The sequence below is a fragment of the Vulpes vulpes genome, chromosome 2, assembly GCF_048418805.1.
Source record: "Vulpes vulpes isolate BD-2025 chromosome 2, VulVul3, whole genome shotgun sequence".
NCBI lineage: Eukaryota > Metazoa > Chordata > Mammalia > Carnivora > Canidae > Vulpes > Vulpes vulpes.
Window position 1 is genome coordinate 79,412,662 of NC_132781.1, and position 71,657 is coordinate 79,484,318.

The 71,657-nt window shown below is 44.3% G+C and overlaps 2 protein-coding genes across 2 annotated transcripts; both read left to right on the forward strand.

Moving 5' to 3' along the window:
* Window positions 1–1,845: 1,845 nt before the first annotated feature.
* Window positions 1,846–19,924, forward strand: SGCB (sarcoglycan beta). Its single transcript, XM_072749011.1, has 6 exons — window positions 1,846–2,255; window positions 7,711–7,920; window positions 12,139–12,324; window positions 12,921–13,112; window positions 13,641–13,772; window positions 16,740–19,924. Exons 1-6 carry the CDS (start codon window positions 2,220–2,222, stop codon window positions 16,941–16,943), a joined length of 960 nt encoding a protein of 319 aa, XP_072605112.1. The 5' UTR covers window positions 1,846–2,219; the 3' UTR covers window positions 16,944–19,924.
* A 90-nt stretch (window positions 19,925–20,014) lies between these two features.
* LRRC66 (leucine rich repeat containing 66) lies at window positions 20,015–48,673 on the forward strand. Its single transcript, XM_026016564.2, has 4 exons — window positions 20,015–22,895; window positions 35,917–36,086; window positions 41,325–41,514; window positions 42,830–48,673. The coding sequence occupies exons 1-4, from the start codon at window positions 22,400–22,402 to the stop codon at window positions 44,905–44,907; spliced, it is 2,934 nt and encodes a 977-aa protein (XP_025872349.1). The 5' UTR covers window positions 20,015–22,399; the 3' UTR covers window positions 44,908–48,673.
* Window positions 48,674–71,657: the final 22,984 nt, after the last annotated feature.

The following is a 71,657-nucleotide window of genomic DNA, read 5'->3' on the forward strand; positions in this document are numbered from 1 at the left end:
GTTATTGGAGGATTTTAAAGTTCAAAGAGTATCATGATCCGGTTTGTATTTTTTTTAAAGATTTTTATTTAATTACTCATGAGAGACACAGAGAGAGAGAGAGAGAGAGAGGCAGAGACACATGCAGAGGGAGAAGCAGGCTCCATGCAGGGAGCCTGAAGTGGGACTCAATCCCGGGTCTCCAGGATCAGGCCCTGGGCCAAAGGCAGGCGCTAAACCGCTAGGCCACCCAAGCATCCCTGGGTTTGTATTTTAAAAAAAAAAAAATCACACTACAAATAGTATAGAATGACTTTGCAAGTTTCTGACTGGATGGTGGTATCATTCACTAAGGGAACATGCAAAGAGCAGATGGAGGGGAAAGATTTTAAGCCCAATTTTTTGACTTGTTGGGCTCGAAGTGTGTGTAAGTTTCCCAAGGGCTCCTGATAGCCTCCAAGAACAGAAATTTATTTTCTCACAATTCTGGAGGTTAGAACTCAGAAAATCAGCAGGGTTGGTTCCTTCTGGAAGCTCTCTGGGAGAATCTGATCCATGCCTCGCTCCAAGCGCCTGGTGACAAGTTTTGGCATTTCTTGCCTCGTAGAAACATTACTCTGATCTCTGCCTCTGTCTTCACATGGTCTTCTTCTCTGCCTGTGCCCTTGTCCTCTCCTCTTTGAAGGACACCAGTCATGAGATTTAGACCCCAACCCAAATCCAGGGTGATCTTTCTTGAGATCCTCAACTTATTTATATCTGCAAAGACCAAGACCCTATTTCAAAATTCAAAATAACATCACATGTATAGGTCCTGGTGATTAGGATTTGGATATATTTTTGCGTGTGGGGGGGGGGGGGAACAGTATTTAAAGTGTTATAAAGCGAATGAAGGAATAGGTGTCTTCATAATCTGATTAATACTCTAGCCTTAGTGTGCATGTCCAAAGGTAAACAGAAATGCAGAATTAAAGACAAGAGTTAAGGGGCAGACCAGCTAAAAAACTGCCTGTGGGAGTCTGAGAAGGGTTTAGAGAGAATGTGACATTGGAACAGATTCTTGGAGGTTGAATAACCGTGTGCTTGCCAGAGAGAGCAAAAGAGAAACTTCCCCAGCCGAGGGAAAAAAAAGAGGCAAAGCATCGATAGGGAGGACTGTGGTACCAGAACTGGAAACAGGAACTGAGGATCAATCAAAAGCCCTGTTATCTGAGCTGATAAATGGGAGCAGAGCCAGAGTACAGACAGACTTACTGCTGACTCCCAAAGCCGTGGGCTACAGTTTCCAGTCACTTGTCCCAGCTAAGATGCAGGATGTGCCGCAGCGCCCGGCAGGGCTGAGCACGGGGATGGGAGTCGGTGGTTCCAGCATTTGGGAAAGAAGATGCAGAGATGGATGACCAGTGAGCTGCTGACATCAGCCAAACTCCAGAGAGAAGGGAAACGTTTAGGAGGGATTTCTTATGCATCAGATGGTCTAGTTTAAACTTCACAGCCAAGTTCTGATGCAGAGCAGACAGGGCAGCGGCATCACACTCCAGCCACCGAGAAAGCGAACACCGCGGACGTCGCAGCTCGGCACGCACCAGCCCTGCGGGGAGGGACGGAGGGCCACGGGGGAGGCGTCGTCCCCTCTCGGAGCGCCCTTTCCGGAGGAGAAGAGGCGCCCGAGCTCGCGGGAACCAGGCGCACCCGCGGCCACTGCGCCGGGCGCAGGAAGCGGGGCGCAGCGTGGGGGAGGCGGCGGCGGCAGCGGCTGCGGCGGCGGCTGCGGCGAGCTGGGAACCCGCCCCCCATCCCCTCCAGTGCGCAGGCGCTCGGGGTGCAGCGGCGGCGCTCTGGGAACCGCTCCCCCATCCCTCCAGTGCGCAGGCGCGCGGGGTGCCGCGGCGGCGAGCTGGGAACCGCTCCCCATCCCTCCAGTGCGCAGGCGCGCGGGATGCAGCGGCGGCGAGCTGGGAACCGTCCCCCCCCATCCCTCCAGGGCTCAGGCGCGCGGGGTGCAGCGGCGGCGCTCTGGGAACCGCCCCCCCATCCCTCCAGGGCGCAGGCGCGCGGGGTGCAGCGGCGGCGAGCTGGGAACCGCCCCCCCCATCCATCCAGTGCGCAGGCGCGCGGGGTGCAGCGGCGGCGGCGCGCTGGGAACCGCCCCCCATCCCTCCAGTGGGCAGGCGCGTGGGGTGTAGCGGCGCCGAGCTGGGAACCGCCCCCCCATCCATCCAGTGCGCAGGCGCGGGAAGATGGCGGCGGCGGCAGCGGCGGCGGCGGCCGAGCAGGTCTGGGAGCCCCGCCGCGGCCGGGGGCCAGAGGGGCAGGGGAGGCCGGGACCCCGCCGTGGGGCCCGCCGTGGGGCCGGCCGCAGGGCGCCGGGGCGCGAGGGCGTGCTCCGGGGGGCGGGAGGGGCTGTCCGCAGCCCGGGCTGCCGGCGAGGGCGGGGCGGGGCGGGGCGGGCCTGCGGGCGGGGCTCCGGGGCGGGGGCGGGGCGGGTCGCCAGCTGCGGGGGGGCAGGCGGCCGGGGGCAGCGGCGGCTCGCGCCGGGTTCGGTGGCCCGCGGAGCTGCGGGTAAAAATAGCGTCAGCCGGCGCGGGCGGCGGGGGGGGGCTCCCGGACCGCAGCCAGGACCGCGGGCGGTGGCCTGGGTGTCGGCCTGGGGCCGCTGGTGTCCGCCCCCCGCGGGCAGCGGGCAGCGGGCAGCAGGCAGCCCCGCGCGCTTTGGTTTTGCAGCTTGAGTCCCCAGTCTAAGACCGCCTCCCGTCCGCTTGGTCTACGATCGTTTCTTAATGCTTTAGCAGGAATTTCCTGATTCCCCCTCCCCAAAAAAGCAAGCCATGCATACGCATACCTGCTTGCATGTGTTACATACACGAACCTAGAGGTGCGACGGCATTTGGTTGTAATAAAAATAATTTCCGTAGTCATTTTTCCCCCTTAACTGTTACCTTCCTCTACAAAACTATATGACCGTTTTTTTTCTTTTTTTTTATATATGACCGTTTCTTTTGAAAAAAGTGTCATTCTCCAACATTGTTGAAGAAGTGAATGCAAGTCAAGATGCCAGTGTTCTCAGAAAATACTTCCTTGACTAATTAACTGCTTTTAGAGATGTATCTATGTCTATATGTATTTCACTGGAACAGTCATTCCAAAGGACACAAGAAATAGAAGATATGAAACCCACCTTCAAGGAGCTTTAAACCCAGACTGTCAAATAAACGCAGAAAAATCAGCTAAGGGCAGGGGGGAGGTGGGGGCACGCTACAGATGGTGGCAGGAAAATAAAAACTAAAGGAATGAGTGAAAGTAAAAGGAGACAAAGCTCCTTGGAGTTACTGAGATTAAAATTAATTGTTCCTTGGCTTTCCTGATCTCCTTCCTGGCTTATCAGCTCATGTTTTAGGTGGTTCTCTTTTCATCCATATCACCTGTTGATGATGCTCCAGAGGTGCCGCCAAGGTTCCGTTCTCATTTTACACCTAAGCTGGGTAATCTGGTCCATTCCTTAGTTTCCACTTGAGAGTTAAAAACATTGACGTCTTCAGCCTGTACTGAATTTTTCCCACAGGCTCCTCAAACTCAAAAAGGTACAAACTGGAAGGCATCGTGTTTACCATTAAAAGGGCTCCAACCATCCATTTGCTAGGTTAACCCCACTAGAAAATTGAGAGCCGGACCAGCTCCAGGGAGCTCAGAAGGGACCCACACTTGCTCTCATGCTCTGCTCTCCCAGGTGTGACATTTGAACAAAGGGTCCCACGTTTTCTTTTTCTTCCATACTCCACAGGTAATTAGCAGGTCTCTACCTGGGAGTCATCTTAGATCCCCTCTGGGTCACACAGCCCATCAGTCAGCAGGTTCTGTAGTTCTTCCTTTTGATGCCTCTCCCCATCTTTTCATGTAAAGCTCAGTCAAGTCCTCCTTTGGACCATTAGATAAACCTGCTCTTGATGTATCTTCATCTTTAAACTCTTCTGTCTTTTTGGTACGTGTCTTTGATTTTACTGTAATGCAAATCTGATGGTATCACTAACCTATTTTAGATTTTCAGTAGTTCCCTATCACCTTCAGGATAAAGTCCATTGTTCTTAACACAGTACTTATGTCCGCTCCTTAACTGGCCCCTAACCATATCTCTGACCTTATTTTTTGCCCCATATCTGTACTCCTCCTTTCACCATCCACAGAAACTACCAAAATTGGTTCACAGAGAGATAACTTGTACTCAGGGTTTCCATGCTGTTCCCTTTGCCTGGAATGCCTTTCTCTGTGCTTTTGCCTGGCTAACTCCTATTTATCCTCCCAAGTTTCAAATGAAATCTCAGCCTTTCTTAAAAACCTTCACCTGATGCCCTTGCTTGGTACGTAGAGTTACATTCCTCTTCTGTACCCTCCCAGTATTGTGTGCATTTGCCATGTTGAACTGCCATTGTTAGTGACCCTGTCTATCTACTCTCCTGGCCCGTAAGGAAGTTCATGTGGGTTATGTGCTGTGTCTTCTTGTCTTGGTGGTCTGGAGCATTTGGCATATAGTAACTCCTCAATAAATCATAAATGCGTCAAGTTGAATATAATAATGGACGTGAATTGGCAAAGAAGAGTGAAGAATGCATCCTAGGAGAGAACAGTTTTGTCCTTTCTTTTATGTAAACCTTTATTCAAGCTCTGACTTTAAAATTGCCCATGATGTGTCTGTGAAAATTAGAAGAAAGCATACCTCCCTTAAGGTATCATATACCTTCAGCCAAAAAGTATCAAAATGCATATTGCACTCCGAGTCATCTGCGGTTTCAATGTACACCTCATAGATGTTGCACCTCATGCAGACACAACCTATACAACTGTACTCAACTACCTGTTTTATGAAAAAATCTGATGGATGGATTGAATTGTATTCTATAGACCTTCCATACTGCTCTGTGGAATTACAAAAATTGTATCTGTTACATTACAATAATTATTTGCATCTTTTTTCATTTTTCCTTAAGCCTTTAACCAGCCCACTACCTCTGCCACCATAAGATTGTAGTAGCTCTCTCCGCTCTTTATTGGCAGATGACCTTTCCTTTTACATCCTGAAGAAAAAAGAGTGTTTTCTCTTCTGAGTGTGAACTGTTTCACCAAAGTGGGAAAGCCTTTAAAGCCTATTCTTTTCTCATATCCTCTGTATCACTTTCTTTCCTGCTTCTTAAAGGGTCTCATTCCCCATATTATCCTGCCCTCATCTGAGGTCTTTGGTCTTTGCCCCTCTTGGCATCTTTCCTTCTGCCGTCAAACATACAAGTCTTTCCCCCAAATTGTGGGGCGGGGAGGCGGGCGTTGGTTTACTAACAGCAACATGAAAAGCACAGTTTCCTCTGACAGTACATAATTCTTTAGCTACAGTCTTCTCTCTTTCCTCTTTTCTCTTTCTGGACTGGAAAATAGATGTTTACATGTGGCATTTTTTTTTTTCAGACTGCAGCTTCGCATTTTTTTAAAAAGAGATTTTATTTATTCATAAGAGACAGAGAGAGGCAGAGACACAGGCAGAGGTAGAAGCAGGCTCCATAGAAGGAGCCCGATGTGGGACTCGATTCCAGATCTCCAGGATCATGCCCTGGGTTCAAGGTGGTGCTAAACCGCTGAGCTACCCAGGCTGCCCTCCAGCTTCACATTTTGCTGGAAGAGTTCCTCTTTGAAGGTTATGGAAGCACTTTGGAACAAAGCAAGTTCAGCAACACTGCCCGTCCTTGGTTTTCTTACCATTCATTGTATTTCTCGTTTTCCACTGTAGCTGCACATTTAAATTTCTCCAAGACTATGTGCTTGGCTCTTTGTTCTCTTTCCTGTATGCAGTTTTTCACAGTAAACTGATGTACTCTCATGAATTTAATTTACCTTGAGGCTAAGGACTCTCAAATCTTTATCTCTAGTCCTGACTGATCTAATATCCATTCCATCCTTCCCCTTGCCTTTGAGTCATATGGTTATTTCTCATTTAGTTTAAGTGCAACATATGTAGAATCTTCTTCCTCCTTCATTCCCCATATTTAGCTAGTCACCATTCAGTAAACACGAGATTCTTTGAAGTTGGCTGCAAATTCAGTCCACTCTTCTCACAGAGTATATTTTTAATCTATCCTTTTTCATCCCACCTTGTTATCTCATTACCTCGAACCTCCATTATGACAACATCCCCAACAGCCTACTTACTGTTATTCCTGTCTCCTCCCCTACAAACATCCACACATTTAGCATCCTGAAATATATGTCATTCATGTTTACAAACCTCCAGTGATTCCCAGTTAAACAGACAAAAAGACTGGGATTTGTACCCAGCAGTCCAAACATTTTCTCAGCCTACCCTACTCTGCAACTTTATTCTCCCCCCTATTACGAGCTCTGATCCATCTACTTCTTGTTTCGTTGAAAACAAATCCAAAGCCATCCTGTCTCTCTTCCCATTGAGCTCCATGGCATGTATTGGCCAAAGTATTGAGATTCTGGCACCTAAACATACAGAATACTCTATTGCATTGCTAACTATTTTATACCCAAATCATATTTGGGTATAAATCTAGAGAATATGGGCAGCCCAAGTGGCTCAGCGGTTTAGCGCTGCCTTCGGCCCAGGGTGTGATCCTGGAGTCCCGGGATTGAGTTCCACATTGGGCTCCCTGCATGGAGCCTGCTTCTCCCTCTGCCTGTGTCTCTGCCTCTCTCTCTGTCTCTCATGAATAAATCTTAAAAAATAAATAAAAATCTAGAGAATGAGGATCCTGTCCTATATTTCCTATTTGTGGTATTAGTGTTTAGCATAAAGTGTTTAATAATTTTTTTTCCTAGAGCTCCAAAATCTATGTAAGTTGGACAGTATCCATTTCTACCATTCAGTGTTCATGATATATTACCAAAAATGTTATTTATTCAACCATAGTCTTAAGTTAGACGTTCTCAAACTTTTTGGTCTCGGGTTATCTTTATGCCCTTAAAGGTGACTGAGGATCCCAAAGAACTTTTGTTTACGTGGGTTGGTATTTATTGATATTTACCACATTAGAAATTAAACCTGAGAAAATTGGAAACACAGGAATACACAAGCACATACTCCATTCGCTGTTAGAGCATTGATGTCATCCCATACAGTCACTTAGCCTCTGGAAAACTCCACTGAACATTCATGAGAGGGGGAGAGTGAATAATGTCTTGGTGTTATTTTGAACATAGTTTGTCCTCTCCAGATTCCTCTAAGCGTTGAAGCAGTTCCTCCAGTTCTCCCCGGCCCTGACTTTGAAAACTGCAGATGTAGGATAATGTCAGCTTTAGCCAGTTGGGGTGACAAATAGCAAAATGTGTCAACCTTTACAAATTCCTATAAATGAAAAAAATTTATATAATCTCTATCTATATATATAATGAAATAAATCACTGTAAATCATTAATTTAAAAAAAGATAACCCACCATGGAATGTGTATGTCAACTTTTCCCCCAAGTGAGCTAGCTATACACACTAGGACTATTCCAAGCAAAGGGTGGAAATGTGTCACCAGATAGTCACACTAAAGGTTCTTCTCCGCTCTAAGTATACTAATGTCATGACTTGGAGCCTGCAACTCAATGTGACTTAAAGTTTATTCATGGAAAATATATCACTAACCCATTCAGCTTTCTTTGATTAGGAGTTTGCACTTCATCAATAAATGCCTTAAAAAGAGTGAGTATGGCGGTTCCACTGTGCTGTCCTTTGTTTTTAGCAAAGTTCCAATGGTCCTGTAAAGAAGTCCATGCGTGAGAAAGCCGTCGAGAGAAGGAATGTCAATAAGGAGCACAATAGTAATTTCAAAGCTGGATATATTCCAATTGATGAAGATCGCCTCCATAAAACAGGATTGAGAGGAAGAAAGGGCAACCTGGCCATCTGTGTCATTATCCTCTTGTTTATCTTGGCTGTCATCAATTTAATTGTAAGTATATATGGTACAGAATTTTCTTCTTTTAATTACCTTAGGGATTTTTCAGTGAAATCGCAGACTTTGTTTCTATAACTTCTTTTGAAATCCTCTTACTTTCTGCTTTTCTGTACATGTTTTATCTCTTAAGTTCTTTTAAATGCACAATTACCTTTGACACTGTGTGCAGAGAGCCCCTGACTTGCCTACTGTCCAATATATTGTCTAACAGAAACCTGTCTTCCTAATTTCATGTCTAAGAGGGCATCTTATCAGATGTTTTTTCCTGATGTATACTTTGAAAAACAACAGGAGATTCTGTCTTTTACACACTTACAGAAAAGACCCACTGGCCTTTTTAAAATTTTATTTATTTATTTATTTATTTATTTATTTATTTATTTATTTATTTATTTATTTATATCCATGAGAGAGAGGCAGAGACACAGACGGAGGGAGAAGCAGGCTCCATGCAGGGAGCCCGAGGTGGGACTTTATCCCGGGACTCTGGGATCACACCCTGGGCGGAAGTGAGATGCTAAATCGCTGAGCCACCCAGGCATCCCTAAAAATTTATTTTTAAAGTGCAGTTAGCATACAGTATTATATTAGCTTCAGATGTACAACAGGGGGATTTGACAGTTCTGTAGATTACTCAGTGCTCACTGTAAGTGTAGTCACCATCTGTCACTATACAACGTTATTACGATGTTATTGACTATATTCCCTGTGCTATACTTTTCATCTCTGTGACTTACTCATTTCATAACTAAGTCTGTACCTCTACTCATTGAGTTGTCTTAAATATGTCATATATTTTAAAAACCTAGTATGCTAATATTGACACGTATTAATTTTATTTAGAAGAAAATGTGCATGGAAAGTTCCCTTTAAAGAACTTAACTTTTGGAAGGGTAGAGTCAACTTGGTCAGGAGAGACCTTTGCCATCATGACTTTATTGCCTTTACCTCTCCTAAAAAATACAATCCTCTCTGTTTTCATGCAGTCCTAAACCTAAATTTAGTCCTAAACCTTCTCAACCATATTTTTTTTCTTTCTTCTTTTTTTTTTTATTTTTTTTCTAAGATTTATTTATTTATTAATGAGAGATACAGAGAGAGAGAGAGGGGAGAGACAGAGGCAGAGGGAGAAGCCTGATGAAGGACTCGATCCCGGATCCCAGGATCATGACCTGAGCCGAAGGCAGGCGCCCAACCGCTGAGCCACGCAGGTGTCCCTCCTCAACCAGATTTTACAATTGCAAACCCTTATTTGACAGCAAACAGTTATATCTGTAGTCTTAAATCTCTGTTGTCAAAGAATGGGAGGATTTGGTAGGCCAGTTTACACTAAGGTGCTAAAGACTTAGTATGTTGCCTTTTCCAAAGATACTTGATTTTCTAAAGAAGAAGACTTAATCCAAGGTTGTAACAATCTGAGGGCTACACCTGAACCCCTCTGGCATGTGTGTAGATGACATATTGAGAGGGTGGTTATTGGTATACCCAAGACTGATGATCATGGGCTACAGTGGTTCTAACCTTGATTCCATTTAGTTTATTTTTGACATCTAATATTTTTAATCCCATCTTTTATATTTTATGTACATTCAAAACATTTGTGTCTAATTCTTCCCTTACATTGAAAAGAGTTCATACTATAAATAGCTTTACTAAGAGCTCATGTTCTGTCTTTATTTTATAATTTTTTTGTTGTTGGAAACTTTTGGTTAAGATGGCAGAATGGGGACATTTTTGTCCCCTTCCTCTTTAAAAAGCTCATCCCAAGGTGACAATGTCAAGAAATAGAAATATCTTGAAAGAACGTGGGAGGCACCTAAAATCCTAAATTTGGCCCTATAAAGAAGCAGGAAGAGAAATGGCAGATTTCTCTGCTTGTGTGCTGGGGAGGGGGCTGCAGGGCGTGTTGGTGAAAGTGCCTTGCAGAATCGTCAGGAATTGGATATACAAGTGCCATGAAAAGCAGGACTGAGGCAGGAACTGAAAACAGCTTCTTTGGAAAACCTGTAGGAGCCTTGAGATCCCTAGCCTCACTCTCCCTTCCAGCCAGCAGTTAGGCAGCTATGCCTCCTAACCCCACACAGTATGTTATGGAAGGGAGACAATTCTTCCTGCCTGAGGATACTGCACAGAGCAGGTGGGGATGGGTTTCCATGCTGGAAGCAGAGAAGTCTGAATCCTGAGCACTGAGACTCTGTTTCCCAGCTCTCTTCTCATCCTCTGACTCCAGCTCCCTGGCACCAGGCTTATGTCCTTGAGGCAAGAAATGAAGTAGTCTGCTCCAGAAAAACTGAAGCATCTGGGGAAAAAAATCTGTAGATACTGACACTTGGCAGGTCCCAGTGAGACAGCCACCCTCTCTCCTACTGTGAAGCCTGTCTGTCACAACCACCCCACACAGAGAACTTTCTGTGCACTTTTTTATTTTTTTTTTATTTTTTTTTTTCTGTGCACTTTTTAAACCTCACTGTTAAATATGAACACTGAGCTATCAGAGATAATGGAGTTTTTTGGAGAGCTCCCAGATTTGAAAAATGATGAGCACCAAATCACCCAAACCGTGGGGAAACTAGGAATTCAGGGAGATACAGAAAATAGAATGAATGACAGAAAACTTAAAAAATTAAAATCAGTATTTTCAGAGAAATGAGACAATATTACATCCATGAAACAAGGATAACATGCCATTAAAAAGGAGCAATTAAGGAATAAGGAAGAACTTAAAGAAATCCATAGGGATGGATGGATAGATGGAAAGAGAAGGAGAGAGATTGGAAGATAAAGAAAAGGAACCCGTCCAGAAAGCTCAACAAAATTGAAGAATCAGTCCAGGAAGTGTAACATTCTGTTAATAGGAGTTTCACAAATTGATAAGAAGGAACACTGGGGAGAAAATTACCAAATAAATTAACCAAGAAAGTTTCCTAGAACAGATTGAAAACTACCATTCTAGGTCCAGTGTCATGCACAAAAAGACTCACACCAAGGCCATTACTGTGAAATTTAAGAGAACCTGGGTTAAAGGGAAGATCTTAAAACCTTCCAGAGGAAGTAAAAAAAAAGTTGCATATGAAGAATACAAAATCCGAGGCATCAGACTTTTCAAATCCAACCCTGGAGACCAGAAAGCAAGAATACAAGGGCCTTCAACATTCAGAGAGAGAATAGCACCAAACCTAGAAATTATCAAGCTCGACTGTTAAATGTGAGGGTTTATAAAGACATTTTTAAACCATATATACTCTCAAATTTTACTTCGCATATATTTTTTCTAAGGAGGCCACTGGAGGAGGTGCTCACCACAAGAATGAGCTAACTCCCAGAAGGCCGAAGACAAGGATACAGGAAACAGTATCTATCTAGTGCAGGAGAAAAAAGGAAGTTCCAGCATGAAAATGAAGGACAAGTTCACGGTTACAGTTATGTAGCCGACCCAGCAGTGACCACCCAGATTGGAGCAAGAAGATCAGAGTTGCAGCAAGATCTCCTGGGAGAGAAAAATTAATAGAAAAAATTGTTAAAGAGGTTTGGACTTTTAGAACATTTTATCAAGGGACATTTTACAGAAACATGGGAGGTTTTGAAAAAATTCAGTCAAGTTTTCAAATGAAAACTTGAGCAAAATTTGAGTAAGCAAATTTGGTCCAGTGCCAAAAATATATATATATATATGAAACCACAAGACAGAGAGTACAAGAAAGGAACTGCTCTCTTAGTTACAGTCTTTGGCTTAGCAATGAACAATACTTATATGGTTACAATACTAAAAATACTGAACCTGGATCTAATCTAGCTAGCACTTGAAACCTATTTCCATTTCAGAAATAGAAACACAATAAATTCTCATCTGTTAAAGTATGAAAATAATAGATAAAACCTCAAACTGATGTGTGAAGAAATAATATATCACCTAAAACTCTGGGATAAATTCTAGATGAAATACCTAAAAGTGGTTGTCCCGGGACGAGATGTAGAGGGAGCAAAAGGAAGAAGAAACTGCTCTTGTAGCACTTTTTGACTTTTAGCTATTTGCCTCTAATACCGTGATAAAAATAAAACTGGTTCTGTTTATAAGTGGAAAACCAACTGATGTGTTCATACCACTGATGAGACATCTCAGGAAGTTTAATGCTTCGGCAATTATCTTCTGTTTGTTTTCTAATTATGTTGAATATATGCTACCCATTCGCAGGGGATTGTTTTCTTTTTTAGATAACACTTGTTATCTGGGCTGTGATTCGCATTGGACCAAATGGCTGTGACAGCATGGAGTTTCATGAAAGTGGTCTGCTTCGGTTTAAGCAAGTATCTGACATGGGAGTTATACATCCTCTTTACAAGAGCACGGTGGGAGGAAGGCGAAATGAAAATTTGGTTATCACCGGCAACAACCAGCCTGTAAGTTACCACTTTAGTCAAGGGACAGTAGAGAAATTTTCCTTGTTAAAAAACTAGAGTTGATTATTGGAAATGGATATTTTCCTTGAGAGAATATTCATCAGCACATTTAATAATACTGCGGGTCTTATAATCCATTAATGTTATTTGCTTTCTTAATACAGATTAATTATTCTAAGAATACAGAATATCCTCTATCTCCTCCACACAAAATAACCAGCAAACAAAGCACCCTCCCAGGTTGGAATACCCTGTACTTTCTGGGAGTCTAGAGAAGAATATGCCAATCTAGTCCATGGCAGCCTGTGCCCCATGGCTGCTGCAGTGTAGGTTTTCAATGACATAGAACCTAAAGGTGTTCTTACCACCTCCTGCCCATGTGACCCATGGATTTGTGCAGAGCAGTGTAAGCAAACAAGCATATAAGCCCTCTTTTTAAAGAATTCTTCCCAAGTGGATAGAGAGGGGACAGACTGATGGAGTTAAAATTCTTTGAAGTTAGTCTATTATTTTAAAGTGTTTTTGATAATGTTCTTGATGAATTTTGGCTGCAGTCTCCTTTGAAAACATACTCATGATAAAGTGTTTTTCTGAAGATTGTCTTTCAGCAAGGGACAACAAAGCTCAGTGTAGAAAAGAACAAAACTTCTATTACGAGTGACATTGGTATGCAGTTTTTTGACCCGAGGACTCAGAATATCTTATTCAGCACAGACTATGAAACTCATGAGTTTCATTTGCCAAGTGGAGTGAAAAGTTTGAACGTTCAAAAAGCCTCTACTGAAAGGGTATGATTTATTTTGTTTGCTTTATTAATGGAAGAGAATTGCTGTCTAAATTTACAAAGCGGGAGGGGAGTTTTGCTGGGGGTTTTTTTGTTGTTTTTTTTAAAAATACAATTCTTTTTTTTTTTTTTTAATTTATTTATTTATGATAGTCACAGAGGGAGAGAGAGAGGCAGAGACACAGGCAGAGGGAGAAGCAGGTTCCATGCACCGGGAGCCCGATGTGGGATCCTGGGTCTCCAGGATCGTGCCCTGGGCCAAAGGCAGGCGCTAAACCGCTGCGCCACCCAGGGATAGTTTCGCTGTTTTATAAGTGATGGGAAAGAATAAATTATGGAACAGTGGGAAGGATTGATTAGTTCTGGATTTGTAGTCTGATCATTATCATGCCACATCTCTCTGTCTCAACACCTATAAAACGTGACAGGAAACCCTTGCCTTTCATATTCTATGGCTGAAACTCCTGTTTCTGTCTCTAATAATTTTCACTGTAATTTAGAAACACTTTTTATTACTTTTTTTAATTTCCAGATTACCAGCAATGCTACTAGTGACTTAAATATAAAGGTTGATGGGCGTGCTATTGTGCGTGGAAATGAAGGCGTATTCATTATGGGCAAAACCATTGAATTTCACATGGGTGGTAATATGGAGTTGAAGGCAGTAAGTATTCCTTAAGAGTTTAAGAGAATTATTAGATTCTTGAGCACATGGATCTATATGTAGAATAGTATACAATTATTAAAAATGGTACTATACTTGTATATTTTTTGACCTGGAGGTGAAAGAGAGTTACAATTTGTGAAATATCTTGTTTTTATTTTTCAAAACATAAGTACGTTTATAAAAACCTGGAAGGGTGTGCCAGATGTCAACAGTGGTTGGCTGTGGGTAGCAGGGTAACAGGTGACTTAATTTTTCTTTCTGCTTGCCTCTTGTTTTCTAAAAAAAAAATTTTTTTTTTTTTTTTTTTTTTTTTTACAAAATGATACCTTTGTCATTCCTTTGTTATTTTAAAAAGCAAAAATGAATAAACTTCCAGAATTCTGGAAGATTTTCAAAGTAAGAATTATCAAAGTAGTGTCCATTCCCTGAAGTTGTTGGGGTTTGTTTTTTTTTTTTCATTTAAAGATTTTCCATATCCTTTACTGAGTTTTATATCCAGTGATGTGAAAATCAATTAGCAGATGTAAGAAATGTATTTTATTTACCCATCTGTTATTAACTACAAAAGAAAAAGATTTTGCCTTTATTTTAGCTATTGAAAAGTGAAGTTTTGTCCTTCACAGTTTATATCTGAACTTCAATAGGTAACATATATAAGGGAGCCAGAAGTCCAAAAACAGTTTACCTGCTCACAATTTTAGTCGAAGCACATTTATTCAAAATGTCTTCCTTTGGTCGCCTGCTACATGCTACTTAACTAAAGCTAATTAAATTGATTTTACCAAGCAGTATATATGACAAAAATAAACTGAAACCTAAGGATTTGTATTTTTACCTAAATTTAATTTCATAGTTCTAGAAAAAATTTCATAGTTCTTTAAAAAATTAAGTTTTCCATTTTCTTAAATAGCTTTCTCCCCTAAAGCACACATTCTAATTTCTAAATAATAAAGATGACATAAAATGTGTTTCTTGCCAGAAACTCAATAGCAATACTGAGTATTTTTTGCATGTATTGTAGTAAGAAGCCATTCCTCTAAAAGAATAGTGTTGAAGAACCGTCACTGTGGGGCTATTGTTCTCAGCACTGGAAACTCAAAGAAGCAAGAGGTGTGATAGATTTGTATATAGCCATTAGCAAGTTACGTAAATCTTTTCTTTTTTTCTACCTGAAAACTCTATCTGTTGTTAAAGAAATACTAAGATTCTTTGAAATACACATACATGTTTCAGTTTCTCCACATTTAAAGAAAAACAGGCCAGTACTGAAAATAATTAGCTTTACAATCTAGTTATTATCAGCAATTAGTTTTTAAGCATATAGCTAATGATAAGAATTTTGTTTAAAAAAATAATTTTATCAATTAAACTGTTTTTAAAGAAATAACTTCTTTAGCAGTTTTAAAGAAAGTAAAATTAAATGACCACAAGATGGCAACATTGGAACAAAATTTCAAAATTCATCACTTAGGGATTCTATTTCCATATGCATACTAATTAATACTGCATAGTCCATTAGCTATTTCCATTTCTTCATACCCAGCTTTGTCTTATTGCTTTAAATGCCTTCTGTAACCTGATGACTCAAATTTGGAACTCCTGCTTTAATCTCTCCTCCAATCTAAGACTCACATACCCCGCCGACTTACCTTCTCCACTCCAGGACAGAACAGGCATCTCAGATTAGCAAGTCTAAAAATCTTCATACCCTTCCTCCCTCCCCAGTCATGCTTCTCTTTCAGTGTTCCCATCTCGTTAAATGGTGTCTGTCAGTTCATCAGCAGCCTTCTTGCTCTACCTTCAAGAGATAGAGCCTGGCTGCTTCTCACTTCCTCCCCCACCACCCATGCTATAAACCACTACCGTGTCCTGCTGCACTGTTGGAAAGGCCTCCTAAGCGCTCTGGCTGCTTCCTCATTCACCCCTGTGGTTAGTTTCCTGTGCAGCAGCCAGAGCAGTCCTTCCTCAGAGATCACATCACTTCCATATTCATATCCCTCCAAGTGGCTTCTCCTCTAACTGGGGATAAAATTCAAAGTCCATTCCTTCGACTCCTCTCCTACCAGTTGACTCCCTTGTGCCTTCTGCTGTAGCCACACTGGCTTCCACCTGTTCTCAAGCACCTAGCACATCTTCACACTGTGGCCTATCGTGTCCTCTGCTTCAGGTGCCTCTCCCCAGTTGCCCACATGGCTTATTTGTGTCATCCCATTTCCGCTGCACTGTGACCTCATCGGAGAGGCCTTCCTTGACCACCCTATGTAAATAGAGCCCCGCCTGCTCACTGTCTCTCTGCTTACCTTATTTCTCTCCGGTGAGGTTTTATTTATTTTACCTGTTCACATGTTTATTGTCTGCCCTTCCCCATTAAAATGTCAACTGTATGAGAACTTGGACTTGCTTGTCTGTTGACCGCTGTATCCTCAGCACCTAGAATAGTATCTAACATGTAGCAGACATTTAATAATTATTTGTGGAGTGAATGGGGAAAAAAAAAAAAAGGAGAGGGTTAGGAGTTCCCAAAAAGAAAAAGGCCACAATAACAAGAATATTCCTGAAACAGTGGGCCTGAAGACGAGAACCTCCAGGCTCTCTTTCTTTGAGTGCCTGGTCTTTAAAATTCATTTTCTGTAGGAGGAAAACAGTTCTTTTTTTCTTCTCATCATCAGAAATGTACCAGTCAGTAACTTTGTAAAAACTCTTAGGAAGTAACAAATGATCTCTATCAGTCTCATGCAGGTAGGATTGATGAATATTAGGTATCAATACACATTATGAACTAGAGGCCACTAGCTGAATCTCGACACTGGTTTTAGTTTCCTTTGTTGTTGTTTCGGTCATGACTTTACTGTTTTTCGTTACCTATTTTTCTTGTTAACATTCTAAGTTTTGTGTATTCATCTCGTCCTGTCACCACTTGTAGAGGCAAATCAATCATACTATTATCTGTTACTCTCCTGATAGGAAAACAGCATCATCCTAAATGGAACTGTGATGGTCAGCACAACTCGCCTACCTAGCTCCTCCAGCGGAGACCAGTTTGGTGCCAGTGACTGGGTGCGCTACAAGCTCTGTATGTGTGCAGACGGAACTCTCTTCAAAGTACAAGTAACAGGCCAGAACATGGGCTGCCAGACCTCAGACAACCCCTGTGGAAACACTCACTAGAAGAACCCGAGAGGTTACCAGTGTGTTCATACCTTGACTTGACTTTTTTCTTAAGAGTGTGCATGCAAGTCATGTTTTTAGAGAGTTTGCAGTCACTCTTATTTTATCTACAGAGCACTACTGTACCTATTCTACAATCTCCATATTTTAAAAGATTCTCGGCCTAAATTTTAATACATTAAGTTGCACTGATCTTCAAATTAGAGTTCTAAACTAATTATCAGAAGTGAATACAACCAAAATTAATCTTTAAAGAAGTGTTTTTAAAATTCCACTGTTCCTTGTCTCTAAAAGGATAAAGGGCTGAAGCAACTGTTCAGACTCACTATAAGTAAATTTTGGTAACTAATGGGGATACACCCACTTAAGATGTTTGAAAGGTACACCGTTAATATGTGTTGCACGTTCTGTCTTTGGGCTTCTAAGAGGAAAGATAGATTTTTAGTGCATTAATTTTCAGCTATATTCTCAATGCAAATGAAGTCATTAGAGAACTTCACATATGTAAGCTGGTAAGAAACCATGGTTTCTTAGTTTTACAACTAGTATGAAAACACTTTGTAAAGAACGTTTACCTGTTAAATATTGTTAAGTATGAAATGTTCACAGTGTGGTAAAAAATTGAAACACAGTCTCAGCTTTAACTATGAAATAATAATGATAGCTGTCATTTACTGAGCATCTTACACATCCTGGGCGCTGTCCCAGGCACTGCATGTGTAATATCTCTTAATTCTCCCCACAGCTCTGTATGTCGGTGGTATTACCCCAGTATTACCCATTAGGAAGTTAAGAAACTTAAGTAATGTCACATAGGAGATAGCCAGTTTGGGATTGGAATTCACATGTGATTCAAGCCTATATGTACCTGTTTCCAAATACTGTGTTCTTTTTACTATTTGCGCTGAAGTCTTAATACTTAAAACTCTAGAAAAATGGAAACGACTAATTCAAACTCCCCTAAGCAGAGAAGATTCAAATCAAACAGTCATGCTTACTCTAGTTTAAAAAAAAACAATCTCATGTCCAAAAAATGGCTAGCTGCTATAATCAGGTTTTAAACTAGCTTAAGCCAATTCCAAAATATTACACTATAGAGAGGTCAAATTAGCTTCATTATAGGTTAGTCCAGTTTCCTAGCCAGTGGGCCTTGGCCCCTTGGAGCACCTGAATTGGGTAGAAGGGTTCCTAAGATATTTATACCCTCAGCCCTCCGGGCGATGCAGTGAGATGTGGGAGACCGTGGCCCCAGGCAAGTCCTCGGGGCTGGGAGTGGTTGGTAAGTTTACCCCAGGGTGCCATTTAAACAGTACCCATTTTAGTGTTCGCCAAGCCTTGAACAAAGTTGGGAAGCACTGGAGTAAAGGGTGCTGATACAGGAAATAATTTTTAAGTAAATTTTGAGTAAGTATGAGAACTGATCTCTGCTCCTCCTTATCACAATCCCATTGTAACAATTTACAGTCCTCCAGCCGGTTGATTTTTAATGTATTTTATATTTGACTTAAAAGGAATTCTCTGATATTATTAATCATACACATAGCGTCAGGGACAGGTGTTTTCACCATAGTTTGCTGCAAAATAAGCAGTAGAGATAAATCATAAGCCCCACTCTGCATTCAAGTATAACAATATCCTGTCGTGGTCACTTAGAACAGTGTAGATAAGAAAATCAATACAAAAAACAATCTGCATTCAATACAGTCACAGTTCTCTCTGATAGAACAACCAAATGCCTTAGAGATTATGAATAATCATTAAACTAACAGATCGACTTATTATCTAACAGTGCAGTTTTTAAATGAAGGAAAGAAAGAACTTTATGACCGCTGAGTGCTATTAATTGATGTGATATTCAGATCCTAGTTGAATATAATCAGTGTCACTTAATATTTGAATGATATTCAAAAAAACCCATTGGTATTTTCATTCAGATGCTTAGTATATTTTTAATTTTACATTCTTTACTTGTCTGCTCTATTTAGATTTGTTCTGAAAGTCTCTTTAAATATTTTTGTAAAAACCACAAAACGCTGTTACAAAGTATTATTTATTGAATATAATTCATGAAGCAATCTATTTTTACTCCTCCTTGAGAAATACTTGTGTTTTTGATACATCTCCATTAAGTGCTTTTGACACGAGAGGATATTTTGATGTTTTTATAGAACTGATTGTAAAGGTAACAGGTCTTATATTTTAGGACACTGTGCAGGTAGCCCTTGCCTTTTCACTGATGTGTAGACCTGGAACACTCACTGAAAATGAGATGAAGAACAAACCGTCCATTTCACCTGTGATCCGTTTTTGCATAATGGTAAAGCTTCAGCTACTCATCCTCATCACCAGATGGTATTTCTCAAAAACTGAAATGTTGACTTTGCCCCTTTCTGCTGGCTGTTCCTGCCCTGCTTGGAGCACAGATATGATAAGCAGCAGACTCGGGGAAGGTAGACAGGCAAAGACAGGATCCCAGGAGAGCGGGGTGGATACATACTTGCTTAAATAACCCCAGTACTTCCCAGATAGGTTGCAATGACAAGGGGACAAGTGAAATAAAAACAGAGCATTTCAGAAACCATCCAATGGGCAGCTAGGAAAATGCGAAACAACGCAAGGGGGGACTGCCTATACATGGTCTGCAAGATTTAAAAATATACCTACTTGTGTTCTTTCTGCATTATGAAAAAAATGAAATTTTGTGTGATAATTTTGATGAAAAGTGAAAGTTCCACCTAGTTTCGAATGAATTTTTTTTTTTAAGAGGATAAGAACGTTCTGGTGCTAAACTTGACAAAAAGAGACTATTGAAATGCTGATAACTTCAGTATTAAAAAGTGTTGAGAGGGCAAAGACTACAAATTATGGCATATAGAAATAAACCGGTAACTCGTTTCAGATTGTTAACCTGAGTTTCAGTTTGTTCAATTTGTAATAACTATTAATGATCTCTGTTTACAATAAAGACTCCATAAATTGTTTGCTGTTGGCTTTTTAATGGTTAAAAACTTGAGCACAGGTGTCTTAATTATACAAACATGATGTATTAAATACAGCTTGGTGATCCTTAACTACGTGGGTGTTTATGTAATCTGTCTGGAGTCGTGGCGATCGTAGTTCGAAGCTGTACAGTTGTTCCTGTTGGGATAGTCCTGCCTTCTGTGCATTGCAGACTCTCCCTCTTTAGTGGCTCCTCCCTCAGTGTCTCGGGGGAATGTGCGTGCTGTCACAGTGGCAAGAGGCCAGAGCCTGGAAGAGGAAAGGGCGAAGGTTTGCCAGGCTCCGGGGGCAGATGGGTGGAGCCTCAGAGGCTCAGGTCTAAATCCCCACCTGGCTAGATCTAGACAGACCCATTTGAAAAGGACCTAAGGGCCATAAAGGTATGCCTTAGAAACTTACTCCTGTGTTCTTCCTGCATCTTGCCAAACATAACCCCCTTCTGCTTTTTTTCTTCTAATTGTTATAACTTCTCTTTTATAGAAGAATGGCCTCTTGGTTTCCATTGTGCTTTTCTGGGTTTTTTTCTACTGCCTTCTCCCTATCTCTCTCACTCTCTGACACACACACACACCCCCAATATCTCTAACTGCTTCCTCATACTTAGGCTTGAATATATGTGTCCATATAAAGACTGACATTTTACCCAATGTTTCCTGATTTCCTTAGAAAGTTTTTCTGGAGTTCTCAGGGGCTCTTTACCTAGTACATAAAAGTTTGTATGTAGTATACATAATTTTTCTTTAAAAATCAGCGTTTCATTTTAAGACCTAAAATTATCTTACCTACTTTTTTAACTCAAATCTGTTAGTTAAATGTATAAATCTCTTCAACTTAAAAATAACTAGGTCAATGAAAATCTTTAACTTCTGCCCCCATAAGTATTTTTCAATCATATGTTTCTCTTCAATACTGCATAGTAATGTGCCTGTGAATGATGACAACATTTTCTGGTTGTTCATATTAAAATTAACTTGGTATACAATTATATTTATAATGATTGCAGCTTTGAATATAGAAACAAATATCTTTCTGGCTGTACAAATTAATTTCAAGTTCTGGTATTGTGTAAGAGGCACACTATAAAAATAAATCACTCCTTCACACTGTAGGGCACCTTTACGGTCCATGGCCATGTGTACCTGGATTTAGGTGCCCTTCAAAATGTAGCAGAATTGACCTTGTATAAAACCAAAGTTTAAAAGTTACATGTTAAATTTCATTCTTTCCATGAATTTTTTTCATCCAAACGGCATAGCCCTAAGACAGACTACAGACTATTGAAAATATTAAACATGGAGAAGAATTTTATATACATATTATATATATATATATGGGAGAAGAATTTTATATACATATTATATATATATACATATATATGTAGTTCTAGTCATTTAAAAAAATTAAGCAAGTCTCTTGTGAGTTGAACTTCCTATATATCTATATAAAATTTCCGTGTGTGTGAGTGTTTATTTGGAAAACCTGACTTCTGGGAGCTTACAGTCTTTTGGGAAGTTTACTGTCCATTTTCTTTTAAAATTTTTTGCGTATACATTCAGCCATTGTAGATACTTATTTTAAAATTTTCGATTGCTTCTCCATCTTTGATGAAAAAGATACTTGATGTTTCTGTATCTCATCTTTATGGTTCTGATGCAGAACATCCTTTTTATGACCCATGTTGTTGTATATATACTAAATTCAAAGTTTTAAGTCACAAAAAATGTAAATTTATTTATAAAAAATCAAGAGTCTCCTTTGTGAATTGAACCTTCCCTCCATACAGTTCACAGTTTAGTGTAACTGGATGGCTTGTCACTCACATAATAAACCACGTAGCTGATTACAGGTTGTAGATAAGCTTAATAGACTTTGCTCAGTACTAATGACCAGTAAGAAAACAGAGAAGTCTTTAATCTTGGTAGGTTTCTCTCCAAAGCAGACTGCCCAGTGAATATTCCTGGAACAGCAGACACGAGGTGAGGCCCAAGTGAATATGTATTTTCTGAAAAATCAGGGGAGTTCTTTCTTTAATGACATAAATGTAATTGTATACTATAGCTTTACCATTTTTTAAAAGACTTTGAGAAAAATAAATAAATAAAAGACTTTGAGAGAGCACAAGCATGAGGTAGTGGCATTGGGGCAGAGGGAGGGGGCAAAGCAGACTCTCCACTAAGCAGGGACCCTGACCCTGGTGGGACCCCAGGATCCTGACCTGAGCTGAGGCAGAAGCTTAACAGATTGAGCTATGAGCTACCCAGGCACCCCGTAGCTTTACCAATTTTTAGCTACATTTAATGCCCCAGTTTCTAAGAAATCAAACATGCACTTAAGCTGGCAATCAAGGCAAGATAATTTTCCTAAATCTTAAATTGAAAATTGAATTTTCTGCGCATTTGCTGTTAATTATTACATTATTTTGAATAAATCAATTCATTTTCCTTTCTCTAGGCATTATGAAAAACCTACACTTCAGAGTCATAACAATGCTAATAAGTCTTTATTTTAGTGGAACAATGACCAACCCACCCAGAGAAAACAGTATTTTATTCAAATCTGAGTGCCGATGGATTGGGCATCTTCTGACAAATTGTTCTTTTACCGGAAAGCATGATGTACCTGCAGACACACCGCAGGCAGCGGCCACAGTGGACTCAAGTGCCAGTTTCCTTAGGGTTCTCTTACAGTCTCCTATGAGAAGAGAAGACTGGAATACAAAACATCTGGACCTCAGTAACAATCTCATTTCGAACATCACCTTAAGTCCTCTTGCACACTTCCATGCTTTGGAAATACTAAACCTCAGCAACAGTTCCCTCCGCTCCATCTCGTTGGATCTACCCAGTGCTAAGTCCTTGTGGGGGAAACGCCACAGAAGCCACTTGAGAAATAGGCTTCCATGTCTAAAGCTGTTAATTCTTCAGAGAAACAGCCTCAGTGACATCCCCGAGGGTAAGTCCAATTTTAAAAGATGGACTAGACCAAAGAATGAGATGTTTGTTTCCATGTTTGTTTTCAGTGTTGAGGAAATAGCTGAAAGGAAAGCAATTTTATCAGAACAAATAAATGAGTTTCTAAGTGGAATTTCAAGTTATAATATGTGGAATTCATAGTGCAATTAATCTCCCATTACTATAACTTAATTTGTCGAGAGACAAGTATTTAAGTGCTGAATAATAGCGCATGATTTCAAATAACCTACTTTGATTATCATATTTGTTACTAAAAATAGAAAAGCACTAAAAAATAACTAGTTCATGTACTTTCAATATGCAATATGCAGCACAATTCAAATTAAGTTGCTATATTTATAATTTTTGTTTTGTTCAAATGCATTTTGCATCTATTTGTCTAATTGTCCTCCAAATGTAGACTAGAAATATGTTATTGTTATATAATCAATATGTAAATTCCCATGTATTCTGGTATCTAGTAATCTACACAACCAACATTTTATTAAGAAAATGTATCAGATTCATAATCCATAGCCTCCTTTGCCTTTTTTTTTTTTTGCCTTTTTTTTTTTTTGCCTTTTTTAATATTCAAGAGTGCTAGACAGTTTCCTTTCATTTGGCTTTTTAGTCTTGGTCACTATATGCTAAGTATTTATATAAGACATTCTGCTAAAAAAGAAAATGTAAAGATACTGTCTTTTTTTTCTTCATCCCAAATTATGCATAGTTTTTCTTATTTTCAGTTCTTTCATATTTTTATTGTCTTGCTTTTTCTCCAGCTTTTGGTCTTGTTTTAAGCATCGTTTTGACAATAGCCTGCCAGGTGAAGGAATGACTATCCCAGTCACCATATCAACAAAATGGTGAGAGAAGGGGAGGAGCCTTCTCTTCCTAAGCTTGTCCATAAAAGCAATGTGCAGGATTATTTCAGTGTAAAGCATAAAATAATTGCATCTTATTTTATAATTTTATTGTATTCTTATTTTTAGAAACCTGTTATTTGTAGATCATTGGTAATTGAAGAAAAATTTAAAGGAAGACACAAGTCCTTCATGTAATACAGTTGACCCTTGTGCAGGTCCACTTGTACACGGATTGTTTTTTAATAAATGCAATACTGTAAATATATTTTCTTTTCCTTGTGATTGTCTTAATAACATTATCTTTCCTCTAGCTTACTTTATTATAGTAATATAGTATATAATGTTTATAATATACAATGTATTTGTTCATTGACTTTGTTATGGGTAAGGCTTCTGATCAACAGTAGGCTTTTTTTTAATGATTTTATTTATTTATTCATGAGAGATACAGAGAGAGAGGCAGAGACATAGGAAGAAGTAGGCTCCCTGCAGGGAGCCTGATGTGGGACTCGAATCCAGGTCCTTTGACTGAGCCAAAGGCAGAAGCTCAACCACTGAGCCACCCAGGTGCCGAACAGTAGGCTTTTTAGTTTTGGGGAAGTTGAAGTTATATATAAATTTTTTACTGTGGGAGGTCAGCACCCCTAAACCCTGTGTTGTTCAAGGATCAGCTGTATATATTCTTTATGCCTTTGTACATATTTTTCTTTCAAAACTGGATCATACTTTCCATAATATTTCATAATTTGTATTTTCATATCAGTATATTTTGGACATCTTTATATAATTAAGCAATCTCATAAATAATATTTTAAATAGTTGAATAGCTTTTATATGCATATACATATGTTATAATTGAGTTAAACAATATTTGGACTTTCCATTTTGTTTGCTTTACCTTTTTAATGATCATCATTATAGCTACACGTATCCCTACAATATAACATTTTTTAACTAGTATGGTAGATGTGAATATCAACCCATAAATTCAAATATACTAGAGCTATAACCTTCTATTGTCTATAACTCAACATAATTTCTGAGTCCCCATTCTAGTAGGATCTGTTGGGGATTAGGTGTAGATACTTGTACTTATTAACATCAGTCTTTCATGGGCTTTCTTTTGCTTTCCCCAAATTTGTGCCACAGCTGTAGAATCGTATACCCTGAAAAGGCATCAAAGTGTGTGTGCATGTGCATGCATGTGCTTGTGTGTGTGTGTGTGTGTGTGTGTGTGTGTGTGTACGTCCCTTACACCTGCCAGCCAGAGAACATTTCCTTTCAGTTTTTTCAGTTTGGAGAAAATCCTTCCCATTTTTTGTTTCTTCAAAACCCTCTGTCTAAATCTAGAAATTCCTTTCCTTTAAAGGTTTAGGCCTTTGGAAAACAAAAGCCAGAAAGACTTGTAGTCTCCTCTGTTTTCTGCCCTGCACTGCGCCTTCCCTAGGGTAATTAACACAGAGCCTACTTTCTGCTTGCATGGTAAGAAATGGAAAGAGAGAAATAGAGTTAAAAGATTAATAGGTCAAAATGTCCTACCACTGAACATATCTCCTTAAGGCAGATGAATTCCCCAGAGCTAGCTGGAAATCAGAGGGAATACAATTCCATTTAAGGACCAGACACCCCTTATAAAATGCACATCCAACCCCACCTTCCTTTTCCAAGTTGCACTTCTGCCTCCCCAATTATCAGGAAAAATGTTAAACTTGGAAAAGAGAAGAAAAAGTGAAATGAGCAAATTGTATATCTGAAATTCTACTAGAACTCTAGCAAATGAAGCCAGAGAGAGATGAATGAAACCAACAGGTGATGGAAGGCCAGTGTAAGCCCTGAATCTAACTGGATATAATTCAGAGTTATTTTATCCATAGCATTTTGTGATTTGAATTATTTTCCTCTAATCATCATATATTTCAGCTGAGCCTCTGTAACATCCCTCTGCCATTCAGTGATTCTGTGACCGTGGCTCAGTCACTTTGACTTTGAAATCCCATTTTGGAGAGAAAGAGCTGGTAAAGAAGTGCTGCCTGGAGTACCATTCTGTTTCTGACCTTCCCTTTTTTCTTGGATTCCTTTGTAACTAAGCCTGTTTATAGGCAATTTCGGGGGGCCCCTGGCTGGCTCAGTACAGTATGCTGCTCTTGATCTTGGGGTTGTGAATTTGAACCCCACATTGGGGGTACAGTTTACTTAAAAAAACTTTTTTAAAAGGGTAACATCTTGATAATGTAATATTTACACATAGAATTGTTGTGAGGATTAAAGGAAAAATGTATTTCAAGAGCCTAATGTAACATAGCACTTGGCATAATAGATGGTAGCTATTAAAATATGTGAAAAGTACTTTGTATACTTGTAAAGTACTTTGCAAATATTAGTTATTTTTACTCTCTTGGCACAAATTGAGAATAGCAGTCTATTTAGAAACAAATTATAAATTCGGTTTTGTCTAAATCTCAAGTTATCTTTTAAAATGTTAAATAACTACTGTGGTAGATGGAACTCCTAGCCCACGATAATTCCTGAGCAGAGACTCATTTGTATCTACCTGTTTATATAAGTGCTTGTGCTCCTCTAAAATAATATTCGAGATTCTCACAAAGTGGCAGTCAAGCAACTGGCCTTGCAGCACATGTGTACTTTTGTAAATCACGGCCCCTGTCTTAAAATGGGGACAGCTTAAAGAAGCAACAGAAAGTTGCTTTCACTCCGGAAAGCCCACCTCTGTAAGAGTGACAGATCACAGTGACTCACTCAGTGTTAACTGATCCCGTATCATCAGAGTCAGCTGTGATGTCACCAATAAGCTTCATGTTGGGAAAATACCGAGAGGAGGTGCCAGTCAATGCAATTTACCAGTTAGCCAGCTATGACTTTAACCTTACTGATGATTCCACCTTCCTCACATATTTCTGGAGTGCAGCGTTAGTAACAGAAAATCAGTTTCAAAACATTTAAAACAACGGGATCAATCTCCAGTTAAACTGTCCCACCTTCATCAAGCAACATTTTTGGAGTACCCGTAGAGTCCCCGGAAATGTAAAGGCCCGACATCTTACCGGGATTCCAACTAGGTTGACAGGCCAGATTTGACAGCCTGATACTGAACACACTAAATTCTGGAACCCAAGAGACAAATGTGTTACAGATGAGAGGATGTAATCCCTGACTTCTGAAACTGGTGGCGGAAAAAATATATATATATATACATATATATATATATATGTATATATATATATATATATATGTATATATATATATATATATAACCAGTGTATGGTAAAAAACAAAAATATTTTGTATTCTTTTTTTTTTTTCAGGGAATTAAATATTTCCTCCTGGTTGCTATTAGATTTTAAAAATACCAATAACCTGCGTTCTCAATACCAGGTCAGGTTCTAAAATAACAACATGAATGTATGCCAGTAAGCTAAGAGGGTAAGGTCTTTGGCTCACCTGTATAAGATTGACCACATTAAGGGCTACCCTTATGAATCAAATATCTTGTCTAGGACCATTCCAGACTCTTCTGATTCTTAATGCTCTTTGAACTTGAAGCCATAACCTCCTGAATGTCACTATTTATGTCACCAGGTTATCACTTTTAAGAGAACATTTAAGAAGTTCATAGTCCAAAGGAATGTTCCCAAGGCAGTTTAACGTCTGAGTGTACCCTCTGTGGCCTTTCTGCTAATAGGCACTGAGATAATTTCTTGGAAACAATAAAACGCCTATGGCCACTTAAAGGCAAAGGCTAATCGGATTCTTGTCCCCCACGGCTTATAATCATAATAAAGCAGTTCAATAAATAATCCCTTCTCCACAAAAGTGCCTCCATATTTTCCTCCCAATGTTCAACCCCCCTCCCTTGAAACATGGCATCTACCCTCTGATGTCCAAGCCCCAGCCGTGAATGCCCCTCCCAACTTCTTTTGTTCACCTGAGTTCCCCCTCATCCTTGATGCACCACGCAAAATCTCTAAAAGAACACATTTCTCCCCATTGAGAAACACAGCCAAGTGTCGTGGACAAGTTTACTCAAATTTTCCACCTCTATCCTGGGAGACCCCAAACAAACAACATCATTTCTAGGACCCCACCAGTTCCCTTCATACAATTAAACCTTAATTCTCTAACATTGGAAGTAGATGGAAATTTTTCATGTAGAAGGTGTAACTGAACTTAATTCCTATCTGCAGGTTTACCTTCCTCTTGGGGATCTTGGCTTGATACTATGAAGGGAGTCAAGGGGATATCCTTGTAACTCTCTGCCTTCAAAGTCCCTACCCCCCATGCTTAGGATGTTCTGGTCCCATCCTTCTTATTTACTCTTTGTTTGGGGGTTTTTTTGGTTTTATTTAAATTCAATTAATTAACATTACCGTATTATTGGTTTCAGAGGTAGAGGTCAGTAATTCCTCAGTCTTATATAACACCCAGGGCTCATCACATCACGTGCCCTCCTTAATGCCCTTCACCCAGTTACCCCGCCCCCTCGCTCCTCTCCCCTCCAATGACCCTCAGTTTGTTTCCTATGATTAAGAGTCTCTTGTGGTTTGTCTCTCACTCTGATTTCATCTTGGTTTTTTTTTTCTTCTCTCCCCCCACAATCCTCTGTTTCCTCTCTTAAATTCCCCATGAGTGAGATCCTTCTTATTTACTCTTATACTCTTCTTCTATACTCTTATACTTCTTGTATTATTCTATTTACCTGTTAATTGACCTTAAACAAGACACTTAACCTATCAAAAGCTGCCTGGTTCTTATTTTTAACTGCGGATGATGGCACCTACAGGAAGGATATGAGGGTTAGCGATAGTGTTTGTAAAAACTTTAACACAGAGAGTGCTGATACACGTAAAACATTTCTCATATAAAACATTTCTCATCTGGTACATAACAGGTGCTCAAAATGTCAGTTACCCTCTAGTGCCTTTTGACCATCCTGAGTCTCCAATTCTGTTCCCCATGCCAGTCTTTGCTATCATGGTCACTTCTGTGATTTGAGGTACAACGGTAACTGTAGGTGGTCTCCGTTCTCTTTCTGCAGAAGTTCAGAGTTCATATGAAGTTCCGAGTACCCATCAACAATCCTGTTGCTACTGTTCAGGCTTCTGTAAGTCTGTACATTGTTGAGAGGCCCCTGCTTCTCTGTCACCTGACCACAATTTGATCTCCCTTTGACTCTCTGAACCACACTGACCTGTGAGACCATCACCACTATCAAGATATAATGAACTATCCATACCCCTAAAAGCTTCCTCATGCCCCTTGTAATCTATCTTTCCCACCCATCCTCTCCCCTCAATCCAAGTGAACACTGATCTTTCTGATACTATAGATTTGTTTGTATTTTCTATAATTTTATATTCATGCAATCATATGATATGTACTTTCATTTTTGGTATAGATCTTTGCATTCAGCATAATTATTCTGAGATTCATCCACGGTGTTGTCTGTATTAAAAGTTCGTTCCTTTTCATTGCCAGAATTCCATTGTATAGATACGATTTACCAGTTAGTGGACACTTAGGCTGTCTCTTTTTACTATAATAAATAAAACTGCTAGCTAAAGGGATGGAGAAAGATAAACCATTACGTAAACACTAACCAAAAGAAGAGTGGAGTGGCTATATTAATTTCAGACAAAGTTTCCTTTAGAACAGGAAACTATCAAGGTTAAATAAAGCACTTATAAAGAGAATAAAGGGGCCAATTCTTGAAGACGACCTAATAATTTTAAACATAAATGCACCTAACAACAGAGTGTCAAACTATATGAGGAAAAACTGACAACTGAAAAGAGAATTAGAAAAATCCACTGTAGTTGGAGACTCCCAGCACTCCCCCGTCAACTAACAGATTAAGCAGGCAGGTGATCAATAAGGATCACTCTCAATCAACTTGATCAAATTGGCATGTATAGAATACTCCCTCCAACAACAGTAGAATACACATTATTTCAAGCTTACATGAAACATTTACCAGGACAGACCTCGTTCTGGACCATAAAACACATCTTAACAAATTTGAATAACAAATCATGCAAAGTATGTTCTCAGATTACAGTGGAATTAAGCTTGGAAATTAGCAACAGAAAGCTGCAAACCCCTCAAAGCTCTGGGAATTAAATAACACATTTCTAGGTAACACGTGTCACAGAAGAAGCCTCAAGAGGGATTTGAAAATATTTTAAGCTAAGTGAAAATGAAAATTCAATTTGTCAAAATTTGCGGGATGTGGCAAAAGCAGTGGTTAGAGGGAAATGTATAGCATTAAAAGCATCCACTGGAAGAAAAGTCTAAAATCAATAACATAAGTTTCCTCCTTGGGAAATTAAAGAAGTAAGAGCAATGTAAGTTTAAAGCAAACAGAAAAAAAAGAAATCATAGAAATCCCAGCAGAGGGGCACCTGGTGACTTAGTGGTTGAGCATCTGCCTTCAGCTCAGCACGGGATCCCGGGATCCTGGGATGGAGTCCTGCATGGGGCTCCCCGCAGGGAGCCTGCTTCTCCCCCTGCCTATGTCTCTGCCTCTCTGTGTGTCTCTAACGACTAAATAAATAAAATCTAAAAAAAAAAAAAAAAAGAAAGAAAGAAAAAAGAAAAGAAAAATCGCAGCGGAAATCAGTGGAATTTAAAACAGGAAAAACAATAGATAAAATCAAAAACATAATGTTTCTTTGAAAAAAATAAAGCTAATAACCCTTTAGCCAAAAAGAAAAAAAAAATAAGATGACACAAGTTGCCACTATCTGAGATAAAAGAGGGGTTATTGCTACTGTTCCTATCAACATTAAAAAAAATAATAATAAAACAGTCTTTGTAGTAATACATGCTTTCGTTTCTCTTGGATGAATAACCTAGGTGTAGAATGGCTGAGCTGTATGTCAAGTAGATGTCTAACTTTTGAAGAAATTGCCAGTCCTGTGTGCAATGGTCATATCATTTTAAATTCCCACCAGCATTATGTAAGAATTTCAGTTGTCCTATATCCTTACCAGATATGGGCAATCTTTTTAATTTTAGCCATATTAATAGATGAATAGTGGTATATCATTGTGGTTTTAATTTGGATTTTCCAAATGACTAATGATACTGAATATCTTTCTGTGTGCTTATTTGCCATCTGTGTATCTCTGATGATGCATATAAATCTTTGGCCAATTTCTACTTTTTTAAAAATTATTGAGTTATGGGGCACCTGGGTGGCCCAGTGGAATAAACATCTGCCTTCAGCTTAAAGGTCATGATCTCAGGGTCCTGATCAAGCCCCACATCGGGCTCCTTTCTCAGAGGGGAGCTTGTTTCTCCCTCTCTTTCTATCACTCCCCCACTTGTGTTCTCTGTCAAAGAAATAAATAAAATATATTTTTTAAAAATCTATGAAAGAAGAGAAAAAATTTATTAAAAAATTATTGAATTTTGAGTGTTCTTTATATATTCTGGATACAAGATATATGATTTGCAAATATTTTCTCCCAGACTATGGCTTGAGTATTTATTGTTTTAACAATGTCTTTCAAAGAGCAGAATTTTAAATTTTTGTGAAGTACAGTTCATCACTTAATGTATAATTTGTGTTTTGGTGTCATATCTAAGAAATCTTTGCCTAATCCAAAGTCACAAAGATTCTCTCCTATGTTTTCTTCCAGAAGTTTTATAACTTTACTTTTTTACATTTTATATATTAGGTTTATGATGTCTTTACATTTAGGTTTAAATTTAGGTTTATGATGTTTTAAAATAGTTCGAGTTAATTTTTTTGTACACGGTATGAATAACATATAGAAGTTTTAAAGATATGCAATTATTCCAGCACCATTTGTAGAAAAGACTATTTTTTCCCATCCTTTTACATGTATCCTATCCATGTTTCTATATTTAAAGTGGATTTCTTGTAGGAATTATATAGCTGACTCTTGAATTTTTATCCAAACTTGGAATCTTTGCCATTTATTTGGTGTTTTTAGACTATTATTCATATCTATCATCTTGATTTTTTTTTCTATTTGTTCCTTCTCTTCTTTGTTCCTTTTATCTTTTTTCTGCCTTTCTTGCATTCATTGCATATTTTTTTAAAGTAATCCAATCTCCTTTGTAGGCTTACTAGCCATAATTCTTTGCTATTGCATTTTAGTGATTGCTTTGGGGTTTCCAATATACATCCTAACATCACAAGAAATTTTAACAATACTCTTCCACCTTTCTTCTATTGTTTGTGCTAGTATTGTCATACATTTTACCCCTACATATAAGTCCCACAATACATGTTAAAATTTTTGCTTTAAACATGGGCCTGTCCATGCCTTTTTTTTTTTTTTTTTTTTTGGTATGAAATGTTCATGGTTAAACAGTAATGCTTAAGAGATCTGAATTTCTTTTTTTTTATTTGAATTTATTTTTTATTGGTGTTCAGTTTGCCAACATATAGAATAACACCCAGTGCTCATCCCATCAAGTGCCCACCTCAGCGCCCGTTACCCAGTCACCCCCCACCCCCCCGTCCACCTCCCCTTCCACCACCCCTAGTTCGTTTCCCAGAGTTAGGAGTCTTCATGTTCTGTCTCCCTTTCTGATATTTCCCACTTATTTTTTCTCCTTTCCTCTTTATTCCCTTTCACTATTATTTATATTCCCCAAATGAATGAGACCATATGATGTTTGTCCTTCTCCGATTGACTTATTTCACTCAGCATAATACCCTCCAGTTCCATCCACGTCGAAGCAAATGGTGGGTATTTGTCGTTTCTAATGGCTGAGTAATATTCCATTGTATACATAGACCACATCTTCTTTATCCATCATCTTTTGATGGACACCGAGGCTCCTTCCACAGTTTGGCTATTGTGGACATTGCTGCTAGAAACATCGGGGTGCAGGTGTCCCGGCGTTTCACTGCATCTGTATCTTTGGGGTAAATCCCCAGCAGTGTGATTGCTGGGTCGTAGGGCAGGTCTATTTTTAACTCTTTGAGGAACCTCCACACAGTTTTCCAGAGGGGCTGCACTCTGGAAACCAGTTCACATTCCCACCAACAGTGCAGGAGGGTTCCCCTGTTCTCCGCATCCTCTCCAACATTTGTGGTTTCCTGCTTTGTTAATTTTCCCCATTCTCTCTGCTGTGAGGTGGGATCTCATTGTGGTTTTTATTTGTATTTCCCTGATGGCCAGTGATGCGGAGCATTTCCTCATGTGCTTGTTGGCCATGTCTATGTCTTCCTCTGTGAGATTTCTGTTCATGTCTTTTGCCCATTTCGTGATTGGATTGTTTGTTTCTTTGCTATTGAGTTTAATAAGTTCTTTATAGATCTTGGAAACTAGCCCTTTATCTGATATGTCATTTGCAAATCTCTTCTCCCATTCTGTAGGTTGCCTTTGAGTTTTGTTGACGGTATCTTTTGCTTTGCAAAAGCTTCTTATCCTGATGAAGTTCCAATAGTTCATTTTTGCTTTTGTTTCTCTTTCCTTCATGGATGAATCTTGCAAGAAGTTACTGTGGCCGAGTTCAAAAAGGGTGTTGCCTGTGTTCTCCTCTAGGATTTTGATGGAATCTTGTCTCACATTAAGATCTTTAATCCATTTTGAGTTTATCTCTGTGTATGGTGTAAGAGAGTGGTCTAGTTTCATTCTTCTGCATGTGGATGTCCAATTTTCCCAGCACCATTTATTGAAGAGACTGTCTTTTTTCCAGTGGATAGTCTTTCCTCCTTTGTCGAATATTGGTTGACCATAAAGTTGAGGGTCCACTTCTGGATTCTCTGTTCCATTGATCTATGTGTCTGTTTTTGTGCCAGTATGAATTTCAATCCCAGCTCCATAGCTCCACCTACCATGACGTGGGGCAACTTCTTAACTTCACTGCATCTAGGTTTTGCCATTTACAAGATGATAAAACCCTCAGGGCTCTATGAGGATTAAAAGGAAATGTTGGGGGCACCTGGGTGGCTCAGTCAGTTAAGCATCTGCCTTGGGCTCAGGTCCTGATCCCAGGACCCTGGGATCAGGCCCCACGTTGGGCTCCCTGCTTGGCAGGGAGCCTGCTTCTCCTCCCTCTGCTGCTCCCCTGCTGGTGTGCTCGCGCTCTCTCTCTCTCTCTCTCTCAAATAAATAAATAAAATATTTAAAAATAAAAGAAAAATAAAAGGAGATGTTTGTGAAGTACTTAGAGCATAAAGAGAGTATATCATTAAATAGGAGTTTTAAAATGATTTCTTCCCTCCACTGAGCTCCTAGGGTCCATGTTAAGCAGTGAGATACTACAGAACTATGAGCTCACACCCACCTAGAAGCAATGTTGAGGAAACCATAGCTTCTTTCATACTGGTGTCTTATGCTGCACTTTTTTCTCACAGACCCATATGTTGACATATTAAAAGGTGTAGGACCATTCTTCACAAAGAAACATTTTCTCTAAGGGTTATATTCAAACTACTTTACAACAGGCCTGTAGACTGGGCTTTCAGTTGTGTGCCTAGGGCAGTGGGGCTGCACACAAAGGCCTGGCCATGGTTATTTACAAACCAATATGGAAGTATTTCTTGCTAGCCTATGGCAGCTAAATTTCAGCCTCAGTTCTCTCCCATTTTTCTTAAACATGCTGCTTCTTGGCCTATCCTTTGTTTTCCTGCTTTTGGTAGAGGCATGAGTACAAAGAAATCTTCTGTAAGTGCCTGCCCCATCTAAAGCAGGCAGCCCTCACTCGGCTCTAGCCCAACATTGACTTGTGCCCGTTGGGACTTCTAATTTTTCAAAGAGATGCTAGAAATGCAAATTTTTGCATTCAGTCTTTAATGTTAGCTCAGTAATTTTTAAATCTCTCTGCGGGTCACACACTGTGACCTCCAGTTTATTGAATACATACTATATTTCAGGCACTGCAAGAGTTAACAACGCTGTGAGTTCTGCCTCCAGAAGGTACTAAAGTATCTGATGGAAGAGGCAGAGAGGCAAACAACAGTTCATTTTACAGTAGGAGGGTGGGGGTGTAACTGCTTGTATGACCGGGAGCTTTTTCTTGTGTGTATGTCTTATCACTCAGATACAAGGATGCTATGCTCTATTTGCCCTCAGCACTAAGTGCCTAGCTCATTATGTTGTGATTGAGTTGTCTAATGTTCTCTTACGTAATCCGTACAGCTGATGTGAACCTATGATAACATCAATGTATGGCTATTTACATTAAGTCATCATCTCTGCATAATCAGTCTGATAATGAGTGCCTTGCAGACCGTAGACAAGGAATAAACCCTTCTGGAATTGAACCAACCTGATCTGTTAAGTAGCAGTTGGTTAAAGACACAAACTATGTGCGAGGGGCGCCTGGGTGGCTCAGTTCAGCGCCTGTCCTGGGCTCAGGTTATAACCTGGGGGTCCTGGGGTCCAGCCTGCCAGGGACTCCCTGCTCAGTGAGGAGTCTGCTTCTTCCTCTCCCTCTGTCCCTCCCCCCTCACTCGTGATTTCTCTCTCTTTCAAATAAATAAATAAAATCCTTTTAAAAAAAAAAGAAAAAAGACACAAACTACATGTGAGAACAGAGCAGAAGGAAAATGTGAAAATGCAGGGCATCCTTGTGAGACTCATATGGGAAATCAGATTTGGAAGTCTGCTCTGACTGGCACCTCCTTCTCAGCCTTTATGTTCTGTGCCAAATGGGCCTCCTGGTTTACTCTCTGGAATCAAGTGAAATACAGAGACAGAGACCAAAACCACATTAGATTGTCTTGTCCAGAAACAAAACCTAGATACAACTTATTATGTCTGGAAAATAGCAAGGCCTAGAAATGTTACAGCATCCACAGTAACTCTCGAGTGTTACTACCAATGATGGTTTAGTTCATATCCTTCCCTCCCCTCGCTCAGAACGTCTGTATCTGTTTGCATGTGGCTCTTTCTCCCCCAAGAACATTGGAATCATACTCTAGGCTGTTCTGCAACTGAACACCGTCCCTCCCAGGCGGGCCGTGGTTCCTGTACATCTCCCCTGGCTCTCTAAGCCTGGGGGATGCAGCGCAGGATCGCCTACCCTACCCCATTGAACCAGTCCTCCTTGGACGGCCACGCAGGGTGTCTCCATTGCTTCATTCACCCTTATAAACAATGGTACAGTACATATCACCTATTTATATTTTAATGTGTTTTTTCATTTTAATAGGATTGTGGAAACTGAAGTCATTACAGAGTCTGGATCTGTCGTTCAACAGGATATCACAGATCGGTTTGTCTGACTTTCAGAACTGCCTGCGGCTGGAGAACCTCTACTTAAAGAGCAACAAGATAGTCAGGATTCATCCAGAAGCCTTCAAGGACCTCAAGAAGTTACAGGTTATAAAATGACTTTTAGAGCTTTTCCAATAGGCAGACATCTGGGCAATAACATTAGAAGAATATTTCTATTGAAGAGCTCCTCACCTAGGAGTACTGGCTATTAGTCAAAATCTAGAGATTTTAGAGTCTGTTTTAAGACTCTGCTGAAATTGCTGAAGTCTCTCTCTTGCCTCAAAAATCAAATGTCTCAGTAATGGATGTGAGTTTTACTTGAACATAACACTCAGCAGCAAAAACTGGCACATTTTTCTAAATCAAATTAAACCCAACTCCAAGCTTCCACTTAACAGTTGGCAAGAAATTCAATCTGAGTTATAAGTCGAGGCTCCCTCCCTGAGCTGCAGGGTGGGTCAAAGGTCCCTGGGGTCTTGTGCAGCCTGGAGCACTTGCGGAGGTTCCCCCTGCCCCCGGGGCAAGGCTGAGCTGTCCGGAACCGGGCGATACAGGGCTCTGAAGGCCTGTGACACTGTTGCTTTCAAACCCAAATGGGGCACTAAATAATAAAAATGATGATAATAACAGCTCGTATCTGTACTTACCACATGCCACCTACTGTTCTAAACAAATGTCAGACTCATCCTGGGGGCTCCGTGTCACATTTTGGAGCTGCAGTGCCTTTCTCTCAGGCACCTTGAGGTTTATCTCACTGAAGCACTGACAGCTGTGAAGGGGAGGATCCCCCGAGGGCCTGCTCCAGGCTAGGCAGCCTCGGCTCCTTCCCTCAGCACCTTCCTCCAACCTCCCCACTCTTCGATCTCCCCACAGTGTTCCTTTAGAAAGGCCTCCAGTGTGACATCTAGCGATGTCCTAGGGAAAGATTCAGTCCCCCATATCCTCCATCACACACCCTCACTCTGTATATAGGCCAGCATCGTTCAATAGAAACAAATTGTGAGCCGCACATGCAATTTTAGATGTTCTAGTAACTGGATTCAGAAAGGAAAAAATAAGCAGGTGCATTTCATTTAGTAATATATTTTGTAACCCACAATATCCAAATATTGTCTTTTACCCATGTAACCAATATAAAAATTATTCATGAGATATTTTACATCATTTTTCACACTTAAGACTTCAAACCCCGGTGTATATTATACACACCCTCGTCCCAACATGACTAGTCATGTTTCAATGCTCGAAAGTCACGTGTGGCTAAGGGCCGTCATATTGGGCAGCATCGACATAGACAGCGGCTGTTTCCCAGTTTTATAAAAAGTGTTATTCAAGTACGGGTGCAAGACAAATTTCCAACTGCCACCTTTCAGCCAGCCCCCCCCGCCCCCAGTCCCTCCGCTATTGAAGGGAGGAGAGTGAAGCAGTGGTAAGGTGGGTGGACTCTGGGCTCAGCTGCCTGGCTTGAGATCTAGGCTCTGCCCCTTTGCAGGCACACAATCTTGGGCAAGTCACCCAATCTCTCTGTGCCTCTGTTTTCTCGTCTGAAAAATGGAGGTAACTTCATTCCTTTCTCATAAATTAAATGTTTTAATGCATTCGCAGCACTGTAGTGCATAGTGCTTCGAATAATACTTGGAATATAGCAAGCTCTTTATCAATACAGACTGTGTATAGAAATTCTCAAGTGGCCACAGCACCCTACTCTTGAACATACAAATCTGGTCACGCCACTTCTTGTTAAAAATCCTTCTAAGCAAAAAAAAAAAAAAAATCCTTCTAAGCTTTCACAACAAGGGCCTGGCCCCTGCCTGTCTCCCCAACCTCTTTGCAAACCACTCTCCCTTGCTCACTGCACTCCTGCTTCTATCTTCACACCAAGGCTGAAGGAGCACACGCGGATCCTCTCCCTGGGAGAGCTAACTCTTATGAATCCTTCCAATGTCACTTCTTCAAGGAAGCCATCCTGGGGCCTCCGCATTGAATTAGCTGCCCTTTTATATACACTTATAATGTGCTATGCTTTCTCCTCATTGCAGTTCTCACAACTCAATTTATTTAATTATAGGTACGGTTCATTGTTAATGCCTATATCCCCATAATCTCTTTAAGGACATACATCATGATCTATCTTGTTTTAGTGCTTAGCTTATGTCTAATTCATAACACATTTAAAAATACTCGCTGAACAAAAATGGATGATGATCCTGAATAGGTACATTACAAATGACTACTAATTTAGCAGCCTAAAGCCACATACATATTATGTCATGATCTGGGGAGTCAGGAAGCCAGGCAAGGGCCTGGGTCCTTTGCTAAGGGTATCTCAAGAGGCTAAAGTCAAGATGTTGGCCAGGGTTGGAGACTCACCTGAAGGCCCAGCTGGAGATGGACCCACTGCCAAGCTCACGCGGTTGTCAGCAAGACTCAGTTCCTTGTGGGCTATGGAAGTGAGGCTCGGTTCCTCACTGGCTGTCAGCCTTAGCCTGCCTTGAGTTCGTGTCACGTGGGCCTCTCCATAGGGCAGCTCACTTTAGAGCCCGAGTAGAGAGCCTGCTAACAAGAAAAACATTACAATCTAGATGATGTAATCAGGGGAGTGACATCACATTGCTTTTGCCATACTCGATTGCTTAGAACCAAGTCATAGCCCCTGCCTACACTCTAAGGGAGGAGAGTCCTCAAGGGCATCAAGACCAGGTGGCAGGACCACTGGGGACCATCTTTGCCACGGTAATTATCAGAGCAGATGAGAAAGTCCACTCAACTTGGCAGTGCTCCCCAGGTCCCCACAAGTAGGCTGCTGGATTGCCTGGGAACCTCCCCTAGTATACTATACACTGATTATAAGTGTATTTGTGGGTGTGATTGCCCTGTGTCTGTTGTTACTTCCTATGCATTCTTACTGTGCTTCATAAGTGTCCTGTAGCTCACAGGTAAGAACTGCTACAGGCAAACTAAAAACCAGCCCCAAGACTATTTTAAATCATCTGTAATTCTCACTTCATCTGAACTGCCCAGAATCACGCAATTCCTCCTTCTCCATGATCCCTTCTCCATGTTTGGCAATAACTCTAAAAACTGGTTTTGGAACTTGGTGAACATATTTGGTACCAGAAAGCTGAATATCAAAATAGATGTTGGGGTTTTTTTTCCACTTTCAGGAGATGAATTTAGTATTTGCACTATGCTATGTGTCTTCCCATGTGGGAATCTTTTCAAAAGCCGGATAGATTTTTCGAAGCATAAATTCATCATTGTGTTTAGATCAAATGAAATAAGTTCCACTGACATTTCAAATTAGCATTCCTTTTCTTAATCGTTCCCATTCTTCTTAGAGGCAGTGATTTGTGTAGCAACATTACATGCCTGTCCCAGTCTTTTCTATAATGTACACCCCCTCGGATGATGGTGGATGGCTTTTTCTTTAGGCAAATGAGACTGTTCTGCTTTCATCTTTCCTCAGAAATTATTCCTCCTAAATCATTCTATTAGCTTTCTGTTCCTGCTCCAGTTTTGTTTTTCAGTTCCATGATTTGTAATATAATAAGATGCTGGGATGAAGAAAATGCAGATATGCCCTAAAAGGCAAATAACTACCTGAAACACATCGGAGTATTTCACTGTGTTGCTGAGGAGGGCTACATAAGGAAAGCTACTGATCCCAGGCAAGGCCTGGCCAAGTGAAGTGGCTTTTGCTCCCCTTACATCCCCCCCGCCGCCCCCCAAGTCTCCTCCTTCCTGTTTCAGGCAACCTCCCTTTGGGCTTCAAGACTACTTGGTTGCTCAGTGCTGGAAAGGTCATCTCCTCACTACCTAAGTTCAGGGAGAATTCTGGTCTATACTTTGTGGTCTTGGTCGTGGTGCTGTTTGATTGTTTGAATCCTCTCTTCTTAGGAATTTATATAACCCAAGATGCCAGTGCTGTTTTCCCCGCTGATGTTTAAAAAACAATTGACCTGGATAACATTCAGCCTCTCTGGCTGTCATCCATGGCCCACTTTTTTTTTTCCTTCCAGCAAGGTTTGCACTTTCTCTTTTATGATTTTCTCTTCTGATTACCACCTGCCCCTCCCTAAGCCCCTTGACCCCACCCTGCTGCCTCCTGCCCTAGGCCTCCTCCACCCAGCCTGTCATTCCCGTGCAGTGAACCCAGGCTCCAAGAGGGCATGTTCCAGAGTGGAAGGTACACAGCTAGATCACATTTCAACTCTGCCATTCCATTCATTCATTTATTCATTCATTCATTCCCTTCTCCATTATTTACTGAGCGTTCACTGTGTACCAGGCCCTGGTTCTACAGGGGCTGTGTGGTATGCACTGTGTGACCTAGCCCAGTTTACTACTCTGTGAAAGGGGCGGGGGGTGGGGAGGGAGAGGAAGCTTTTGGGAAGATTGGAGACAATATATGTGAAACACCCAGGAGAATGCCTGGTACACAGTAGCACTCTGCGAACAATAGCTAGAGCTACGCCCAACTGCTTTCCCTGCTGTATCATGCCACTGTCATATTCAACAGATCCTGCTCTGTGTTTCTAGAGCCACTGAAGCCCTTTTTGTTCCCCAGGTTCCCGTTCATTTCTGATTAGGCTAGCAAAATTAGTCATCTTGTGAATACTAGGTAGCCACGGATACTGATATCTCAGGGGGACCCTTGAGATCATCGCTGATGCAAAAGATCTCTGTCTTTGCTACTTCTGGTCAACCGCGATTCTTACGTGTTTTATGTTCTCATCGTCTGGTATCTTTGGTTGCTTTCCAGATCACAGCGCCTCTAGAAATTCTAGACCTGGTATCTAATTCTAGACCTTGATAACAACAGGGAGTCTAGGTTTTATTTAAAAGTAAAAATTAGAGATGCCTGGGGTGCCTCAGCAGTTGAGCACCTGCTTTTGGCTCAGGGCATGATCCCCCAGTCCCAGGATCGAGTCCCACGTCGGGCTCCCTGCATGGAGCCTGTTTCTCCCTCTGCCTGTGTCTCTGCCTCTCTCTCTCTCTGTGTCTCCCATGAATGAGTAAATAAACAAAATCTTTAAAAAAATAAAATAAAATAAAAGTAAAAATTACAACTCATAGGAAAAAAAGGAAGGGGAAATGGTTGGGCATATAATATAGGCACATACTTAAAGCTTTCACATACATTTAATCCTTACAACAACCCTAGGAAGTAGGCTCTTAAAAAGTGAACCGTTTGCTGAGGCTCACAGATTCTCTAACTTCTCAAATCCGTGCTAAATTCCTGTTGCCTCCACAGCAATGTAAACAATATCTGTAACTATTATTTATTTTGTCTCTAAATGTCTTTATTCACAGGCTGTCCCCAATTTGTCTCTTCTCAAACAGGTTGTTGACCTCAGCGACAATGTTCTGACCACCATCCTACCAATGATGATCATTGCTCTCGAACTCCCCCATCTGGAAGTGGACTTGGCTGATAACCCATGGCAGTGTGACTATAGCGTGGCAGCCTTTCAGAATGTCATTTCTGAATCCTGGAGGAAAACATGGAATGTAATCTGCAGCAAGTCTGTGGGTAAGTCAGCGGTGCCTCTTCTCTCTGAAACGGTTCCAGCTGAACTGAAAAAGCACATGAAAAATTTAGTCTCATTTGAAACCGTGACAGTCCCCCTGAAAGCGAGGGTGTTGATTATGGCATCAAGTCAGCCACGGGCTATGTCACGGAGTAATCACTGGCAGCTAACTGCTTCCCTCAGTTCGCGAATGATTTTCTTCACGCGGTCAGAGAAACCTAGCTCAAATAGCTCAGGAAACAATTTGATTTGGTCGAAGACAGAAGTTTCACAGGAAGACAAAGCCCCAAAAGGTCACATTTTTATTCCGATGCTTAACAAATAGCTGGTCAAAGAAAGAACTTCTGAAATGCAAAACATGATTAATTTAAAGTATTTGCCCCTGAAAATAACACTATATTTTAACTATGCTAGGATTTAAATAAAGTGCTTGCTGACCCTCTGAAAGTATAATCCTATATATGTGTGTGCTGTATGTACATACACACACCACACGCATATTTCAAAAGTATACATTGATTTGTTCCCTGATCTTCTCCCAAAATGCTAGACTATGTTACTAGAGTTGAACATTCTGGAAGACTTTTTTTGGCCATTAACTATCTTGGCTAAATCTCAAATTCCTAACTGGGTATCAGGGGGAGGCGGGTAGGGTTTTCTGTAAAGAGTCCTGGACTCTGTTCTGCCCGTGACCGCCACTGACGTAGAAATATCGTGATGCTTACCCGGTTTTAAAGAAATCCATGAAGATCACAGAGAAGTCTTAACGTCAGCCATCCCGTTTCATTCCTCTATAAAAGCCACAACTAGCCTCCTGGGTATGGAAGCAGAATGTCAGAAACCAGCCAGAAACTTGAATGTTTGTTTACCACGGGTGGGGTGGTGGTGGTGGTGGTGGTGGTGACACAATGATATGCACGTGGGTAAAGCTAGGGTAAAGCCAGGTAAAGCTTTGCAGGTGGCTGATAGAATGTAGGAGGTGGAGGAGGCGCGGAAGGAAAAGCGATGTCGCGGTCCCCCCGGCCTGGCTTCTGTCGCCCCATGGGCAACAGGCAGGCAGGAAGCCTAAGAAATGTACAGCGTCCCGGGCCTCTTGAGTAGCCGCCCTGGGCCCAACCGCCGGTGCCACAGTGCGCAGGGCCGCAGACGTGGTGTTAGCCTTGCCCAACCACTGATCAACCGGTGAAGCCTGTCGTCCCGGCCTGACACCTTAGACACAGCTAGGGAAGGACTGAGGGGCCTCACAGAAGCTTTTAAAACCCTTGGAGGCTTACTCCAATGTCCACTCACTGTGTATTTCCCCTGCCCCACTTCCAGGGAGCGAGGAGGCCTACGGGTGGACCCCCCGAAGCCGGATGTCCAGGGAGACCCACCTCCCCGACAGTGCCCCCGAGGGGCCGCGGGCAGGCCCGCAGGAGCACACTGGAACCCCGCGGAGGGGACACCCTGCGGGTGCCCAGGCCACCCGGAGGCCCAGCCGCCTGCGCAGGGGGGCCGGGAGCCCCAGGGATGCGCCACCAGCCAGCAGAGCAAGGGACGCTGCCCAGGACCTCGCCCTGGCCGTCTGCCTGGCCGTGTTCATCACGTTCCTCGTGGCTTTCTGCCTGGGGGCTCTTGCCAGGCCTTTCGTGGACAGACTGTGGTTCCAGAGGTGCGGCCGCCAAAGGCCGGGCGTGGACCGTGCAGACTCCAACCAGGCCTCGGGCGGCACTGCAGGGAGCCCCGGACGCCCCGGCCCCGAGCCCGCCCCTCCGGCCTGGACTGCTGTGGAGCACGGCGGGGAGCACGGAGGGCCCGGGGCCGGGAGGGACAACCCGATGTCCGGGGACGGCGTGGCCCCCTCCGCCCTCCCGGGGCCGCCGAGGGCCGCGCAAGAGGGACCAGCCGGGGCGGGGCAGGACGGCCTCCCCAGCACCCATGTTCTTGCACAAGGCAGCTATGCACGTCTGGCCCTGGAAGGGTCTCCCGGGGCACACCCCGCCGCGGCTGGCAGGTGCACAGCGGGCCCCGGGCCAGACTTAGACGGCCAAGCGGCGGCCTCCGGCTCCAAAACGCCAGCGTGGCCCAGAGCAGCGCGGGCCCCGCCGGACGGGCCCTCACCTTCCGAGCATCCCGAGGCAATGCACGTGGGCGCTTACCTGAACTTGGGGGACTCACAGCAGCCGAGGCCCCGGGGGGCCAGCGCCCCGGAAGTACTGTCCACCTGCATGGGGGCCACGACGCCCGGCGACCCAGGAGCGCCCGGCCCGGCCCCAGCGGACCTTCTCCGGGACGCAGGCCGCCACCTGCGCGTGGAACCGGGGCAGGAGCATGTCCCCTCCGCGCTGGACAGCGACTCGGACTCTGAGGAAGGGTCCTTGTTCACCCTGAGTTCGCTGAGTTCAGACGATGCGGGAAATGCCGAAGAAGAGGTGCCCGGCGACCACAGCCGTGGGGCCCGCGAGCCCCCGGAGGAGGAGGCCTCGGGGATGAGGAAGGACAGGGTTGTGTCATTAGATGATGCTGAGGATGCCGAGGACAACACCCCCCACTGGGAGACTCTGGACAGGTGTAAGACTCCGGAGGAGCCTTTTGAAAAACCTCTCATTTCGGGTCCAGACTCTGGCACCCAGCCATCGGGGGACCCACCGACCCGGCCCGGGTCCCCGGGCAGTCCCGGGCCCTCCGGTGAGCAGGCCCCAGGCAGGGGCATTAGTGATTACGCCACAGCTCGCCTCTCCGAGGCAGTGGAGTGGCGTTACTCACTCAGAGACCTAGAATTTTTAGCTGTGGATGCGGTACCGCAAACACCACCGCCCACTGCCGAAGTCCCCCCAGATCCTGACCAGAGCGACCGTCGGGGAAGAGACTCGGGCGTTTATAAATACGAACCCCGCATGCAGGAGGCAGACCCAGGCCCACGTGGTATTCCTCTCCGGATCGCTGCGGGTGAAAACTTAAGCCCCTCACAGCAAAATTGTGACGGGGGCAACCCGAATTCCCACCCGATGGACGCTGATGCAAATGGGGGGGTTGTATGTCCCCGTGAGGACTGTGATTCCACAAGGGTTATAAGCCACACACAATTGTTACAACCCTGTGGTGATGAACTGGCTCTTTGGTGTGAAAGAGGATGGGGGGATGATGCCGAAAAGAGTGTCAAGAGCCAGGGGCCATTATTACAAGAGTTCCCAGAAGAAACCAGTTCAGTGGGAACAGGGGAGCCCCTCGGTGGTAGAGACTGGGGTAAAGACTCAGAAGAGAATCTGTGGTGGTTAGAAAAAGAGGATTCTAACTTCTATATTCAAAGGGAGAGCTGGGCCAGCATGTTGGGCGTTGACTCTCTGTACGAGGACCAGCTCTACTACGACGAAGACAAGGATGCGGAACTTGGGAATCAAAGGGAATTCAAGTAAAACGTTTCGTAGACATTGAAGCACTTCGATGGAACCGCTGAAAGGATGCTTAGCAAACACTGCCCATTTCTGGAGGTTGGTTGCGAAACTACAAAGCTGGGGCGATTCAGAGCAACTCTAAATATTTTTTCATAGGTTATGTTAAAAGAGGGACCATTTTGTAGACCAAACTGTAGATTTAAAAAAAAAAAAAAAAATCAGTCTTTTCAGAAGAGAAGTGATTTTTTTTTTTTTTTTTTGTAAAAGGCAAAGATGCTCTGCCTGCTCTGCCATTATCCTCAATTAGCCCTTCCTTGGTGTGACTCTCCAATCTGGGCTGTCAGGAGCTGTGTTCTTCTGTTTATCCTCCTGCTTCTCTGGCATTTTCCCCTTTTCCTTCCTGACACCCCTCCTCCATCTCTGCTTGTCCTCTCCAGAGCATCCCTCCAAGATCCATTCCCCAACTTTCTTCTGTACCGCTCGCTCTCCCTGGCCCCCACTGCCTCCCAACCAGCTCCATACGGACAGCGCCAGCATGTGAGGCCCGGCCTCCCTCCCAAGCTCCAGACTCACATTCTCAACCCCAGTTGCCCAAATCCACCCAGATCATCCTGGGACCTAAAATTCCTAATTTCCCTTCACAGGTATGATCTCCCACATTCTCTTTCCTGGCCTGATCATGACATCAACCCAGTAAAGCCAGTTGAAATTTCTTATCTCCGACTCCTTCTCTTTTATTTCCTGTATCTGAGTAGCCTGCAAGCTCCATGCAGAGGCAATCCGTGTACGTCTATACAAGGAGACAGTGAAGTGTGGCAATCTGGGTGGTGCTAGGCACTTTATGTCAAACCAGTGTCTGCACAGAAAGCATCCTATTTTTGCTCAGAGTGTATATTTAGGGTGGATTAAGATGGGAGGTGATTGAGTTTGGGGAAAGGAACTAACCATCCCGCAATCCACCTGTTGGCATCACCACTAGTCTCAGCGGATCTAGCTCCTCGGTGACTCTTGGTCGGCTCTACTCTCAACCTCCAAGTAAGGTACATCCCTGTCTGTCTCCTGGATTACTTTAAGGCCTTCTAGGGACCTTTAGTACTTCTCCTTGCCCCACTCCCCCACCCGAAGTCGTATGTTCTCTTCATCCCTCCACAAATCAGAAACCTTCAGTGCAGGCTCCTGGCTGACTCAGTGGGTAGAGCATGCAACTCTCGATCTCAGGGCTGTCAGTTCAAGCCCTGCGTTAGGTGCAGGGATTACTAAAAAGTCAAGCAAATAAAAGCTCAAAACCCTTTGATGCTCCCCATTGCCTATATAAAGACCAGATCCCATAATTAGACACTTTATTAGACATTCCAACTTTATCTCATGACATTATCACTTCTCCACACATTCTACATTCTGGTTTATATCATTTAGACCAATCATTTATTCAATTATTTCAGTGAACTTTTGAGGCCTTCACTGGTCCCCAATCAGTTTTCCTCCTATTGTTCACGACTGCTACTGAAATTTCCCTGGCCTTGAACTTTCACTGAGAAAATTTAGGCTCTCAGGAAGAAACTCCCTCATTACCTACCCCACAGCAGTACACATTGACTGTCCACGTCTACACTCACTCCTCAGCTCGGATCTAAGAAGTCAGCATTCGATGGTCAAGGTTAACTCCTCCGGTCAGCTCTTGCTAGAGTCCTGGGTGAGCATCCCTTCATGTTTCCCATTCCCTCACTTCCAAGCTTTCCCTATCCACTGGCTAAAAGCATTTAAATAAAAGGAAGAGAGGCCTGGGTGCCTCAGTTGGTTAAGCATCTGACTCTTGATTTCAGCTCAGGTCGTGATCTCAGGGTCGTGGGATCGAGCCCCACATTGGGCTCCATGCTCAACGGGGAATCCACTTCTCCCTCCGCCCCTACCCCTACTCGTGCTCTCTCTCTAAAAAAATTACATCGTTAGGACTATATACATCTTTAAAAATATATTAAAAATTAAAGGAAGAAAACACCCCCCTACAGCTCTGTGTATCTACAGCTCCTTCAGAATACCACCTTCTCTTTTCATAGCGAGGCTCCTGAAAGGAATGGTTGACACCTCTCCATCGACTCCTCAGTGCCCTGTCATGAGGCCCCAGCCCCTCAGTCCCTTAATATGTGCCAACTGAGGCCACATCACCCTCCGGTGACTCTACACCGCAGACTCCTCAGCCTTCATCAAACAAGGTCTCCGCAGCATTTGATGCTGTAGCCCACCCCCACCTTGAGACTCTTTCCGTGGTTTTGTGCTAGAACTCTGGAAATGAGGATCCCAGCAGGACACAGATGGCAAGAAACCGGGATGACTGGACCAGAGGTTGATGATCTAGGCGGGATTAAGGGGGCCTAGCAACGGAAGGTGAGGGATCTGAGGACTAGCAGCAGGGGACAGGTGTTTCCCATCCTTAGGCCTGCAGAGACCGAGGAACCGCAGCTGCGCGTGCGCCCCCGGAGTGCGGACTTGGGTAGAGGAACAGAGCCGGTGGCAAGCCATACCCTGCAGGAGGAATCTCCCCGCGTCTCCCTCTTCTGGCCCTGTCTTCTCTGTCAGGGCCTCCCGGCCACTGACCTCGGGGAGCCAGAGAGCAAGAGAGCCAGTAGATGCAGTCCACAGGGGTCAGCCTGCCAGGCCACAAAGCCGGATGCGGAAGGGAAGAAAGATCTGGAGGGGCAGACGGAGAACATCCAGCTTAGACTTCTGATTCTTCTACGTCTCTGGTCATTCTTCCTCAGGCTCCTTCCTACGTTCACCTCTTAAACACCCGTGCTGCCCAGGGTGTAGTCTCGGAAACTCTTGTCTTCCCACTCAGCTCACTTTCCCTGGGCAAGCTACTAATGCCACCACCACCTCGTGGACGATACATTTCATTTCTGTGACTCCAGCTCTGGAATCTTCCTGGAATCTCACACTCCCTTCCACTGCCCGTGGGACGTTTCCATAGGCACTTCCAACCAGGGGTGTCCACAGTGCAACTCCTTGGTTCATCCTAATCCTCTGCACCCACCACGTCCGACCTCCGGGCTCCATTTCACTGCCCACCCGGTTGCTCCATCCAGAAACCCTGGAGCCAGTCTTTTGGCTTCCCCCTCCTCACCTTCCAATCTAATTCATTGGTCATTCAGAACGGCCACGTCAAGCCCTTTAAATACCCACCGAATCTATTCCCTCGTCTTGTCTACACGGTTACAGCTTTTGCCTTCACCGTGACCCTCCCACTGGGTCTGTGATAACAGCACACGGCAGCGAGTCTTCACCTCCGGTCCTGTGTGCTGTTGTTCTTTCCCACACTACATCCCGGGGATGGTTTCTAAAATGCGAATATGCTCACGTGGCTCCCCTGATTAGAGCCCATCCGTAGGCTACCAGCTTTTCGGTTTCTCTACAGCCCCACATAACTCTGTGTCCCCAGGCCTTTGCCCCGTCACATCCGCCCTCAGTGTTCTTTCCAACCTCACCCAACAACTCCACCCAAATACGCCCTCCTCTGGCTCAGTTTCCCCTACTCTGTTCTCAGGTCCACGCTCACTCCCTCAGGAAGCCCCCCCTTGGAGCCTCAGATTAAGTTAGATTTTTCCATCACAAACTCTCATTTACACAAGCATCGTCCTTCACAGACGAGAGCTCATCACAAGTAAAATTAGTTATTTGTGTGATTACTGATTTAATGTCTGTCTGCCCCTTTTATACTATAACTTCCATAAGGACAACAACAGCAAAATGTGTCTTGTGTCCCCAAGGTCTGTCCTTTAGTAGGTTTTCAATACACCAATATATTAAATAAACAAATGAAAACAGACTCTTCAGTACAAGGATGTCCGTGAATCTGGCCCTGCTTTCCAGGCCGCGTTCCACCCAGTATTTATTTCACTGTGCCCTACCTCATTCCTGACCTCCAAAGTCACAAGCACCTGGACTATGTCACCCCACCACACCTTAGTCCACACTGCTCCTACTTTCTGGGTTGCACTGACCACCTTTCCACTAACGCCCTGACTCACCGGCCTGGCAAATATTTACTCTTCTCTCAAGATACAGGGTCACCTCCTCTGTGAGTCTTTCTAGCCTCATTCCCCCCAAGCAGAGCGGACCACTTCCTTCTTCTCTGCCCCCCCCCCCCCCCCCGCCCCCGGCTCTGCCCCGGCACCACCGCGTACTTCACATGGGCTGAGTGAGATCTTCCAGAGGATCATCTGTTGGCCAACTCGTAACGGTTGGGTGAAATTCAGTCTCACTTAGCGTCTGTGAAGCTGAAAATCATCTCAAGGTGGGTGGTTATTTTATGAAGTGAAAAATTACTTTCTATTCCGGTAACACAGAGCAAAGGTATACACAGTTTTGAACTATTTTTGTTTGTTTTTCTTCACACTTCAAAAAAAAAAAAAAAAAAAAAACAAAACAAAAAGCTTCTGGTATGTGGCATAAATACCACAGGCATGGCAGGTAAATAGCTCTATTTCTCAGCAAGCACTTGGAAAAACAAATTTTTACAACCCCTCTCCACGCGCCTGCTGTCAACGCGGCTGACGCTGCTCAGTACGGGTGAGCTTGGAGGCCTGTGACTTCCAGATTTCCAAAACGGCTCACCTTTGGCATCTACCTGCAAACTGCCTCAAACTCGCAAGCACCTAAGTTCCACAGATCTTCTTTACCTGAATTTTCCCCTCTGTTTTAGTTCCACTCATTCTGATTCTGTCTCTAGCTCTATGATTACATAAATGACCTTTAGAACTTACCTTACTTTTCATTAAGTTATATCTTTTTGCATTTTTCTAGCAAAGTAGCCCAAATTTTTATCAGCCTAACAATTCCATAATAGCATATTTTCATCTAAGAAACATTTGAAGAAAAATCCCCTATATAATTTACCTTTATGTGTTTCTAAACCTATTCAATAAGTCTTGGACCAATGACTATAAACCCAAAATATGAAACATTAAGCTCTTAGCCCTCTTAAACCAAGTCATTATGCTATAGACCTTAAACTTACGCAGTGCTATACGTCAATTGAATCTCAATACAGGGGATCCCTGGGGTGGCTTAGCAGTTGAGCGTCTGCCTTCGGCCCAGGGTGTGATCCTGGAGTCCCAGGATCGAGTCCCATGTCGGGCTCCCTGCATGGAGCCTGGCTCTCGCTCTGCCTGTGTCCCTGCTTCTCTCTCTCTCTTTGTGTCTCATGAATAAATAAAATCTTTAAAAAATAAACAAATAAAATAAAAATAAAAAAAATCTCAATACAACTGGGGGAAAAGATCTCATTCTCTTTGAAGAGCAACCAATGCCATAAATGAATTGTCTTTTTAATATTATCTCCTGCAAAACCTTCAGGCTCAATATATTCCTTTTATTTTTTTTAACTGAAACACTTGACACACAATATTACCTTAATTTCGGGTGTCATTAAACTCATTTCAATCAAATTGGTAAAAAAAATTTTTTTACAGATCTTATTTATTTATTCATGAGAGAACAAAAAGGCAGAAGAAGTGGGCTCCCTAACAGAGCAGGGAGCCTGATGAGGGACTCGATCCCAGGACCCCGGCTGGGATCACGACCCGAGCCTAAGACAGATACATAACTGACTGAACCACCCCGGCACCCAGTAAAACTTTTTCTTAACCCTCTAGAATGGTTGAAGATGTGAGGTTTGGGCCTTCATCTCTCCTCCAGAAGCCTTTGTCTGGTTCTTTGCAGTGGCCATGCAGGGCCAGGGAAAAGCAAGGGAGTCATGAGGAATAACTGCTAGAACCACCAAACAGCAAACATATGCAAGGAAGCAGATGTCTCCTCATTTCCAGTCTATTTAAAAGACAAAATCTAATCCACTCAAAGCTACAATGTCTTTGAAGTGCCTTCATACCCAAGGGAAATGAAGGTGGGAGGAGGAGAAGGCATTCTTATAGAAATAATATTAACCATAATTTTTTGGTATGGTTTACATAAGATTGATCTGTCCTTAAACAAATGTAATTGGCAAGCCATGGACTTACCACAGGTCTCAAGAGCCTGTCCCCCAATAAGCAAGGGAAGAGGGTACTTTCTTTCTGTTGCCTGAAAATCACATATTTGCAAGAGTTTGAGGACAAGACCTCTGGCTATCTGAGCCTAGCTTCTGAACAAACCTCTGCTAATTTCTGCTTTTCAGTACCCCACTTTAATGTTCTACTACTATCTGAAGATGCTAGGTGATGTGGGCAATGAAAGTCTTACGGAATTTTAAAGTTTTACATGCTCCGTAATTTAGCATATGATGAATGCCCCTCAGTCACCATAATAGACAAGGACATCCCCAACCCGGGTATAAATTCTTTCCAGTATTTTCCTGACATACATTTCATCTCCCTTTGAGTGTCTATGTATCTACAATCCTGAAGCAATCTGTATGATTAAACATGAGTAACATCGTTGCTCATTCGATTAAATACAAACATATTTGTCATTTAAAAAGAAAATTCTCAAGGCGCCTGCATGGCTCAGTGATTGAGCATCTGCCTTCAGCTCAGGTCCTGATCCCTGGGTAATGGGATCGAGTCCCGCATGGGGCTTCCTGCATGGAGCCTGCTTCTCCCTCTGCCTGTGTCTCTGCCTCTCTCTGTGTGTCTCTCGTGAATTAATAAATAAATTCTTTTTTTGAAAAATGAAAAGTAAAAAGAAAATTCTCAGAGCACCTGGGTGGCCAGGTAACTGCAGCCCGGCTATTTAGGGGCAGCACCAGAAAAGATCTCCTTTGTGTCCAAGGGTTCACCGTCATACTCTTAGGTTTCATTTCAGATTTGCTCTATGACAGCCCTGCTGAAAACTGCAATTGTTATTCCAAATTTTAACTGCTTTTCATTCATAACTTGCCAAGTCCAATAATACACACCACATCTTCTTTATCCATTCATCAGCGGATGCTTGGGCTACTTCCATAATTTGGCTATTGTAGATAATGCTGCTCTAAACATCGGGGGGCATGTATCCCTTTGAATTGGCATTTTTGTGTCCTTTGGGTAAATACCTAGGAGTGCAATTGCTGGATCATGGTGTAGCTCTATTTTTAACTCTTTCAGGAGCCTCCACAGTTTTCCAGAGTGGCTGCACCAGCCTGCATTCCCACCAACAGTGCAAGAGGGCTTCCCTTTCTCCACGTCCTCTCCAACACCTGTTGTTGGTGTTGTTCATTAGAACCATTCTGACAGGTGCGAGGTGATACTACTCAGCCATCAAGAAGAATGAAATCTTGCCATTGGCAAGGTTGTAGATGGAGCTAGAGAGTATTATGCTGAGCAAAATAAGTCAGTGAGATAAAGACAAATACCATATGATTTCACTCCTACGTGTAATTTAAGAAACAAAACAAACAAGCAAAGGGGAAAAGAGAGAGAGAGGCAAACCAAGACACAGACTCTTAACTATAGAAAACAAACTGCTAAAAGAAAGAAGAAAGAAAGAAAGAAAGAAAGAAGAAAAGAAAGAAAGAAAGAAAGAAAAGAAAGAAAAAGAAGGAAAGAAAGAAAAAGAAGAAAGAAAGAAAGAAAGAAAGAAAGAAAGAAAGAAAGAAAGAAAGGAAGAAAGAAAGAAAAGAAAGAAAGCGAAAGCAAACTGCTGGTCACCAGAGGGGAGGGGAGTCAAGGGATGGGTGAGAGGTGATGGGGCCTAAGTAGTGATGGGCACTGGGTGATGCATGGAAATGTTGAATCACTACACTGTGCACCTGAAACTAACACTGTGGGATTTAAACTAAAAACTCAAAAAATAATAATAATAATAATAGGACTCTCTGTTTCATCCCTCCACACAAAGTCAGTCCAAAGTAAAAAGGTTGATATGAACCCAGATAATAAAACTAACTGGATGAGTAGTGAGATTTCACACTGCAGGATGCGGCAGGCGTATTTGAAACAATCCCCTTGCTGATGACCCCTCACATTCCCCGGCCTTGATGGCGTTGAATCATAAGCACACTTCCTGTCGTGTTTGGGTTTCGAGACGACGACGAGCTTTGTCATGGGCACGGCTGCTGATGTCAAATACCAGAGATGACGATGTACTTGCTTGAGTCACCATAGCACCAGTTGCAGGATTCTCGCTTCCCGGAGCCCAAGACTGAATCTCATGGACAGAAGGGTAAAGTGAAAAGTTCATTAAGTGAAGGTGAGAACAGAAAAGGAAAGCTCTAGGGGCGCCTGGGGGGCCCCCCTGCGGCTGAGCATCTCCTGTGGCCCCGGGGCGTGAGCCTGGGGTCCCGGGATTGAGTCCTGCATCGGGACCCCCGCAGGGAGCCTGCTTCTCCCTCTGCCTGTGGCTCTGCCTCTCTCACGAATAAGTAAATAAAATGTAAAAAAATAAAATAAAATAAAATAAAAAAGAAAAGCTTGAGGGAGAGGATTCCAGAAGGGCCGGCCCGGAGGACTTTGATCCTCAGTCTTTTCTGGAGAACTGGCCAAGGAACCTGGTAACTGGCATGTCAGTAACAGGGGAGACAGGCTCGGTGGCCTGGTGCGTAGCCTGTGGAGGTGTACGGCGAGCAGGTGGATTTGTCACACTTGCCTTCTCTCGGGGGCAGCTCGCTGCGACATGCCTCCCCACCCGGGGGCTCTGTGAGCTCCCCACCTGTCCCCCGCCCCAGCCTCGGCCACTCACAGCTTTCAGTGGGGAAGAGAGAAAAGGCGCAGCCGTCGGGTGTCTTCGCGCCTGCGGTCGTCAGCACGTGCCACCTGTCACGGCGTCTGTCACTGTCGCTTGCGCCAGCTGCAACGGGTGACTTTGCAAACTTCCCCCAAGGCTCTCTCGGGATTAGTGACGTCCCGACAGGAGGATAAGGTTATGCCTCATACGTGTGTGGGAAGAGCCTTGCCCCGTAAAGCAGCTTGACAACGGGGTCCTGCAGGCTCCATCCTCGGCACCCGGAACTCGCAGCTAGAAAGACGGGTCGCCAGAGCCGGGGCGGCCTGTGCCACCTGCGGCCTGTGCCACCTGCGGCCTGTGCCTCAGCCCGGGGTGGGCGCCAATGTGCCTGGACGCGCTCCTCGCCCGGCCAGCGGGCAGTACCCTGGACAGCGCTGTCCCTCCAACCAAGGGGGTGCTCATGCTCGCTTTCCCCGCGCTCTCGGGACCCTTGGCCGCGAGCTGCCCGGGCCGCTCTGAGTGGGGTCCCACGTGAGGCCAGGCCTCCCACGCAGGGCGGCACCCCGGGGCCTCTGTCCGGGCTCCCTAGGACTTGTCCTTCCAGGACACTCTGCACATCAGCTTCGCAGGCTGCGCCAAGGGGCGGGGTGGGGGCTCAGGTGTGGGGGGCGCAGGTGGGGAGCCCAGGAGGGCTGCTCCAGGTGTGATCTCGCAGGTGGCAGCAAAGTGGGGGGTGGATGGAGCAGCCCAGGGATCTTAGAGGGGAAGGAACCGGCTCTCCTGGCTGACCCAGTGAGTGTACAGCAAGTGCCCCCCCCCAGAATGGCCTAGATGGGGGATCCCTGGGTGGCTCAGCAGTTTAGCGCTACCTTCGGCCCAGGTTGGGATCCTGGAGTCATGGGATCGAGTCCCACATCGGGCCACCTGCATGGAGCCTACTTCTGCTTCTGCCTGTGTCTCTGCTTCTCTCTCTCTCTGTATCTCTCATGAATAAATGAATAAAATCTTAAAAAAAAAAAAAGAATGGCCTAGGCCAGCCAAGGCCTGCAGGCCCAGAGGGAGGATGGAGGCTCCGCTCCACTGCGGGGCAGCAGGTCCCTCCATCACCCCCTCTCCCCGCCGCTGACTTGCTGGAAAGACAGGGTCGGCTGCCCCCCCTCCACCGGACTTGGCTCAGGGCTCCCCCAGCACCTGCCTAGGATTTGGGTTCTCGCCGTCCAGAGTCTATGAGCCCGGTTGCTCATTCCTCCTGGGGTCGGGATGCCCCTCAAAGTCTGCTCCCCTTTCTGCGAAGCCTTCTCCGATTGTTCTAGCCCCCGACTCCTGACTCCTGCGTGGCTCCCTCAAGCTCCCTAAATGCACACCTTGCCGTTCTAGTGAAACTATTTCACTCTGCTCAGGTCTACAGTATTTTTCTGACACAGAGTGGGTCTCACTTTTTGCCATACATGTTTATGGGCTTAGTGGGCTGTTGTACCAGCACGGCCTGGGTAAAGCTGGCCTCCCTGATGTGGGCCAGGACGACACCACGGACCCCATAAGAAGAGGGGGCCTGCTGACTTCTCCTGCAGGGTAGCCCAGGGTACACTGCAGAGACTCGGGGCTACCCGAACCCTCCTCTGACAACCCTCTGCTCTACCCAGAAGGGCTGGGGATGGCACTGAGGTTCCTCATGAGGTTTTACTCACACCTGGTGTTGCTGCATCAAGATCCACTCCTTAAAGAAAAAAAGCACCTGCTTCTGGTTCCACGGATGGAACTTGTGTCCTGTAGCATCTGGGCCATATGCTCACTGAGCAAGGATCGTGTTTTATTTATTTATTTTTAAAGATTTTATTTATTTATTTATTCATGAACAACACATAGAGAGAGAGAGAGGCAGAGACACAGGCAGAGGGAGAAGCAGGCTCCATGCAGGGAGCCCGACATGGGACTCGATCCCGGGTCTCCAGGATCACACCCTGGGCTAAAGGCAGGTGCTAAACCGCTGAGCCACCCAGACGTTCCTGGGATCATGTTTTATACATAAGTCCCCCCACCCAACCCCGTACATTCCAGTATCAAATATTGAACAGAACTTAAGGAATTAAGTCAACTTTCAACCACATCTTATTTGGTGAATCATTTCATCAAAATAAAGTGAACATAGGGCTGACTCATTTTTTTAAAGAGATTTATTTATTTATTCATGAGAGGCAGAAACACAGGCAGAGGGAGGAGCAGGCTCCATGCAGGGAGCCCGATGCAGGACTCGATCCCAGGACTCCAGGATCACACCCTGGGCCAAAGGCGACGTCAAACCACTGAGCCACCCAGGCTGCCCTGACTCCTTCGTTTTAACAAAAAGCAGTTAGGTGTTGCTAATAAGCAAGGACAACTGGCACAGCTTTAACCAATTCTGCTGGAAGGCGTGGCCCCAGGGGCTCCTGTCACCTTTACGTAGGATCTGCTGCAGAAACGAGAAAGCCTTTCAAATCCAATGTAGAAATGCTTTCAAATCCAAACAGAACAAAAATAAAAAAAAAAAAAATCCCTCAGTGTCTACTTCTGGAAAAGAGGATGGTTTATTATTACTAGAGATTTCCTATCAATTCGTTGCACTCACATAGTCAAGTCTTTCTACTTAGTGTCCTTAATATCTAGTGTAAATATTACAGTCATTTCTTATATCTTATTGATTTAAAAGCTCATTGTCCACTCGAATGCAATGTTTTCCCTTAAATGGTGGCCACCTGCATACAGCTGGGAAAAATCGAGAGTTACAGACGCTTTGACCGTTTTTAGATTCACTAATTATGAACGATTTAACCACATTTGCTTTCTGTCTGGAAGGCATACACTCTATGTTTTTATATATTTATATTTACATATAAGATCCAGAAACATAAGAGAATATGCTTAAGCTCCACCCAGAAGGGCTCGTTGTCACACATTATCTTCAATGTGAGACACAGTAAAATGGTATTAGCTACGTTTCCAGACTCTCTGGACCCCTTGCAGGTCCCCAAATCACTCTAGATGCATGTTCGTCTTGCCTTAGTGATAGTTTACTGATGTTGATCCCACTCCCTGAATGCTATCCCCACACCCGTCAGCAAGGGGGCTCAACCACTGATTCTGGTGGATGATGAGAAATAACGTGGATAATTAGGCAGGAAATAAACTCCCTCCCCTCCGTGTCCCCCCAAATCTGTCGTTCTGTTCTTCCTTGCAGATGGCAGAGGTAGCTGAACTGGCTCTGGGGAAGCAGGGTTCCAACCTGAAGCCATTGTCAGGTGACCAATGGGATCACAGCTGGAAGACCCTACCATGTGCCCCGACCTTGTTCCGTAAATGAGGAAGCTGAAGCACAGGTTAGTCAATGTACGCGCCCCGGCTACCCAGCCAGTCCCTGTTTGCAGCCACAATTCACTTTGGACGTCGCCCATCCATGAGGACAGGCCCTTCCTTTGATCTGCCACTGCTGCTGGACAGAGAGACCCTGCCACCCGGAGGCTTTAGAAAACGTCCTTTCCAGGATGTCACAGCACCTTCCTGACTCTTCTTCCCAAGAAAGCCATCTGCCCGCCTGCCCGCTGCTCCGCTGGGAGGCCGGGGGTGCTGCCTGGCAATGGGGTGCGGCCTTGTGCGTGCTTCCCTTCCAGGCTGCACCTCCCCTTCCTGCCCCCCGGGCTCCACGCAACCGCCTTCCAGGGCCACAGCTTCCCTCTTCTCGCTCTCCCTCACCCCCTCTGTCCCTGACCTGAGGGCCGCGGCTCGGCCTCTCCCCGTCCTCCGTCCCCACAAGGCCTTTTCCTTACAGTGGCCTCCCTGCCTCCTTCAGCCCCACATCGCCAGAAATGCTCCATTCAACATCTTCCGAGGGGGCTATCAGGGGCTGACTCCGCAGCCTGCGATGCGTGGGCCTCAGCTAAGTCCACACTCACTGCACACGCACATGCACGGGGCGGTCTTGTTTTGACCCATCAGTTCAACCCAATGCTCCCGATGTGCAAAATGGTGTGAGGATGGGATGGGACCCACACCGTCCTGACCTCGGAGAGCTGAGAATCCGGAGCAGGAGACTCACAGAGACCTGCCTCCTCCACAGAAGCACGAACACGAGCTGTTGCGGAGAAAGCAATTCCGTGTTTGGGGAGGGCGGGCTGGGGTAGGAACGGGGGCCAGGCGGGTTGGCAACAGGCACGCCGATGACCCAGGCAGGCAGGACTCACCCTGTGTTGTCCAAAACACAGATCCAGGTAAAGAATGTGAAACCGAACTCAAAACTGCTAAAATGAAATGGGCTACAGCCTTACTTGGGGGAAAAAAATCAATTTTCAAATTCGGGAACAAGATTCCATTTCCATTCAGTTACGAAGGCCCAGCCATTTCGGAAGGTCGAAACCTAGAGCTGGAAGCATGGGGGCACCTTGCCCTTGGGTGCGTCCTGTTCCAAACGGCACCGCGTGAGCCAACCTCACACGCTGCGGGCCACCGGGCGTACATTGCTTTGCCTTTAGTGAAGAAGATCGCCACTAAACAAAACACGAAATGTTTCTTTTTTAAAAAATGTGAATCCTGGGGTACCTGGGTGGCTCAGCAGTTGAGCACCTGCCTTCTGCTCAGGTCATGATCCCAGGGTCCTGGGATCGAGTCCCGCATCAGGCCTGCGTCTCTGCCTTTCTCTCTCTGTGTCTCTCATCAGTAAATAATTAAAATCTTTTTTTAAAAAAAAATGTGAATCCTGATCCAGAAGCGAAGGTACGAATGGCCCTTTTGTTATTTTCCTTGAAAACATCGCCGGGACAGGCCCAGTTTCCATGCGGCGGCCTGGTCCTGCCCCTGCCCCTCACCGCGCTTGCTCCGAGTGATAAAGACCCCAGGTGGCATCGCCCCCCGCAGCCGGCCTGCCCGCCTCGGCCTGTCGACGGTGCGTACCCCGCACAAAGCGTTCTTGAGCGCATTGACGGTGTCGTCTTCCTACCTCCTAGAATCATCTACGAGATTGTCATCTCACTGTCCGTCTACCCAATAAGGGCAAACAGCTTTTTTTCTTTGTTTTTAAAGATTTTATTTACTCATGAGTCTGTTTCTTGATCTGCCTCTCTGTCTCTCTGTCTTCCTTTGCTCATTTGTTCTGTTTTTAATTTATTATTATTATTATTATTATTTTAATTTAAATTCGAGGAGTTGACACACACAGTTCAATATGGGTTTCAGGAATTCAGTGGTTCGTCGCTTCCGTACACCCCTCCGTGCTCATCATCACAAACAGCCTCCTTACCCCCGCCACCCACCCATCTCATCCGCACCCACCTCCCTCCAACACCCTTCAGCGTGTTCTTATAGCTAAGAGTCTTGTGATTTCTTTCCATCCCTCTCTTTTATCCCCCTCCTGGATGTTCATCTGTTTTGTGTCTTAAATTCCACATCTCCGTGAAATCATGTGGCATTTGTCTTTCTCTGCCTGACTTATTTCGCTGAGCACGACACCCTCTAGTTCCATCCACGTCACTGCAAATGGCAAGATGTCATTCTTTTTGATGGCTGAGTAACACTCCACCGTGTGCACGCGCCACATCTTCCCTGGCCACTCATTAGTCAGTGGGCATTTGGGCTCTTCCCGTAGTTGGGCTATTGTCGATACTGCTGCTCTAAAGCTCGGGGTGCACGTACCCCTTCAAATGGGTATTTCTATTTCCTTTGGGTATTTAATAGTGCAATTGCTGGGTCATAGGGTAGCTCTATTTTTAGCTTTTTGAGGAACCTCCATACTGTTCTCCAGAGCGGCTGCACCACCACCAACAGTGCAAGAGGCTTCCCTTTTCTCTGCATCCTCACCAACACCTGTTGCCTCTGGTGTTGTGAATTTTAGCATTCTGACCCGTGTCAGGTGGTACTTGGCACAGAGTAGGTGCTCAATTAGCATTTGTTGATTAAACAAATACAGTTCAACTCCAGATAAACCAGAAATAATGCTTTTCAACATACATCACAAAACACACACATATTAATGATGGGAACCAGGACCCCAGACTATGTATTTTCAGAAACAACCGAAGAAAAATGCATCAAAATTAGAAGAAGAGCACCTGGGTGGCTCAGTCAGTTAAATGTCTGCTTCTTGATCTCAACTCAGGTCTTGATCTTGGGGTTGTGAGTTCAAGCCCCATATTGGTCTCCTTAAAAAAATAAAAATAAAAAACAATAAAATAAGATGAGAAGAATGTTTACGATTGCCGACTTCCATGCTCTGTCTTAAAAGATTTTCAAAAAATTTCAATAGATAGGGCTATCACACATCACCTCTTTGAAAATTTTCACCATTAAAAAATGGTTACTTTTACCCAACTTTTATTTTATTTTATTTTATTTATTTATTTATTTATTTATTTATTTATTTATTTATTTTCGAGAGAGAGAGCATGCATGCATGAGGTGGGTGGGGAAGGCCAGAGTAAGAGGGAGAGAAACAATCTTAAGGGGACTCCACACCCAGCCCAGAGTCAGAGGGGGCTCGGCCTCATGACCCTAAGATCATGACCTGAGCTGAAATGGAGAGTCCGATGCCTGACCGACTGAGCCCCCAGGCGCCCCTACCCAACTTTTATATGCTTTGGAGAAAGGAAACCCACCTCTAAGTGTATCTTAAGAGGGGCTGGGTAAGGATTCCCAGGGTTTCGAGGTCCCTGGTGGTATCTACACTTGCCTTTCATCTCTTCAATTTGACATATGTTCCTCGGCCTCTCTCAGTGCTTTAGCCAAAGTCCTGTACTGGGCCTGGCCCTTCACCCATGCTGGGAGGCCACCCCAACTTCCATATAGCCCACATGCCTAAGTGACAATCACCAAGGGAAGCCTTTGGCCATAGTCCTCGGTGTTCTTACCAGACAGCATATCTTGAGTTAGCACTCTTCAAGGACAAGGAGCCGGTTTATAGAATTCTCTTAGTACAACTCCTCAATCCACAGGACAGGGAGAGTGAGTACAGGCAACCGAGGCTCTCCCTGCAGCCAACTTTGTGATTTTTAAATCTCTCTTGTCATCTTAAATAATCTTTTATAGGCCGTGCACACAAACCCTGCACAAATGAATAATCTTGAGAACTTCAAAAGTAAGGACAGCAAATAGTTTCGAGTTCCTCCCACTACTCTGCTGGACCTCATGTCAAATCACAAAATAGATTATCTGGAACCAGAAAGCCAGTAAATAGCTGGTTGTTTCTGGAAACAGCTAGCCACCTGGCTTTGTATGTGTTTAGGCTCCAGAGCAGCCACAGATGGAAGCCGCCTACAATAAGAAAAGAGGAAAGTGCTGTAAATACCCCCCCCCAATTCTTCACCGGGCCTTCGTTGGTGCTCCCCAGAAAGGCTGGGGACAGGGTGCGATGATGGCGGTGTCCTGGCCAGGGAACGCCGAGGCTAGGGAGGCCCCTCTCCTAGAGCAGGCCTGCTCTGTGGGGACAGATGTCACCTTGGGCCTCAGGCTGCCCCCCGCAAATGCAACCCGGAGAAGGGGCCAGAGCGATGGGTGGGAGCCTTGCGTGCGCCCTTGGCACACCCGCTAGGGACGCGGTGGGTCGTTCTGCCGAGCAGGTGAGCCCCGGGCTCTGAGGTCGCGGCCCAGGGAGGCCCTGCCCCGACGGAGCAGATCCTTCTCTGGCCCTCGTGGCCTGGCCCCGGGCCTGTTGGGGGGTCAGGAGGACCCGAAGCAGTGGAGCGAAGAGCTGGACGGTGACCCCACTGCTCCAGGGGCTGGGGAACCCCAGGGGGGAGGAAGGGGTGCCAGGCATGAGCCTCCCAGGGCGGCTCTGGCACCCCGCGGGGGGCTCAGGCCCACGGGGGCTGCACCCGCGGCCGACCCTGTGCCCCCCACCCTGCTCCCGTGGTGGGCAGCTTGGGCCAAGAGCCTGCAACCACGTGCTCGGGTCTCTAACCGTGTGGACCGGGGCCTGGGGAGCTGCACAGCCTCCAGCAGCAGGTGCAACCCCGTGTTGTGGGGTGTGGGAGGGTTTCCCCGAGGTCTGAACTCGCAGAGACAGGGTTGGCAGGAGCCGGGAGGTGGCCCCTTGCCCCACCTCCTCGCACCCTTGTGCCCCCCACGATGCCGAGACCCCCTGCCAGAGACACCCTGACTTTTAAGTGTTATTGCAGATCGTTCTTCTGGGGACCCCGGCCGGGGGGTCGCCAGGAAGGGATCGGAGGGTCTGTCTGGGGCCTTGCACAGAGGTGGGGCAGGGGGCTCCCCATGCACCCCGCTTGGGAGCTGGGGCACCATGAGAGCCCGGGGCGGGTCTGGCTGGGGAGGGACTGACCTTGACCAAGACAAGACGAGGGACAGCCAGAGGTGACGACGAGACGAGCAGCCCCCGGCGGTCCGGGGCCCCCTCCCGCGAAGCCTACTTTGGGAACCCCTTCTCCCCGGGGCCTCAGACCGCGCTGGCCCTCAGCTCCGGACGCCGACTGCAAGAAGTGACTGGGGCCAAGACAAAGGTCAGAGGCGTCACCCCGATGAGACTGCTTCGGCCTGGCCCGACAGAGCTCAATTAGTTTTCAACAGATTAAATTTTTAAACAGGGGGTGTCTGGGGGGCTCAGCGGTTGAGCACCTGCCTTGGGCCCAGTGACCCTGGGGTCCCGGGATCGAGTCCCCGCAGGGAGCCTGCTTCTCCCTCTGCCTGTGTCTCTGCCTCTGTGTGTGTGTCTCTCACGGATAAATAGATAAAATATTTTTTAAAAAATTTCAAATGAAGAGAAGACAACTAAGATGGGAAGAGCTACAGATCCTTCCCGTGGGTGAGGCTGTGTTGGTCCCGCTGTCCCAGAAAGTCTATCCGTCGGAGACCCAAGGAGGAAACTCCGTTTGCTGTGCGGGGCTGGGCCCGGGAGGTGCTTCTGCGGCCCTGCCGGGGTTCACTAGGTGACGGCCTTGCTGCCCAGGATCACAGGTACCGGAGCCCCGGAACTGACCCCGGTGACCTCGTGAAGCGGGGGTAGTTCTTTATCTAGAAATGTGGCTGTTGGCGCACAGCAGCCAGGCAGCTTGCCGTACACGGTGGACTCCCTGGAAACTGTCGGACAGGAGGATGTCTGTCCTGTGTACGTGGGCCGGCTCCTGTCGGCCCCTGCGGAAGGGGGTGCAGGGACCCCCCGAGTGTAGCTCACATTCTCCAGGCAGACAGATAATTTTGCTCATTTTAAGCTCACAATAACCCCCCATGAGGAGGTCCTCTTATTATCCCTATTTTTCAGATGAGAAAAATAACTCCTTACTGAGTTGCTTTGAGTCCTGAAGGCCCAGAGAGGTCAAGTAAGTCCAAGGTCCAACAAGTCGGAAGGCGCAGAGCTGGGATCCAGGCCCAGGCCGTCTGTCTGGCTCCAGAGCGTGCCTACTAAAATGGCACAATTCCGCTGATTCTTCATTAGGCAGAAATGGAGACACCCCCCCCCCCCCACACACACACAAAAATTAGTCTCCTCATTTAAATACTCAGAGTATTAAGAAAAAAATACTCCGTAAGCCAAAGAAAACTAAAGTGTGGGCCAAGATGCGGCCTTCGAGCCTCCAGTTTGTGCCTGGTGTTCCAAGAGGGTAAGTTATGAGGTATCCTTGGAAAGCCGTGTTTTTGTTGTCATTTTTGCCTCCTCTCCACGCCCCCAAATATCCACAGCAGAGTTTAAACTTGGTTTTCCTTCAGTGTAATCAAGTTGTGCACCTGCCCGCTCCTACCGGTCCTGCTTCCATTACTCCACATACGGCTGAATCCCTCTCCTGGAGTTGCCTTCAGAAAGGTTCACAAGTCAGCTATATTATTTTGTAGCCATGTCTTCTTTTTTTTGATGAAACTAGCATTTCCCTGCATGATTCCAATCATGTTCACCAGATGTGGCTCTGAATCACTTTCAGTTATTTCCAGAAATCACATCCACTCTGAATGCATGGCGACTGACTGCCCGGGGAATCGTTCGCAAGAATGTGCTCTAACAATCATTAAAACATGTTTACAGCCTTCAAGACCGTGACATCCAAGAGGACACACCAATCCATCTCCTCACAGTCTTACCGGTTAGAAAGCCAGTCACTAATGCACACCTTCGTCCCATTTGGATGACCTGGGTTAGATATTCGGAGTGATGCTGAGATATTAGCTCCTGTAAATTCTGCTACATGAGATCAATCGTTCCCTCCACACACCCCCGCCGCCCGCTGCCAAGGATTATGAACAAGGTACAGAAACTTGAATGGTCTCCAGTAAAACAATTAAAAATAAGACTCTCCTTCCTCCAGCTCTTCTACTTCTGGGCATATGCCCCAAAGAATGGAAAGCAAGGTCTTGAAGAGCTATTGGTACATTCTAGTTCACAGCAGCATGATTGACAGTAGCTAAAAGGCGGAAGGAACCTAAATGTCCATTGACAGATAAGTGGCACCTCAAGTCGTCCAACTCACAGACACAGAGAGCGGGAGAGTGGTTCCGGGAGGCTGGGGGAAGGGGAGATTTGGCGAGTGGTGCTTTAATGGGGAGAGAGTTCCAGTCTTGCACAATGACTCAGTCCTGGAGATGGGTGGCAAAGCGACGCGAATATACGTAACACTAGTGAGCTCTACACTTGCAGATGGTTAAGATGGAAAACTCTGTTGTGTGTATTTCACTACAATAAAAAACGAAGAAGAACAAAATCAAAGAAAGGAAGCCACGATTCTCTTTAAAGCAGAACCAGACCCGATCCCATGTGAGCGGATCTCTTGCATGAATCACATCTCAGTAGGTTGGGGCCTTCATGCCCTCGGCGATGGGCTAGTTGGGAACCCTTGGGCCTGGACTCTCATGCTTCCAGGAGAGGGGAGGGGGCCCAGGCTCTGGGCTAGAAACAGAAAAGGAGAAGTGGAGTGTCCCTGGCCTCAGCCCACAAGGAAGCCCGGCTGTGGGCCCCCGGCCAGCGGAGGCGCTAGGCTCCGTCCACGCTTAACCTCAGAGGAGGTAATATTGAACAACGTGGGGTAATATCAAACTACGTTAAAGACAAGAAGGAAGCAGTCAGGTGGATGCTTGCCGAGGGCAAGGGCGGGGATCTGGAGCTCTCCTGGCTGCCTCACTAGTTGCTCTGCCTTCGGTCGGGGGCTTTCAGGGCATCGGGGAATCTGCTGAATACCAGCTGGTACACACGGGTCTCGATCTCTCCCCCCCAAGCTTTATGGAGGCATAACTGACAAATAAAAAATGTATTCACAGAGTACAATGGGATGGTTCGTATATGTGCACAAGGCAAAATGAACCATAATCAACTCAGTTAACATATCATCACTTCACATAGTTCACATTTGTGTAGGGGTATGTGTGTGTGCGTGTGTGTGAAGAGAACATTCAAGACTTCTTCTCTTAGCAAATTTCAAGTATACAATGCAGCATTATTACCTACAGACACCATGCTGTGCATTAGGTCTCCAGAGTCTCTTCATCCTGCATAACGGTGACCGTGCACCCTTTGAGCCGTTGACATCACCCTCTTCCCCCCACGCCTCACCCCTGGCAACCACCAGTCTACTCTTTGCTTTGGGTTGACTTGCTCAGTTTCCACCTATAAGTGAGATCATGCGGTTCTTTGGGTTTTCTTCCTTATTTCACTCAATATAATGTCCTTCAGGTTTATCCATGTCGTCCCAAGTGACAGGATCTCCTTATTTTTCAAGGCTGAATAATATTCCTGTGTGTGTGTGTGTGTGTGTGTGTGTGTGTGTGTGTGTGTGTTGTACCACACTTTCTTGATTCATCTGTTGACGGATAAGTTGATTCCGAATCTTAGCTACTGCTAATAACACCACAATCAACACGGGAGGGCAGATAGCTCTTCGGGATCCTGATTTCCTTTCCTTGGGGTATGTACCCAGAAGGAAGATGGCTAAATCATAATACGTACTTCTATTTTTAATTTTTGAGGGAACTCCATACTGTTTTCCATAACGGTGGTACCAATTTACGTTCCCACTCACAGTGCACCAGGACCCCCCTTAGTCCACGTTTCAGCACTCATCTGTTGTCTTTTCGATACTAGCCATTCTAATAGGTGTGAGGTGTTATCTCTTGGTTTTCTTTGTTTGTTTGTTTGTTTTTGGTGTTTTTTTGGTTTTCTTTTTTATTCCCCTGACAGTTAGTGATGTTGAACGTTTTATTTATTTATTTATTTATTTATTTATTTATTTATTTGAGAGAAAGAAAGCATGAGCAGGGGAGGGGGAGATGGAGAAGCAGACTCCCCACAGAGCAGGGAGCCTGATGTGGGGCTCAATGCCAGGACCCTGAGGTCATGACCTGAGCTGAAGGCAGATGCTCAACCGACTGAGCCACCCTAGTGCCCCAATGTTGAACATTTTAAAATTTCTCTTCCAAAGATGACAGAAGGCTGTTTCTTTTGAGAAATGTCTATTTAGGCACTTTCCCTATTTTCTAATAGAGTTACCTGTTTTCTTGTTGTAGTTGTTTGAGTGGCTTATTTTTTAAAAAGATTTTATTTATTTATTCATGAGAGACACAGAGAGAGAGGCAGAGACACAGGCAGGAGGAGAAGCAGGTTTTCCACGGGGAGCCCGATGCAGGACTAGATCCCAGGACCCTGGGATTACCCCTTGAGCTGAAGGCAGATGCTCAATCGCTGAACCACCCAGGCGTCCTGGTTTGAGTGACTTATATATCCTGAATATTAACTCCTTATTGGATGTATAGTTTGCAAATATTTTCTGCTGTCCTTTAGATATTTGCTTTACTCTGTTAACGGTTTCCTTTGCCACGTAGAAGTTTTTTGGTTTGACGCAGTCTCGTTTGTCTATTTCTACTTTTGTTGCCTGTGCTTTCGGGGTCATATTAAAAAAATCATTGCCCCAACCAATGTCAAAAAACTTTTCTTGTTTTCTTCCAGTAGTTTTACAGTTTCAGGCCTTATGTTAAATCTTTAATACATTTTGAATTGGTTTTTTAATTTTTTTTAATTTTTTTATTTTTGTTTTTTTTGTGAATTGGTTTTTTTAAATGGTGTGAGATAAGGGTCTAACTTCAGTCTCATGTACACAAATATCCCGTTTTTCCAACACCATTTATTGGAGACACTCCTTTCCCCATTGTGTGTTCTTGGCACCTCTGTCAAAGATCAACTGACTGTAAATGCATGGATTTATTTCTAGACTCTCTATCCTGCTCCATATGCCTTTTTTATACTAGCTCTGTACTGTTTTGATTATTGTGGCTTTGTAGTATATTTTAAAACCAGGAAACATGATGCCTTCAGCTTTGTTCTTCTTGTACAAGATTGATCTGGCTACTTGGAGTCTTTGGAAGTTTACTGAATTGTAGAATTGTTTCTATTTCTGTGAAAAATGCCATTGGAATTTTGGAAGAGGTTTAATTGAATCTGTAGATGACTTTGGGTAGGATAGATATTTTTAATAATATTAATTCTTCCAATCCATGAACATAGGATATCTTCCATTGTTTCATGTCTTCTATCATTTCATTCATCATATTTTATAGTTTTAAATGTACAGATAAAAAATAAATGTACAGATATTTAATCTTCTTGGTGAAATTGATTCCTAAGTCTTTTATTGTTTTTGATGCTATTTTAAGTGGAATTTGTTTTCCTTATTTATTTTTATTTTATTTTATTTTATTTTTATTTTTATTTTTTTTTAAATTTTTTATTTATGATAGTCACACAGAGAGAGAGAGAGAGAGAGGCAGAGACACAGGCGGAGGGAGAAGCAGGCTCCATGCACCAGGAGCCCGATGTGGGACTCGATCCCGGGTCTCCAGGATCGCGCCCTGGGCCAAAGGCAGGCGCTAAACCGCTGCGCCACCCAGGGATCCCGTCCTTATTTATTTTTAGATAATTTGCTATTACTGCATAGAAATGCTGATTTTTATGTTGATTTATATCCTGCAACTGTACTGAATTTTATTACTGCTATCAGGTTGGGTTTTTTTTTTTTTTTTTTTGGAGTATTTAGGGTTTTCTCTATATAAGATGATGTACAGAATATTTCAAAATCTTTATAGTGAATAGAAGCATATTAGTGAATACCAGCTCAATACTCATTTGCCCTTTAGGTTCTTAATGAAGGTCTTCCTAAACTCTCCGAATTCTGCTGCACTGAACTGAGGAGGGAGGGGATTTGTCTGGATCTGGAACAAGTTAGCTAGGAAAAACCAAGTGATCTAGATCAGGTTTATGGGCTTAGGGAGGAGTCAGGAGAAGGGTGCCAGCAGCTGGCCAGCTGGAAAATCAGGGAAGAGCCTGTGGTAAGGATGTGGGCAAAAAGAAGTTGGAAAGAGTGAGTGGAAAAACACCTCTCCCTTCCCTCTTTTCAAGGGTGTGTGTGGAGCCCTGGCATCTGTAATTAACCTTGTAAACCTTAAAAGTAAAGACCGTTCATAGCTTCAGCTTTCTCCCACCACCCTGCTGGTGCTCGGATCAAATCACAAAGCAGATTTTCTGAAGCCACCAAACCAAATAAATAGCTAGTTAGTTCAGGAAAAAGTTAGTTTTTGTACATATTCAGCTTCAGGGGCTTTTTGGCATCTTCTGGGCACAGTCTCAAGTGTAACCTCCCTTCCCTTCTTCCACCAGGAGGTGATGGTTTTGACAGACCAGAAAGCTGGAAGCCAAACAGGAAATAGAATAGACAGCAGTGAGCCTGGAGAACATCCCAGAAGAACTAAATGGAAGGCAGCACCTTCCATTGGAGAAGCTTTGACCATCATCAGGTTTAAACTCGAGAAGCCTCCCCACACTGGGTGGTGTGTGTGATGTGCACGTGTGTGTACACCTGTGTTCATGCACACAGGTGCAGCTGCCCATGTTTTGTGGATGCATAAACAGAGGGATGTGGGAATGTCAGTTCCAGGACAGCAAATAATTAGTGGAAGTGCTTCACCACGTAGTCCCTGAAGTGGGGAAGCAGGTTTGTTGTTGTTTGTTTGTTTTTTACAGCTACATTTACTATGTATTTCCCTTCCTCTCACTTGCATCTTCTGTCACCCTCCCCCTCATTCACAGAATCCTTTATTCAGAATACGTCTGCAGTATGGTTGGGTTTGGGAAAAATTATTACAGGCAGTAGGAAAGTATAAGAAACTTGAAGCAGAGACAATGGAGCATGGCAGTGCTGAATATAATGTTTGTTGAGTGAACAAGTGATGGGCCAGAGTGGAAATAGCTAGGAGGTACTAGACTAACTAGGAGGTAGATAATAACGGCAACCACACCAAGCACTCTCTGCCAGATGCATCCTGGGTATTATTTTTTTTAAGATTTTATTTATTTATTCATGAGAGATACAGAGGGGGGGGTAGGGCAGAGACACAGGCAGAGGGAGAAGCAGGCTCCACGCAGGGAGCCTGACGTGGGACTCGATCCCGGGACTCCAGGATCACGCCCTGGGCTGAAGGCAGGTGCTAATCTGCTGAGCCACCCAGGCTGCCCCATACCTCATTTGATTTGCTTTGTCTTTTCTTCTTTGCAGATACTGCTTTTTTTTTTTTTTTTTTTTTTTTTTTTTTTTTTTTTTTTTAACAAATTGAAGGCTTGTGGCAACCCTGCATCTCAGACTCTCATAGCTGGAGAGGAGAAGTCAAGGCCTGGCTTCAAAGTTTCAAAGGACACGCTGACTCTGGTTAGGGGCTAATGCAGCTGGTGAGGTTAGGTCGAAGCCAGTGCTCATTCACCATCTCAAAAATCCTAGGGCCCTTAAGAATTATGCTGAATCCACTTTGCTTGTGCTCTATGAATGGAACAACAAAGCCTGGATGACAGCACATCTGTTAGCAACAGGGTTTACTGAATATCTTAAGCCCACTGTGGAGATCTGCTGCTCAGAAAATATTTCCTTTGAAAATATTACTGCTCACCGACAATGCACCTGGTTACCCAAGGGCTCTGACAGAGATGTAGGGTGAGGCTAATGTTTTCTCAAGCCTGCTGACACAACATCCATTCTTCAGCTCATGACCAAGGAGTCCTTCTGACTTTCAATACTTACAGGTTAGGAAATGTTTAAGAAATTTTATAAGTCTATAGCTGCCATAAACAATGATTCCTCTGACGGATCTGGGTAAAGTAGAACTGAAAGTCTTCTGGAAAGGATTCATCATTTGAGATGCCATTAAGAACACTCGTGACTCATGAGCAAAGGTCCAAATAGCAACAACAGTAACAGGAGTATGGATGAAGCTGATTCCAAAACTCACGGAGCACTTTGAGAGCTTCAAGACTTCAGTGGAGGAAGGAACTGCAGCTGTGGTGGGAATAACAAGAGAACTAGAGAGAGAAGTGGGGCCTGAAGATGGGACTGGATTGCTGCAATCTCATATGAAACATGAACGGATGGGGGGCTGCTTCTCATGGATGAGCAAAAAAAAAATTGGTTTCTGTACACAGAACCTACTCCTGGTGAAGATGCTGTGAAGACTGTTGAAATGACAACAGACTTAGAATATGACCTAAACTTAGTAGATAAAGCAGCAGCAGGGCTGGAGAGGGCTGACTCCAATTTGGAAAGACTTCCTAGTGTGGCTAAGACACTATCAAAGAGCATCACGTGCTGTAGACAAACTGTTTGTGAAAGGCAGACAACTGATGGGGCAAGCTTTACTGTTGTCCTATGTTAAGAAACTGCCACAGCCACCCGGACCTCCAGCCACCACCACCCTGATGTGTCAGCAGCCTTCAACACCTAGACAAGACACTGCACCAACACAAAGATTACGATTTGCTGAAGGCTAACATGAGGTTTAGCAATTTTTAGCAAGATTTTTAAATTAAAGGATTTACATTGTTTTCAGACAAAGTGCTACTGAATACTTGATGGACCACAGTGTCGTGTGAACATAACTTCTATATACCCTGGGAAACCAGAACGTTCAGTTGACTTGCTATAGCGTGATGTTCGCGCTTTTGCGGCAATCTGGAGTCAAGCCTGCAACATCTCCAAGGTGTACGTGTACATGATCTCCTTTAGCTCTCACAACAGCCCTAGGGGGGTAAATCCTTTGGTCTCCTCACTAGTGGATGAAGGAATTAAAGTTTGGAGGCACAGATGTGCTGGTAAATGTTTAACAATCAGCTTGGGGAGGGAGGAGGATGCTAGCTTGTAGCCTTTGTCAGTGTCCATGGTGTGAAACTTCGCCATGGCCAATTTCGAGCTGCCAACAGGAAGTCAACTGAACACAGAGTTGGGCAAGAGCCCGCGCTAGCACACGTGTGCTTAGGGGAATTAAGCCCCGTCCCCAGAAGCGTGTGCCTGTACATTAGTGCCAGAGCCAGGACTCAAACCCAGCCTCACTCCAGGCCACCCTTGTCGCCGATGCACTACAGCACCCCCTTTTTAAATCACCAAGATGTTAAAAGGGTCCGCACTGGGGCGAGGACCATGGCAAAGGGGAGGAAAGAATGGATGAGAGGGTTTGCAGAATGCACTCAAAGAGCCCAGCAGTTGAAGGAAAGCAGAGTTCAAAGACCGAGGACTAACTAACCTCCAGCTGCCCACAGACAACTGCGCTTTGACCTTAGCAGAGAGTCACAGAGGCCCTCCCCGGGCAGGAGACTTCTTAGGGACAAAGGGGGTTCACTGAGGGCGAATTGGAAGTATTCTCCTGTCTAACCCCGGGAACTCTGGCCGAGGGGTGAACGCCGAGGGGGGCTCTGTAGCATCTCTCCATGTCCCGGCCTGAAGGAATCAGGGTTCGGTGGGCATTCCAAAGCCAAAGACAGGGGATGGCGGAGGCACTGGGGGTGATTTCCACTTTCTGCCACTAAGCTTCGGGGCCGCTCGGGGGTCCCAAGCCTGATGGTTGGAGTAAAGGCGCTGCCTTAATGAGGGCCATCGGCACATGGTGCTGACTGCGATACGCGCTGCACCCTGTGGCCTGTTGGAAAGAGCTGCTCTGGATTCTAGTCCCAGCCCTGCGGTCATGGGCTGGCCCATCCTGGGTGTGCTCCTGAGTCTGCATTTGCACAGGCTGCTTGTAACACAAAAGGTTTGGACCAGACTGATTTTTTTAAAAATCCACTTTAGTTCTAAAAAGCTACAATTCTAGGGCAGCCCGGGGGGCTCAGTGGTTTAGCTGCCCTGCCTTTGGCCCAGGGCGTGATCCTGGAGTCCTGGGAT

What these genes read in the sequence shown, in the direction of transcription:
- LRRC66 (XM_026016564.2), top strand. Translation starts at nt 22,400, where the DNA reads ATGAAAAACCTACACTTCAGAGTCATAACAATGCTAATAAGTCTTTAT. An exon ending in CCTCAGTGACATCCCCGAGG is followed by an intron (nt 22,896 to 35,916) that starts GTAAGTCCAATT and finishes TCATTTTAATAG; the next exon opens with GATTGTGGAAACTGAAGTCA. An exon ending in AATCTGCAGCAAGTCTGTGG is followed by an intron (nt 41,515 to 42,829) that starts GTAAGTCAGCGG and finishes CCCCACTTCCAG; the next exon opens with GGAGCGAGGAGGCCTACGGG.
- SGCB (XM_072749011.1), top strand. Translation starts at nt 2,220, where the DNA reads ATGGCGGCGGCGGCAGCGGCGGCGGCGGCCGAGCAG. An exon ending in TCACCGGCAACAACCAGCCT is followed by an intron (nt 12,325 to 12,920) that starts GTAAGTTACCAC and finishes GTTTTTCTGAAG; the next exon opens with ATTGTCTTTCAGCAAGGGAC. An exon ending in GTAATATGGAGTTGAAGGCA is followed by an intron (nt 13,773 to 16,739) that starts GTAAGTATTCCT and finishes CTCTCCTGATAG; the next exon opens with GAAAACAGCATCATCCTAAA.